The 54,416-nt window shown below is 36.0% G+C and overlaps 1 protein-coding gene and 1 non-coding gene across 2 annotated transcripts; both read right to left on the bottom strand.

Annotated features, from left to right (window-relative positions):
- Positions 1-32,188: 32,188 nt before the first annotated feature.
- Positions 32,189-32,352, bottom strand: LOC141417785 (U1 spliceosomal RNA). Its single transcript, XR_012442412.1, has one exon. It is a non-coding gene; the product is annotated as a U1 spliceosomal RNA (small nuclear RNA).
- Positions 32,353-43,780: 11,428 nt separating this feature from the next.
- Or13g1 (olfactory receptor family 13 subfamily G member 1) lies at positions 43,781-48,029 on the bottom strand. The gene is made up of 2 exons (XM_020179486.2): positions 48,010-48,029; positions 43,781-44,411 (listed from the first exon to the last, which is right to left on the bottom strand). The coding sequence occupies exons 1-2, from the start codon at positions 48,027-48,029 to the stop codon at positions 43,781-43,783; spliced, it is 651 nt and encodes a 216-aa protein (XP_020035075.2).
- Positions 48,030-54,416: the final 6,387 nt, after the last annotated feature.

Raw genomic sequence — 54,416 nt, 5'->3', positions numbered from 1 at the left:
GTAAATTGAAACTTTGTATTTATAAATATTTAGGGTATAACATGACGTTATGATTGACAAATAAAAATGTTATAATTAAATCAAATTAATTGACATATTCCTTTGTTCAAACATTATCTTTTTTGTGGTGGTAGTTCTGGAAGTTTCCTTGCTTTTCAAATTTGAAATGTAATATGTGGAACTTACTATATTCACCTTGCTGTGCAATGTTTTTCACATGAGAAAAATCTCACTTGCACTAATTAAGGATTTGTGCCCTTCAACCATCATTTCCTTGCTACTTCCTCCCATCCAGTCTTTGATAACAACATTCTACCCTTTTGTTTCTTTGAGTCAACACTTTCCAATTCTATACAGATGTTAAAACATGATCTTCACTTTTCTGTGCATGGCTTTTCTAACAGCATAATAGTCTACAACTTCAATACATTGTCACAAGTTATATTATTTCTTTTTTAAAAGCTGAATAGATTCCATTATATATTTGTGTCTGGTTATATCCACTCATCTGTAAAACACATAGTTTGATTTCATAGCTTGATTTTTATGAGTTATGGAGCCATGAATATGAGAGAGCAGATATTTCTGCATAAACCAATTTCAAATATGTCCAGTGAGTTCTTAGAAGTGGGACTACTTGGGCATGATAATTCTATTTTTAGATTTTGAAGAATCTCTAATTTTGAATAATGCGAATTCAAATTCCACCAAAAGTGCACAAATGTACTATTTTCTGCACATCCTTCACACAATTATTATCTTTCTTCTAAATTTATTTTAATTGACTCATAATCATGCAGGTAGATTCTTTGTTTCACAATTTCTGATCTTACAGGAATAAGTTGGTATCTCATTGTGGCCTTAATGAGCTCTTCCCTAATGATTAGACATGTTTAACTTTTGTCATGTTATCTTTGGTCATATTTATGTGTTCTTTTGAAAACAAATGTTTATTAAGGTCCCTTGCTCAAATTTTAACTGTATTGATTTTTTTCTATAGAATAGCTTGTTTTATGTACTTTGCACATTAGCTCTTTTTCATATGTATCTCTTGCAAATATTTTCTTTCAGTCTCTGCATTGTCTTTTCACTGTGTTGTTCCCTTGTTATGCAGAAACTTTTATTTTAATGCAATCCCATTGTTCACTTTCGCTTCTCTTGCCTCTGCTAGGGATTCAAACCTGAAAAACCATTGATCAGAGCAGATCTTTTAGTTTTTCTCCTCTGAATTCTTCCATTAGCTTTACATTTCCATGGGTTATATTGAAGTTGTTACTTATTCTTGAGTTGATGTTTGTAAATGGTGTGAAAGGAGTCCAATTTCAATCTTTTGTTCCTGGATACCCTGACTTCCCAGCACTATTCCATGCAAAGAGTGGCCATTTCCCACTACGTACATTTGTCATCTTTACCAAATAAAAATATATTTTGTTATAAATGAGTGAGTTCATTTCTGAACCCATTATTTTGTTTCATTGTTTGTTGAGTATATTTTTATGCCAGATCTGTGCTGTTTAAATTACTATCATTTTGTTTTATAGCTTGAAATATGATTGTATCACTTACAGCTTTGTTTTTCTTTTTATCATGATTGCTTAGATCAAAAGATTATTAGTTTTTATGATTCAATGTGAATTATGGGACTACACAAACGCCAAAGAAAAATTGGTGTGAATTGCTTTGAATCTGTAGATTGCCTTATGTATTATGGACATTTTAACAACATTAATTCTCTCAAACAATAACACAGAATACCTTTCATTTCATTTCTGCCTTTTTTCAGGTTTGTCCCTCAAATTTTTAGTGTTGTCTGTTTAGGTCATTAAATAAAAGTATTTGTAAATATTTTTGTAGTACATAAGATCATTGTTTTTTTTTCAGAATATTTATTGCTACTATACAGACATGGTGCCTATTTTAATGTGCTTTTTTTTAGTCTGCTGATGAAGTATATTTTTGTGGAGGAAAATCATATTAAGGGGGCGCATAGTGAGAACAAAGGTGCTAACACAAGCAAAAGGAGAAAGTGAGGGTCAGGCCACAATGCAAGGATGCTTATGCCCTTCTATAAGAATGCTTATACAAAATGCCTTAATAAAGCTGAGGTCACAGCTATAAGAATGCTTAAATTGCAAGATATTCTAAAAGCAAATAATCAGCAAAGCCAGTTAGACCAGGAAAACAAACAAACATAAAACTCCAAAACTCAGAATCAGACAGCCTTTTTTATTCAGATGCTCACCATTTCCCTGAACAGCATGCTAATAAACCTTCACTTTTTCTACTACTTATTCTTGGTAAATTCTTTACCAATGGGCAGTTCTCAAATCTATAACGTATTTGTTCATTCCAACAGTTTCTTGGTGGAATTTCTAGAGTTTTATATAAGGTCAAATCATCAGCAAATAGTGACAATTCACTTCCATGTATCCTACTTTTATGTCTTTTATTTCTCTTGCTTACATGTTCTGGACTTCCAATACTTTGTGTATAGATGACCAAGGAAGCCAGAAGGATGTAATAACTGCTAGCAGACAGGCAGAGAACAATCAATGACAAAGTGATAAAGTTATCTCTGCATCAAAATGGGCCCTACTTTCAGTGACTTTTCTGGATGTCTGCTAGAATACTAACATATCGATTCCAAGAACACTCTATTGCCCATACATTTCATAATCATGCACATTTTCTCCTGGTGCATGAAGTGAAGCCAGCCTGAGCAGTGTTCCTGTCACATCCCAGGGAATATCTATCCCTCCCTCAGTCCTATGGATGTGGACCAGGGACTTGCAGGGCAGGAGTTCCTGTTTTACTCCTTGTTATTACTATTGTGTGATGTTATACTACGAAAGATATGCAAACTAGTCACATAAGAGATGTCTGAATATTGCAGAAAGCCATGTGAGAGCATTAACATACTCTCCGTAGCTCCTGGCATTATGACAATGAATCTGCTGGGGGATGTCCACATGAGAGACCCATCTGAGCATTCATGGTATATGACAATGAGCTTACAGAGATATTTGTCAGTGGTTTATGGTTAGAAAACACAAAAACTTTTTACCCTATGAATAGGCATGGTGCAACTTCTTAGTAAATGCTATAGGTAGACTGTTCTTAACACTTGATCTATATTCACTATAACAAATATCTCGTCTCTTATGCTCAGTGTGCTGCCATCCTTCAGTAGACAATAAAGAATTGTCCTTTTACCATTCCATTTGTGTCCCAACAGCCTATCTCTAACCAACTCCCACTAAAACTCTGCCTGCAATCTTTCCCATTTTAGTTTATGGCAACTTCATGTTTAAAGTTGTATGGGTCAAATGATGGAATTATTTTGCTATTAACTGAATGTTCATGCATCCCTGAAATTCACTTGCTGGAGTCTAAACCCATACTGTGATGGCAATTGGATATAAGAGCTCTGATAAAAATAAAGTCATGTGGGCCAAACCCTCACAAATGGAATTAGTGCCCTTACAAGGGAATGGAGACCAAAGGTTGCCTTTTCTTCCATACAAAGTGCAATGAGAAGAGACCAATCCCTAAACCAGGATGTAGATCTCCACCAAGAACTTAATCATGACTGTTCTGGCACTTCAGATTTCCAGCTTTCTGAACTAAGAGAAACAAATGTTATTTATGCCACAGGCCATGTTATTCTGTTCTAACAACACAAAGAGATTAAGACATAGTCTTTCTTATCTTCATCATATAGCTCGCCATTCTAGACAAGCATTCTACCATTTAGCCACATCCCAGACCTGACACAGTCTTGACTTCTTTCACATTCCATGCATTTAATATAGGTTTGTTTTGTAGTTTTAGGGATTAACTAAGAGAATTAATCATGCTCTACCACTTGAGTCACAATCCAGTCCTTTTGATGTTTTTAGTTTATTTTCAGATAGGATCTCACACTCACTTTACCCAGTCTGGCCTCAGACCATGATCCTCTTACCTCTGCCTCCTGAGTAGCTGGGACCACAGGGTTTCACCTCCACAGTCCTCTTGTCCTACCTTTACAGTAGCTGGGATTACAATTACATGCCACCACTCCAGGCTCACATTCTTTAGCAAACCTAGTCAGATTCTTTCACATGATATATCCAGAAACTGAGCACTCTGGCCCCAGTTCGTTCACTTTTTCCTGCACTGTGGAGATAGCCTCCCAACATTCCCCACTCTCCTTGGTTTGCTTCTCAGTACAGCATCTATAGAGATCATAGCAAGTCACCAGAACTTTTAGTATCATTCAGTGTAGAGGCCAAAGTCTTTAACAACAGTAGCAAGGACTCCCACAATCTGAACTCTGAATTCTCTTTTATATGACACCCCCTTTAGCTACACCTCATCCACTCTGAATTGTCTCTGATCATCTTGCTATTTTCCAAACAGACTGGGAGAAATTCAGCCTGAACCTTGCACACTCAGTTGTCCTTTTGGCCTGAAATACTTTCCATCAGCCTCCTTGACTGGTTCCTTTCCTTTTTGCAAACCATTACTTAAACTCAGCCTCTTAATGGAAGGCTTCATCCTTGATATCTTAACCCCACACATATCATCATCCTTGTTTACTTTTCCTTTCTCTTTACCACTGTCTAATGTACTCTCTAATATACATTACTGTGGAGAGAAGATTGTGAGAAGCCTATGAGAACTAGACATAAGCACAGCTGTATTCAGTGTTCTGTAGGCTGAGTTTGGCACAGTCCCAACAATAGTATAAGGTAGAGTAAGATGCAAAGTGACTGCTTTTCCTAAGATGTTTATGTCAAATAATCTGTAGGCTGAAATTTGTCACAGCCCCAGCCACAGAAGAGAGCAAGAAGGAGAGAAGTAGCTCAGCTGCTTTTCCTAGGTTGTTGAATGCAGGTTCCTCCTCTTACAATATCATGTCCCTCCAATGGAACAGCTCCTCCACCTTGTTTACCATTGGGCATAAAAGATTTACTGAAGAAGAATGTGAGGCTTCTTGCTTTTGAATGAGGGGGAAGGCTTTTTGTATGTGGGGGGCTTTTGGAAGAGAAGATTTCTGGAAGGAGATTGCTAAAGGGGGAAAATAAATTGCTGAAGGGAGAATTGCTGAAGGGAGGATTGCTGAGGGGGAAAGAATTGGTGAAGAAGAATTGCTACAGGGGAATTGCTAGGAAATCTGAGGGCCGAAATTTTATGAAAGCTCAAGAGAACATGGTACAGTGCAAGTTTTCACCAAGAACTTTATACATAGGCTTTAGAAAAGCTAAGCTAAAGAAAAGCTAAAGAGAACATGGGACAGTGCAAGTCTGAGCTCTGAGTCTTTAAGAAAGCTAAAGAGAGAACAAGGGACAGTGTGAATCTAAGGAAAGAGACTTTAAAGAACAGAAAAGAAGACTTTAGAAGTGAGGTTTTTAAAAAATAGAAAGAAGAAAGACTTTAGAAACAAGGTTTTAAAGAATTGTAAAAGAGTAAGGCCTTATAGAATAAAGATAGAGAAAAGAAGCAGAGTAAATTAAGACAATAATAGAGAAAAGAAGCAGTGAGTCTGATGTACATCTGCATCTGAGTGCCTAGCAAACCCGGTCCCAACTTTCTGTCTGTCTCTCTATCCTGTGTCGTTTCTGCATCTCCCATCGCCACCCAGTTAGTCCCAGTTAGGTTCAGTAGTAACAAAGGAGAGAGAAAAAGCTCACTTCACATTACCTATTGTATTTATTTTTTATCTTCTCCCCTAGATCTGAACATCTAAGGAGCATGATTTTCCCCTTTGGTCACAGCCACATATGTAGGCATTGGTGCAGGTCTCACACAATCGTTCCCTCAATAAATATGTGTTGACTAAGTGAGGAAATGGATGAGATCAGTGTTGTTTGGGGAACACTTCCTTTTGTGCAGACTAACAAATATCTCCCACACCCACTTCTGCAGCAAGAAGCACAGAACAAACAGGGATGGGTGTGGCAGAAGCTACTACCAGTAGCAAATGTGCCAGCATCTAGAATGTAAAGATAAACCCATATTATTAGGACAGGTGAGAAAGTCTGAACAGAAGTGACAAGAGTGGTGTAGGAAGCAGCAAGATAAAGAACCAGTAACATGAGTTTGTTGAAGCAGTGTATAACCCTGCATTTTCCAGGAGTCAACAGTCACTGAAGTGTTTCAAGATGTGAAAGGTCAAGTCTGTATGTGGCAAAAGGAGGGAGGAAGTAGTTTCTGGGAGAGCTAGGCCCACATCACAAAGAGATGTCAGACTTTTTTTTATTTCATAAGGCTGGAATGAAAGGCTGGTTTTCTAAACAGCTGTAGAGGGGGAAAGGTAACATATCTTTAATCTAGTGACAAGTGCATCTGCATCCTTTGATCATTGAATTCAGGATTTGCATCTGCAATAGTATATACTTTGGTTTATTTTGTTGTTATTATTTCTCTTTTCCTCCCTAACCAATATCTTTGGAATCAGTTTTAGATTCCCTCAAGCACCTTGCATTTGGCAGCACTGCAATCTTGGCTTTTGAGGCTTGCTTTCTCAGTGACTGAATGTCCTATATTTACGCAAACTCCAGGGTGTATTGTTTCTAAGTGCAATTTGCTCAGGGCACTTTGCCAAGTTCTTTTTTTTCCTTCACATTGTGTAAAGAACACACTGTGCTCTTCTGAGAACTGTACTTTGAATTTTTCTGGGTGATAAACAATCTTTTTCAGCACTTGTATAGCAGGATCTCAAAAGGACATTAATCTACTGAGGAATTTCTGCTGTGGCCGTCTATCTTTTCCCTGGGGGGAGCAATTCTCAATAAAGCATTCCCAAAAGGAAAAAGGAAGTTTGTTTATCCAATACAGTACTTGTAAGCAAGCAGATAATTAATCAGATGAATAAGATTAGTAAGCTTATAAAATTTGTTGAAATAGTGTTATTGACATTGGAATACTTTCAGTAAGATATCACAGGTTAAGGATTATTTATGAGGTATGTCATTCAATTGTACATAAGGCATGAAAGAATGGGTAAAAAATAAATTTTTTAGATTTAAATTCACTTCTTTTGTGTGTATGTGCACAGGTCACTTAGCAAATTCATCTGTTATCCTGAATGAAACAGTGTAGGGCTTAAGAAAAAAGGGCTTAGGAAGCAGCCCTTGCTACACCTAATTTACACTGCTTGGCCTGTGTCCCCCATTGTCTGCACATTCACAAGTTGTTAGAAAGATTGACATTGTTTAAGACTTTTTATTTGGGAAGGCTTTATTTCAAAATCTGATTCTTTGTCTTAAATCCTTTGCCAAGTTTTGTCAATGAAAATTGAGTCTTACATTGTCCTCCTAAAATGAAGTGGTCAATTCAACAAATTCCTTTTGCTCAACAAATGAAGTATACCCTATGTGACTGGATTAGAGGTTGGCTGAACAAGACAACAGCACAGATGGTGCACTTCAGCCTGACCACACAAAGGACTGTGCGTATACACACATAAAAATGGTGAACTACAAAAATCAGTTTGGAGGATGTCATGTAAGCACTATGCCTTGATTTTGCTCTTCTTCATAAAAGAGACACTGAGTTTTGTGGCTAGGATAGTCTGCATTCCAACCAAGAGAGTCTGCTAGGTTTTGGGAAGTAGTATGCAAAGATTTACTAAAGTCCGGACTTCCCATGTGCAGCTGATACCAAATGTTCCAAAGCTGTAAGCAGCATACACATCACTTGATACCCTCTATGTATTCATAGCACCTGGGCCACCTTGATCTGCTGTCCACAGTGCTGCAACTGAACAGGTGAGAATTACTCAGCTTACACAATTACAGAACCAATTCCAAATATTTAGTAAAACCAGTAAGGAGCAATAGAAGTTTGAGGCTCTCGATTTAAATCTTAAAATATAAAGTTAAAAGAAAAACAACAGGAAAAAAGTACAGATTAATGGCAAATGAGACAGTAGTATTACCAATTGGCTGGCTGGGGGCCTTTTGTTGGTGGTGGGGTGAAGTCTGTAATCAGAAGACTTCCAAATGCTTTATGTCCCACAGGGAAGAATGCATAGCAAGACACATTGGTGTAAGTGGATTTTATTACAAGTTAGAGAAGGGAAATACAAAAGGGAGCATGTTGGGGCCCAGGTGGAATCCGGAGGCAGAGGGAGAACTTCTCTTCTCCAGATGCTTTTGAAAACTTATGCTAGGCTATGGGAAGGGAGTAATGCGGTGATTCCATCCAATAATCAATGAATGTGGAGAGGCATCGGTGGCTCCTGGGCCAGTGAGGACCATGAAATGCAACATTTTCCTATGAGTTACAAATTTTTCCTAATTTTAACCTGCCTCAAATTCTCCCTGAGAGGCAAGATTCTGAAAAAAATCTGTTCTAGTTTGATGAACGGCTGGAATTCTCTTTTTCTTCTGCATCTATTTTGAGCTGATAAGAGAAAGCAGACCCTATCTACAAGGGGAAATTGTTTATCCTATTTCCTTCCATTGGGGTTCATTTGGACACAAAGTGTCTGAATTATTGTCCAGCACAAAGTTTCTCATGCAGGTCTAAGTTATTCATGAAGACCTCGTTCACCTGTAGAGATCAATAGCCTCATTCCCTCATGATTTGCATCCTAAATGCTTTAATCATGAAAGAGATAAATCTAGTTTAGAAGGCATGACCAAACATGAGCAATGATTGGAGCATTAGAAGGGGCCATAACAAGTGTAGCAAGAAAGCTAAACAATCTAAAGTTTTATTTTGACAAATGACTGAGAGTTTATGTTTATTTTTATAGGTGTCTATACCTATATTTTTGACACATGGATGGCCCTCTATTTGGACAGCCAATGTAGTGGTCAGTTAAGGACTAATTATTTGGAGTAATATCCATACTGGGGGCCAGGTTCTCCTATATTGGATGCAGAGACCTTCTCTTCCTTAAAACTGTGCTAATCTATGGAAAAGTAAGAACCAGGTGATTTCCATCCAATAATCAATGTGTGGGGCATGTGTGGATGGTACCTGAGCCAGAGTATGGTCAATCTGAAATGCAATATTTTTCTATGAGTCACTTTCCCTACCTGCCCCAAATACATTAAGGACTCATAGTGTCCTTAAGCAGAAGTCAAATACCATTGAAAGTTATATTGCCTTTGCCTAAACAGAAGGCCTTGCAAAAGACATGACTTTTCTTTTTTTGCCAGAACCCTAGAAATTTTAAATATTAGAGCACATTTGTAAGAGTACCTTTTTAAAATATCTTGGCTTTGCTTACTTTTAGAAGTCATGTAAAATTGACTCTATCTAGATCTGGAGAAGTCCTCTCATTTGTTTTGTCCTTTTAAACTGTCTTGAGTGGCTGAATGTCACTTGTCCCTCTAAGAAGTTGAGGGATGCCAGCTGCTCAGGGATAGCATCCTGTTAAACTATGTCTTGGAACAGTCATCTCTGAAGATTCTGGAAATTTGGTAGTTTTGTCCACTGGAGCCTGGAGTAGCCTCTCCTGGAAAGCCATAGCATCTTTTAGAAGGTCCGACTGTGCCCCAGGAAGTAGGGGAAGTAACACATCAAACAGATCAGAAGTCAGCACTAATGTGACCTTTTCTGGCCAAATTAAGCAACAAAGAGATTTACTTTAAAAATAGCTCCTAGGACTAAGAAGCTGGGTAGTGGCAGTTCTTGTGGACCCAAGAGATTGAGCAAGATGGTGGATTGTTGATATCCCTAAACCCCAACAGTGACTAGCTATCTTGAAGAAGCAAGATTGGGGAACCCCAAAAGTCACCCATTGGGTCCCATAACCAGTGAGAAATAAAGCCCTCTCTGAATCCACAAATAGAGAAGCAACTAACCACAAGAAGAATGGGAAGAATTACTTGCAGCTCAACACTCCCAATCCCCTGTCCCTGCAGTCTCTAAGTGGCTCCACTCCTCTGTGCTCAGTGGTAAGTCCTGCTTCATGATACACATAGTAATTCTGTGTTCCACTCTCCCCCCACTACATAACCTGCTACCTCTTATCCTGAAGTGCTGGGAAACCTGTGCCGCTGCATAAGAAGCCCCCAGGGCTCCTGTTGATCCACTGGTAAAGAAGGATCAAGGAAGCAGGCTTTATTCTCCCAAGCCTATAGCACTACTCCTCTGGGCTCCTGGAGCAGGCACCAGAACTCTGACTACCCAGAGGTTTGGTTCTCCTATGCCAGCAGTGCAACTCTCCTGGGCTCCTGGAAGCCCACACTAAGCAAGCAGGCCCCAAAATTCCCACTGCCCACAGTCTTGTTTCTCCCATACCTTCAGCATCTGCTGTGGATCCTGGAATTCCATACCCCAACACAAGAAGACTCTAAATTTGTGGCCACTGAAAGATTCAATCTGCTGGCTTTACTGCCACACAGGCACCTGCAACTCATTACTCAGTGCCTGGATCCCACTGCCATAGGCACAAGTAAACCCCAAGCTCTAGACTTTGCTATTCTGCTGGCACCAGGAGGCTTCCCTCACCAGAAAGCATGCAAGCCCAGTACTTACCACAAGCCTTCCCATGAGAGAGCATCCATTACCCCATCAAAGAGTGGGAACCCAATACCTACTTGAAGTGTTATTCTACCACTCTGTGGGTGCCAGGATACCTGCTTCCCTAAGGCACAAAAAGGTTAAGCATGCCCCACTATGCACAGCCAGAAGAGAGCCCTGGTTCTACGTGAAAGAGTGAGAAAGAGAGATTCTGTACTGAGGGGAGGAAAGGTGCAACCTGCTGCTCAGTGGGAGGCAGCAGAAGGCCTACATTTCTGAAGAGCAGAGAGGCCCAGCCCTGACCACCATGCTTGCCTGCAGGAAATTCCAGTCTCCCATGTGTAAGAGGTGGAATCCCAGTACCTCCACTAAGTGGCAATCCCTTACTTTGCAGCTGGCAGGAAGCCTGCCTACCAAGGTGACAGAGGCCCAGTGCTCCCCACTGTGCCTGTCAGTGGAAGAGCCCTTGCTCCTCTGTCAAAGTTTGAGAGTGACAGATTCCCCACTGAGGGAGGAAGGCTATAACCTGTGTTAACAGAAGGCATAGATGCATATAACCAATCAAAATTGAACCAAAAAGATATTATACAACTAAATAGTCCAATTACATGCAATGAAATTGAAACAGTAATAAAGAGTTTCCCTACAGAAATGACCCCAGGACCTGAAAGATTCAAGGCAGAATTTTACCAAACCTTTAAAGAAGAACTTACACCAATGTTGCTGAAATTTTTCCAGGAAATAGAAAGGGAAGAAACACTACCAAGCTCATTCTATGAAGCCAGCATTATACTCATTCAGAAACCAAACAAGGAAGTAAACAGAAAAGGGAATTATAGAACAATATCTTCAATGAATATAGGTGCAAAGATTCTCAACAGAATTCTGGCAAACAGAATTTGAGAAAATATCAAAAGATCATACCCCATAATCAAGTTGGTTTCATTCCAAAGACACAAGGATGTTTCAATATATTTATATCCATAAATGTAACACATCATATAAACAGAAGCAAGGACAAAAAACACATGATCCTCTCAATAGACACAGAGAAAACCTTTGACAAAATCCAATGCCCTTTCATGATAGAAGCAATGAAGAAACTAGGAATAGAAGGAATGTTCCTTGATACAAAAAAGGCTATATATGACAAACCTAGAGCCAGGATCATACTAAATGGAGAACAACTGAAACCGTTCCCCTTAAAGTCAAGAATGAGACAGGGATATCTATATTCTCAACTCATACTAAATATAGTTTTGGAATTTCTAGCTAGAGTACTAAGACAAGAGCAAGAAATACAAGAGATTCCAATAGGGAAGGAAGAAGTCAAACTATACCTATTTGCACACAAGAGACCCAAAAAATTTATAAAAAATACTACTAGAAATCATAAACTCTTTTGGAAAAGATACAAGGATACAAACAGAAAATAGAAAAAACAATTGTGAAACCCATGAGGAAACACAAAAAAAGCCTCAGACAGAATTCTGAGCAAAAAGTTCAATGATGGAAGCATCACAATACCTAACTTCTAACTACACTACAGAGCCATAACAATAAAAACAGAATGGTATTGGCAAATTAAAAAAAAAAACATGAAGACCAATGCATCAGAAAGGAAGATACAGACATAAACCCATGCATCTATAGCCAAATGATCATCAACAAAGAAGCCCAAAACACAAAATGGATAAATGAGAGTCTCTTCAGGAAATGCTGCTTGAAAATTGGATATCCACATGTAGAAGACTGAAACTAGATCCCTGTCTTTCACTAGATTTGGACTAATACCCAAAATCTACAGGGAACTTAGCCCCCAAAGAATCAATATACCAATGATGAAATGGGCACATGGATTGAATTGAGAATTCTCAAAGTAAGAGGTACAAATGGCCAGTAAATACATGAAGACATGTTTAACTTCCCTGGTTATAAAAGAGAAGCAGAGCAAAACAATACTTAGACTCAATGTCACCACAGTTAGAATGGCCATAATCAAAGGTAATAACAACAAATGCTGCTGAGGATGTAGCAAAACAGAAACCTTTATACACTGCTAGTGGGAAATGCAAATTAATACAATCGCTATGGAAAGCAGTATGGAGATTCTTGAAAAAGCTAAATATAAAACAGACACATGGGTCAGTGATATCACTCCATCTACCCAAAGGAACATAAGACAGGATACAATAGAGACAATTGTACACCAAAGTTCATTGCACCACTATCCACAATGGCCAAGCTATGAAAACAAACCAGATGCCCTGCAACTGATGTACGGGTCAAGAAATTGTGGTATATATACGTATGGAGTTTTACTCATCCATAAAGAACAATGATGTGTTTTGAAGGTAAATGGATGTAATTGGAGGGCATTATGTTAGGTAAAGTAAGCCAGGCTCAGATACACAAAGGCAGCATGTTTTCCCTAATATGGGGAATATAGATCCAAAAGATAAACATATACACAAAAACAAGCATAATTCATATGTGGAACATATTTTTAACTACTCTATGGAACTCAGTGAAAGCAGGCAAAGAAAAGAGAATACTAGAATATCAGTAATATCACATACCATAAGATATGAAGTTACAGCATATAAGGATGTGCATGGAAAGCTGTTGAAAAAATGGGGGGTGGAATATAAAGGGGTAAGGAGAGTAATGGAACAGGTTGTCAAACCAAAGTAAAGTATACCCACAGTGGGCAAACACTGAGAAACCCCTTTGAACATCAACTTAATCAGGAATGTAAAAAAGATACCGTGGGGGTGGAGGTACTAGTGGGAGGGGGAATGTGAAGGAGGGAGATTAAGATGATAGTATGTTGCATATGTACTTCATATACCTATATGAAACAGAGCTAAGAAACCTCTTGCAATTGTTTTAAGTGGTGTGGGGAGTGGGGTTGAGAGGGAGAAACGATGGGAGAAAAGTAAAAATGTACATTATAAGTCTAATCGGAGTTGTCACTATGAATCATTGCTGTATAATGAATATATCTGAATAAAAATTTATTTAAAAAAATAAGAATCTCATCTAAATGAAATGTAAAACTAGGTACTTACTCGGTGAGCCACATGTTAAGTTCATGCAAATATATTAATAATTACAAGTTTTGTCTAAAAATTATAAATAGTAGCATTAATCTAATAGTAAATCCATGGGGAGCATAAAAGTCATTTTAGAGATGAAATGTTTGAATATACAACAAGAAAAATATCTGGGAAACACAGATAAAGACCTGACTCATTTAAAGCACTCTTAAAGTGTCTTAACATAATTATTTCAGTTGGCCACATAACACAGACAACCACAGTAGATATCGATAATTTCCCAGAAGCCTCCACAGGAAACACAAAGACCAGACAGATAACCCATAAGAGTGACTATTTTGAAGACTGAGGCATAAGAATGTGGGGCCAGATTTTTATATTAGATAAATTATCATTTAAATGGGAATCTTTATATATTTTCATAAAACATGTGATTCTTCTAAATGATGCTCAAAGTAATAATAATATATAAATGGAATGGAGGTTATTATTGTATCTGCCAAGGGACCAAAGATCTAAGCAACACCAGAGTAAATAATAAGGCTTATGTAAGCTGAATATATTATTTCTTTCAAGCACTTGGTTCAAGGATACTTAAATTGGACAGATAAGTGGGTTCTAAAATGTGTGTTACAAACACAGAATGGAGTACTATTCAGCCATAAAAGGAACAAAATTCTTCATTTACAACAAAAAGGATAAACCTAGAGGACCCTGTATTAAGGAAAACATGCTAGACACAAAATATATACATGTTCTTAGGCATCTGTGGAATCTAAAATTCAACCTCACAGAAATAGAGAGAACAGTGAACACTGAGATTAAAGGGTAGGCCAGAGGAGGATGGGGAGAGGTTGGTTAATGGGTACAAAGTGACAATAGGGTGATTAAGGTAAGAAACTAATATATTCTCTGTTTTAAGGTAGATAAAAGAGGGAATTTGAATACTCTTACCACAGGAATGCTAATGTGATGAGTATGCTAACTACCCTGATTTGATCATAACACAATGTGTACATTTATCAAAATGTCATCCTATACATCATAAATACATACAATTGATATGTGTCAATTAAAGATAAAATAAATAAAAAACCCATACAACTCAAATTCTAGGTCCAATATATTTATATTGGAAAGTCTGTCATGTTCTTTTCATAAGTCTGGCTAGTGTCTTATTTTAGGAAAGCATTTTAGAATAGCACACTTAATTTCTCATCATTTTAATACTTTTTTAATGTGCAGAGGAAGGATTTGGCTCTAGCAAATTATTTGAATGAAAACTTCCTCTAAATAGGCTTTTTTAGCTTAATTTTGAATTTTTGAGTGGATACCATATATGAGATTTTGATTTAAAGTTGTGTAAGTTAAACTGACAATGCAGCATATCCCTTGAAAGCAAAAACAGAAAAAAAAAGTACTCTATGATTTTAACAATTTGTAAATTATATAAGTGGCCTATTAATAAAATGTAAATTAATCCATAAGGAGACAAGAAAAGAGGGTAAGAGACAAACAAAGTAGCATATGTATGTAAACATAACAAAAGGGTGTGAGGAGCTCCATTTTGTATCTGTACTCAATTTTGTGTTGGTCCTGTTTAATCTCACTTATCTTTTTCAGATTAGATCCACCTAGTAACTTCTCTGTTCTAATCTGAGAAATTAAAGTACCCAGAAACTTTGGAAACACATCTCCAAGCCAAACTGCAGCCTGGTCAACATGCTGGTCTAATCAGGGTACCTACTACACAATCTGTCAAGTGACTGACAACTATCCATGCCACTCCCCCAACCACACTCCCACAACCCCTAAATCAAAAATGCCTGTAAAACCTCACACCAATATCTTCTATGGCCAATACCATCTATGGTATCTATTTTTAACTCTGTGAAATCTTTCATACTCCACATTCCAGCCACACATCTGGAGCCTAACAATACATTATGTGCATGACACATACACTCATAAATATATTAACAAAGACACCAATTTAATGTACATTCTATTAAATGTCTTACATTAGAGTAGATGAGCATATCAAATTCAAACATAAGCCTGTAAAAAGAGACTTTTCTTAAGTAAAAAGACAAAGGATGCTGATTTAACATGACAGAACTATATCACTTGGAAGTTTGAGAAGAAGGATTGTGAAATTGGGACCAGCCTGTGCTACACACCAAAACAACAGCAAAAAGGTACAGAAAAAACATGGAAACCTTATGAAAAAGATATTAGGTTATATTATCATATAAAAAGAAGATTTGAAGGCAAAATGAGCATGTCATAATAATTGATATCACAGTACAAAAATTGGATGAGCCTAATGTAGCACATAAATATATCAATAAAATATTGAAAGAAATATGTCTATAATCACAATGTAGGATTTTTTGTGGTGTTGGAGTTTGAACTCAGGACTTACACCTTAAGCCATTCCACCAGCCCTTTTTTGTGAAGGGTTTTATTGAAAAAGGGTCTCACAGAAATATTTGCCTGGGCTGGCTTCCAACCACAATTCTTTTGATCTCTGCTTCCCAAGTAGTTAGAACTACAGGCATGAGCCACTGGCAGCCAGCAGTCACAATGTATTGATATATGACATAATAATAAAATAACAAACATGAATATAATAAGTGTATTAAGTAATAAAATAGATTTAATTGACACTCATAATAGATTTTAACCAACAATTACAAACTTCACAGTCTTGAAATACAAATGCACAATTTATAGGAATATAAAACACATCTTAACGCATGTGAGAGGTAAACTATTTCTGAGAGATTTTCTGAATACAATACACTTTAAATAGAAATCAGAGAAAAATAATTTTTTAATTCTCAACTGCTTACAAATTAGAAAATATCAATAGTCACTGAATCAAAAATAGCAAATTAAAATTATTTGAATTGCAATAAGAATGTGAAACATATAATTTGAAATACTCATCAATTTCTAGAAATAACAGCAAGCCAATCTAAAGAATGCCAAAAAGTAGAAAAAGGAAAAGAAATATGAATGAGTAAAACCCAAACTTACAGTAAAGAATATCAAAAACACAATTAAACTTCTCTAAAATAGTATTAAAATTATAAAGATCAATGACTGATTTAAAAACAGAGAAAACTTCAAACACCAATAGGAAGATAACCCAAACACCAATAGAAAGATATGGGAAACCCTCAGGACCCCGAAAGCCTCTTGGAAAAAAGTAGAGTCACTGTAACTTTTGTACAACAGCCCTAAGAGAGATTGCAACAATCCAAGAGGACAGCAACATAACAGTCAATCCTAGTACAGAGGTCAAGGGAAACCTGGAGACTGCCATGTACTCCTTCTTACTTTTCTGTACAGCTTAAATACACTCTTCAGAATATAAACTACATCATTGCTACTTGGCACAACCCTGAGTTCTTGTCATTATTTGCTAATCAAGAACCCAAGACCAGACTTGGAGCCCCCATTGCAGCTGGACTGCAAGAAGTGGTACCATGACTCGGATCTCCTCTGAACGTCTTGGCAGTACAATTCAAGGAAGGAAAGGCTCACTTTGGAGCCCCAACCCATGGTGTCATGAACGATAAGTTGGGAAATGGAATGAGAAACTCACTGAGTTCAGAACATAGGCATTTCTTACAGCTACTGTGCTGTTTGCTAAAAAGTAATGGTATATCTTACACCCAGGGACAAACTGAAGATTTTATAGAGACAGTTATCTGATTTAATCCTCAGTTTCCTGAGCATGGAACTTTAGATCCTGATAGCTGGAAGCAGAAAGAAGAAAATGCAAAGAGAGCTCACCAGAGAGGGGAAAATATTCCTATTCATTTTTTTGTGTATGTCTTCCTCTATTCATTATTATTTGGGACCTCTAGCAGATTTTTCTAAAGAGGCTCATGAATCAAGTCTTCTGGAAGACAATAATGAAGATAATAAGAAGGACAATAAGGAGGAGGAAAAGCTTCTCACACAAAAACTTGTAAAATTTAAGTTTTCCTCTATGGAAGATTCTGCACCACCTTATGCTGGTCTTTACCCATCATTTGCCCCATTTCAGGTTCATCCTCAGACCAGTGCCATACCTAAGGCAAGAACAAAATGGAGAGAGGAAAATGAAGAAATTTCCATAGAAACAACTTTTAAGCAACTCTTATGTGAGGATGGTAATAATGACCCTTATACTCCACCTTTGGCTCTTTCTTCTTCAGAGAACACTCTAGCCCTTCCAGTCATCCTGGGGCCTCAGGGACAATGAAGGGATGAGCACATTTCTCTTGAGGTACCTAGAAGATTTAGAGATTCAGTCAGGGAAAATGGGGCTAATGGTCCCTACACTCTTACTCTATTGGAAAATCTGAGTTGAGAAATTTGTACACCATGGGACTACAAGTAGTTAGCACAAGTTTGTCTTAGCCCTGGGGATTTCCTAGTTTGGAAGGCAAGATATTATGATGAATGTGATGAACAGGCACAAAGAAACAGGGATGAAGGAATTCCTTTAACTGAGGACCAACTGCAGGGGTCTGGCCTATTTGCCGATGCCCTTCAACACATGCAAGGCATGCCTCAATATTTTGATCAGGTAAGACTTTGTTCCAAGAGAGCTTGGAACAAAGCTTTCCTGACTCTGGGAAAGAATCAACTGAAAGTTTCTTGCAAATAAAACAAAAGGCCAATGGCCATGAGCTGAATTCTTGGCCCGTGTAAAACATGCTATCAAGCTGCAAAATTCAATATGCAGGTGCACAAATGTGCTTGGTTCACCAAAAAATGTAAGCAAGCAATCAGACCGGTAAAGAATGGAGATCTTTCTACTTTGGATTTGTGCTACCCAGGATATTGGCACCCCAACCTGTATGGCCACTGCTCTTGCAGTCGCCCTAACAAAAGGGAGCCCTACTTTTTCCCACACTACATGCTTTGGATGTGGAAAAAAAGACCACAGGAAAAGGGACTGTTCTGAGGGCAAAGGTTACCGGGTCCAAAAGCATGTCCCACTGGAAGGAGAACCTTCTAAAATGTGTCCATGATACAATAAAGGCTATCATTGGGTCTAAAGACTGTAAATCAAAATATCATGCTGATGGGAAACCTTCAAATGGGACTGTAGGCAGCCTTCAGCCCCACCCCAAGAAGGAACAGTTTCCTGTATCCAGTGGGAAAACTCCCAGAGTGCAGGATTTAATCGCCTGGACTTAGAGACATTAACCATCTCTCCGGGTAATACACCAGTCCTGGTAACATGTCATTTCTATAACTCTGTAAAAAAATTAACAGGAATAATCAGGGGGAATAAAAAGTATCTTCTTCAAGGACTAACTGTGCATCCTTATTATACTATGTTGCAATCCAAGTCTCCAACAATAGTCTACATTTCTAGATCTAGGCAATGGTTAGGATTAGAGAAGGATGCCAAGATTGCAATATTTTTGCCTTTATCATCTTAAACCTCTCCTCAAATACATTGGACTCAACCCATTTTAGATCAAAGGCCCTTAGCTACTATCGCTATTAGAGGAATAAATTTTTGAGGTCTTCTAGACACAGGAGCAGATCAGAGTGTTATCCCTCAATCATTATGGCCTAAACATTGGGGAACAAAAAGAGGAACCACAGTACAAGGATTATGGGGACCACAATTAGCCAAAGTTAGTGCAGAGGTACTCCAATGGGAGGATGAAGAAGGCAATTCAGGGACTTTTCAACCTTTCATAATTACAAGTCTACAATTGTGCTTATTGGAGAGAGACATAATGCAAAAATTGCATATGATTCTTACCATGCACAAAGCTCAACCTTGGGAGTAGGCTCTTTCCCAGGCTCAACAAGATAAGACAGTCACAAGGCCTTGGGAAGAGGCCCTTTCCCAACATCTTTCCTGTGGCTATGGCCTTGGTTATTCTTATAACCAACTCCCTCCTAGGGGCCATTGATAAGAAGTCCTAGACCACAGATATACCACTTAAATGGTTAATCAATGAGCCTATATGGGTTGATCAGTAGCCACTTTTGGGACAAAAATTACAACAGGCTCATATTTTGGTACAACAAAAAGTAAAAGCTGGTCTTGTGGAGCCTTCCAATAGTCCACAGAATAGAGCTCTTTTTGTAATAGAAAAAAAGGCGAAAGAAAATATAGATTAATACATGACCTTTGAGCCATTAATAAAGCCATGCAAACCATGGGAGCTTTACAACCTGGCTTCCCTCCCTTGCCATGATTCCTGGAGGATTTGCAATTATAATTATAGATTTAAGAGATTGTTTTTTTTAATATTACATTACACAACAATGATAAGGAAAAAAAATGCCTTTACATTGCCATCCATTAATAATAAAAAACAAGCTCAATGATATCAATGGAAAGTATTACTCAAGGCATGAAAAATAGTCTCACCATATGTCAGGCCTATGTCCATGCTACTCTTATGCCCTTCTATCAAAATGGCCATAAATTAAATGTTTTCATTATATGGATGATCTTTCAATTGCTCATCCCTCATTTATACCATTACAATTGGCCCTCAGGGACTGAGAAAGATTCCTAGCCTAGGAAAGTTTAAGTATAGCTCCTGACAAAACACAGCTCTGTCCACCATACTAATATTTGGGACACACTATAGTTGATAGTATAGTCAAACCTCCTAAACTGAAATTAGACATAAAAGGGTTTATGACATTAAATGAATTACAGACACTATCAGGAAACATTAATCGGATTCAGCCTTTTCCCTTGGAATCTTTAAAACCTGTATTTGAACTATTAAAAGCAGACTCACAATTAAACTCATTAACAAAATTAACTCCAGAAGCACAACAGGCTATACAACTTGTTGAAACAACTCTTCAACATAGTTTCATTAACAAGATAGACCCCAGTCAGCCCTTCCAACTACTCATATGGGGTTCTCCAACTACTCCAACAGGGCTATTATACAATGGCCAAATAAAATGATACAGATGCTCTTTACCCATAACACACCCCCTAGGACTATTACTCCCTATATACAAGAGGTAATATATCTAATTATGAAGAGAAGGCAAAGATGCAAACAATTGCCTGGCAATGATCTGTCACTCATAGTTACTCCTTTCACCAATATTCAGATAGACTATCTTTATCAACAAAACTATTTATGGCAAATTGCAATTACTAATTACTCAGGACAATTTAACAACCACTATCCCAGAGACACTATCATAAAATTTTTAACTTCTCAGGCCTGGATTCTACCTCACATCACAGCCACAAAATCCATAGCCAATACAATCACAGTATATACTGATGACACCAGTAAAGGGAGAGCTGGTTATATCATTTACTCCCCCTTGGGGACATGTACAGAAGAAACAAACATTGCCACTCCAGGAGCCACTGCACAACATGCTGAAATCAGTGGTTCTTGCAGCCCTGTGAACTCTCCCTGATCTAGTCAATATAGTTTCATACTCCCAATATGTAGTTAACGCCATTAACTCTATTGAAACAGCTAGACTAAAAGGAGATCCTAATTCTACAATTTTTCAGTTATTCACATGGGCTCGAATGGTCTTTCAGGCTCATACTTCTCCATTTTTTATTACTCCTATCCATTCACATACAGGCCTGCCTGGCCCTATAACCAAGGGAAATCTAGCATTAGACCAGCTCATCTCCTTTACTGCTGTTGAGAACTCCAAATCCTTCTTCCATTTTTCAACAGGCCTTACAAAGTCACTCTTTACTACACCAGAATGCTAACATATCACACAAACAATTCCCAACCTTGACTGGAGACCAATGCAAACATATTATTAGGGCCTGTCCTACTTGCAGTAGTCTTCTACCTTTGGGCCTTAATACTGGCATCAACCCTCATGATCTGAAAGCAAACCATATCTGGCAAATGGATGTCAGTCATATTCCCCAGTTTGGCACCTTAAAATATGTTCATGTGACAGTGGACACATACACTGGTGTCCTCTTTGCCTCAGCCCACACAGGAGAAACTACCAAACATGCCCTTGGTCACCTTCTTGGTGCTTTTGCAACCGTTGGAATTCCAAAGTTCATAAAGACAGACATTAGTCCCACCTATACAAGTAAAAAATTTCAAGAATTCTGTACATTATGGGACATTACTCACAATACTGGGATACCTTACAATCATCAAGGCCAAGCCATTATAGAACAACATCAAAGGATCAAAAACCAACTTCTTAAAATAAAAAAGGGGGAGTTCACCCCCAAGTCTCCACATATCCAATTACATCACATCCAATTAACTTTAAATTTTTTCTCACTTGACAGTCAAGGCATTACACCTATAGAAAAGCACTTCCATGCATAGAACACGTGCCCACCTGTGTGTGTTCTTGGAAGAATTTAGAGACAAACACATAGCAGGGACCTGACCCTTTACTAACTATAGGTTGAGGGTATACTTGTGTCTTTCCAGAACATGAATGATGACCATTCATGTTCATCATGGCTGCCTCTCTGATGCATCAAACTAGTCACAGCCATTGACAGGACCCATGAAAAGACTTCAGCTAGACAAACTTAATCCTAGTCATTGATTTAATTTTGGACTTTTATTATTATACGGGTAAAAAGACTAATCATTTGAGAAACTAACTGCCACCAAAAAGAAAAATATCTGAACACTTTTTTCATAAAAAATAAAAAAGGGGGAGATGTGGGAAAACCTTAGGACCCCCAAAGCCTCTTGGAAATGAGCAGTCACTGTAGCTTTTGTGCAACAGCCCTAAGAGAGAATGCAACAGTCCAAAGGACAATTACTGAACTCCCCTGTTCTCTGTCTACTTGGGACCAGGAAGACCCAGTCCCGGTCTGCACTTGATGTTCTGAACTTGGGCTCGTAGCCATAGCAACGTGACAGCCAATCCTAGTACAGAGGTCAAGGGAAACCTGGGGACTGCCATGTACTCCTTCCTGCTTTTCTACACTGCTTAAATACACTCTTCAGAAAATGAACTATGTCATTGCTGCCTGGCACAACCCCAAGATTGTGTGGTTATTCACACAATCAACCAAGCAACCAAGACTAGAGTCAGAACCCCCACTACAGCTGGACTGTGGGAGAAAGATAATGAAAAGATACTGTTAAAACCCTCTGACAATAGTCTTTACAACTTAGTAGACATAGATCAGTTTTTCAAAAAGTACAGTAAAGCTGTTTTTCACCCTGTAACAAAATCAACTCAAGGTGTATCAAAGACTTTAATATAAGACCTGAAAGTTTAAACTACTCCACAAAGAAGTAGGAAATGGACTAGAACATATATGTATAGGGAGCAACTTCCTAAATAGAACACAAAAGGCTCACCATGTAAGAGAAACAATGAACAAATGGGACTGCATAAAACTAAGAGCTTCAGAGCAAAACAAACAGTCATCAGACTAAAGAGAAAATCCACAGAATGAGAGAAAAATTTTTGCTAGCTACTCATCTGATAAGGACCTAATATCCAGAATAGACAGGGAACTCAAAAAACTAAACTCTCAAAGAATCAACTTCCCAATGAAGAAATGGGCATATGAATTATACAGGGAATTCTCAAAGGAAGAGGTAGAAATGGCCAGTAAGTACATGAAGAAATGTTCAGCTTCCCTGGTTATAAAAAAGAGTCAAATCAAAACAGCACTTTATATTTCATCTCACCCCAGTTAAAATGACCATAATCAAGGTAATAATAAATGTTGATGAGCATGTGGCAAAACAGGAAATCTTATACAATGCTAATAGGAATGCAAGTTAGTACAACCACTAAGGAAAGCAGTATGGAGATTCTTCAAAAAACTGAATATAGATCTGCCATATGACCTACTTATACCACTGATGGACATCTACCCAAAGGAATGTAAGCCAGGCTACACCTGTACACTGATGCTCATTGCAGCACTGTTCGCAATAGCCAAGGTTTGGAAACATACGAGATGCCCTACAACTGATGCATGGACCATGAAATTGTTGTATATATACACAATGGAGTCTCACTCAGCCAAAAGAAGCAATGACCTGTGGTTTGAATGTAAGTGGATGCAAGTGGATATCATGGTAAGGAAAGTAAACCAGGCTCAGAAACACAAAGGTGGCACATTTTCCCTAATATGGGGAAGATAGATACAATAAATTAACAGATGCACAAAAACAAGCATGATCATATCACAATTCATATGTAGAACATGTTAGTAATGGTAAAACTACTCTATGGAACTTGGGGAAAGCAGGAAAGGAAAAGAGAATGACAGAGCATCAGTAATATCACACACCATAAGATGTGAAGGTAGAGGATATAAGGTTATGTATTGAAAAATAGGGGGTGAGAGGTAAAAGGGTGAGGGAGAGTAATGCAAGGGATTGAACAGACCAGTGTAAAGAATACCCACAATCGGGAATACATTGAAAAACCTCTTTGAACATCAACTTAAATATTACTAACGAAAGACAGGAGTATAAAATAGGTACAGAGTGAGTGTAGTGGTACTACTGGGAAGGGGCAAGATGGATAAAGGAGATTAAGGCGATGCTATATGGTTGATAGACTTCACATACCTATGTGAAATACAACAAAGAAACCAGTTGTAATTGCTTTAAGTATTGTAGGAGAGGTTGAGAGGAAGAGAGGATGGGTGAAATATAACTAATGTACAATATAAGCCTAAACAGAATTGTCACTATGAATCCTCTCATATAATAAACATATCCTAATAAAAAATTTATAGTAAAATAGAAAAATGAGGAAAAGAATTATCATTAGTCACATAAAACATGAATTTTAATGTAGAAATTCTAAACCAATCTACAAATAACTATGAGAATTAGCAAATTTTGAAATGTTGCTGCAAACAAAGTTAATAATCACGAACTGTGTGTCTGTATGTAGAAAATAAAATTTATTTAAAGGTATAATTTACAATTTACATTTGATGGTAATAAGCCAGGAGCTAGTGGCCCACACCTATAATTCTAGCTAGTCAGGAGGCAGAGGTCAAGAGGATCACAGTTTAAATTCAGACCAGAAAAATAGTTCGTGAGACCCTAGCACAAATAAACCATCCCAAAAAGGTCTGGTGGAAAAATTCAAGGTGAAGACCCTGAGTTCAAATCCTAGTATTGATAAAAAAAACTGTTGTTAATAATTATAACAAATTATATGTAAAACCTACATAATGGCAACAATAATATATAAGAGTGCCTATATGTCAGAATACTTCACATTTAAAGGTCTAAGGCCTCCATCCCAAAACTTTTAATAGAATCAGTGACATCCCCATGTTTTTTTAAAACATTGAGAAACATGAAGAAATAACCTGTATTATTTTAAGATTAATGGTATATTTTCCTCATCAGACACTATACAGAGAATGAAAGAGTAATCAGAACAGTATTTTATGATGTTTGGAATACTAGTGTCTGATGATAAATAAAGATGTGCAATATACAATAATTGCTACAAAACAATAATTACTAAAATGGCCATTATCCCTGGAGAAACATGGTTAAGATGTTTAATATTTATAGAAATACCCAAATAGCCATAATGAACAGGTACAATTGTATTAGGAATTATGAAGATGTAAATTAAATTTGTAAAAATATCATATTACCTCATATCAAACAGAATGGCTAAAATGGAAAAGATAGGTGATTTTTCAAGCAACTGGAATTCTCTTTATTGCTTATTGGAATTTAATTGTGTACAATTAATTTACAGAATGTGTATGTCTCAAAATTAACATAAAAGAAAATATTACTGAAATTATTTATTTTGAATTTTATTTATTTAATAAATATAAATATGTTTACTAGATACATATATTTATAATAATAAAATGTAAAATAATCTCCTTGGAAAAACATACCATATTGAAGGGAAATATTTTAATAATTGCTTTCAGTACTTTTACCACATTTTCCATATTGTATAGAAAATCTATTTGAAAATGAATTAATTAAGCAGATTTATTTTCTTCAATGTTTACACTGTAGACTACAGGAACAAGATTCAATCCTTCATGATGTCCTCTGCTAAGAAATTGTAGATATTCATTTTTCTCCATTAAAAAAAATCTAGGCCAGGAATGGTGGTTCATGCCTGTAATCCCAACACTGTGTAGGCTGAGGCAGAAAGATCACAAGTTCAAAGCCAGCATAGTCTGCATATTGAACCTCTTAAAAAATTACCTAAACAATGTCCTTGGCAATGATGCTGTGATTTTGGGTGATGGCATCCAAATTCCTCATCTCCTCTTGATTTGGGATCCCTCATGGGCAAATGTACTGAATCATCACTAATGATGCTCAAAAATACAGTTTTCATGTGATTAGCCTTTTCTGAAATCACAATCACATCGATCTGTCAACTCATGAGGAAACACAATGGCAACTCTGCTGAGACAATGGAATAGGATGGCTATGAGGCTACCCAGCACTGTGTAAGGCAGCAGATGATCTGCAGTCCTGCAATGTGCTTCCTCTGGTCATTTTTCAGAATTTTACCATTTTTAAATTGACAAATAAGAATTGTGTTTATGTCTCATGTTCATTTAACATATTGTCATGGAAGCGTCATGCATTGTAGAATGCAAAATTGAGTTAGTTTGCAGATGCATCACTTCATATTTTTGTGTGTAGTGAGAACACAATATCTGTGGTTAAGAATTTTCAAGAGTACACACATTGTTATTTATTATAGTTTCCATGTGGAACCTTCTTGCATTTTCCGCTGGCTCTCAGGCCTTCTCTGGCCTCACGTGACCTCAGGGGTCTGATGTGGGCAGTCAGATTTCACAGCGGGTATTTCCACTGTGAACGTCAGCCTGTAGCAAACACAGGGCTCTATTTAACTCTGCTGCATCTCATGACAGTAGCTCTTAACATCAATTATCAATATATAAATAATAAAAATACAACATATACAATATACAGTACATGGTTCTATTATGTACAAAGTTATATACAAATTTATTATATATAACATATAAATAGAAAAGCATAAAAATTAATATTACTGAACATTTTATACCCTATAATTTGAAATGGTATTAGATGATACAGGATTCTTTGACTTTTACATTTTTCTTACTAATGTTTGTTTTTATTTGTTTATTTATTTGTTTATTGAGTGTGCTAGGAATTGAACCCAGAGTCTCGCACATATAAGCATGTGCTTTATTCCCATACCAAACCTCAAGCCACTTAGTGGCTGGTTTTAATCTCTGTTGAAGTAAAAGATAGTTTATGGAATGTATTTTTCATCTGGAGATCAACAATCAGTTTGACTGAGGTGAAAACACCATGTTGTAACCAACACATGGCAGGAATGTATTATGGAAAGCAGGCATCAGAACCACATATGCTGATATACAGCTAAAAGAAACATGAAATGCAAGATACCAAATTTCCATTACAATGTTTAAATAGGGATGTAATGTAGCTCGTGGTAGATCGTGGGTTTTGCACTCATAAGAACCTGGGTTTGATACTGAGTACCCCTCCACACACACACACACACACACACACAAACACACATATACACACAAAGAGACAGAGAGAGAGAGAGAGAGAGAGAGATCACTAACAAAAGCTATCCAAATAAGGAATATTTTCACATCTGGTTATGTAATATGATATGTACAATCCTGGTCCTATAAAATAATGATAATATGGAATAATTTCACTTTTATGTTAAATATATGTGTGTATTAAAAGAGGTATTATTAAACTCATGTAACTTGTAAAAGCATGTAACAATTAGAATATGAAAAAAATGAAAAGTTAGAAACCCTTAAATGAAGCTATAATGTACACTGTGTTGTGATTGTAATACATATATAACTAATTTCTTCATGTGCTTTGATTGGCCAGTTGTCACATCACAGTTGTGTTCATGGTGTGACTAGTCAAAAGCCCAGTATAGAAGGAAGAGGAAAGAAGAATAGCAAGGTGTTAAGTCTTTGAATTACATTATGAAGTCAAAATTGTTTTTTTAAGATGGTTGTATTGATAATTGTTAGCAACTTTTCTCCCAAAGTTTAGTAATGGAGACTCTGGGATGTTCTGATCTGTTTCACAAAATTGAGATAAAGTATTATGAAAAACAGCCACAAAAAAAAACAACTTAAGGTGAGAGGAAGTGAAAGCATCATATGATTCAAGAATTTAGTATGAAGTGTGACTGTTTTTTTCTGATGGACTGGCTTGTTTGCAGAGACCTTCCCTTGAAGTAGTTTAGTATCTCTAATTTGATAATCACCTAGACTTCAGTGAGACATTTATTAAGATTGTGACATTCTAAGATTGAGATCTGCACAGAGATGTAAATTGTCTCTCTCAGAAAACAAAAGAAAGGGGAGACTTGACATAAGCTTTGCTTTCTTTACTTAGCAGCTCCCAGGAGATGGGATCCCTGCTGACTAAACCTCTGCTCTGGTCATGCCAGGGGACTTGTTAGTGTTACAATATAATAATTAAAAAGTTATAATTAAATAGAGAAAATTGCAAGCACTTTCATCTGCAGTTTGAATCTCAGCAGACACATCACATAAGAAAACACCCCCTGGATTTCTAACAGCTCTCCCTGGCATTCTGGACAGCAGTGAAATACTGAGTTAATTTAAAGGATATTTGGCAACAGTGAAATCAAAGAGAAACATGGACAAAATATTTTAGGTTTCTCTGGGATCAGATGCAATTCCTATATGCAATGCAGGAACCAGTCATTATTAAACATATCTTGTCAGTGTCTGGGGTATATTTGGGGTGGAGGACCAGTAAGGTAACTTATTAATTTGAAGTACAACAGTTCAATAAGCCCTCCTTTGTGGATTTTAGCTCATTCAACTCTTATGAGTATGTTCCATGAGGCAATTTTAAATGAGTAATGACTGTTTGAATAAACCTTGACCATTTCAAGGTTAAGCTTATTTCCTTTATATGATTTCAATGTCTGAAAGATATAACTGTAGATTCATAGCTTAATTTTTTTCAGTATTTTGACTATGTCACTATACTGGAAGTATAATTATTTTATTTTTTACTTCCGTGTGAAAGTACACTATTCAATGTCCTTCATTCATAAAATGCTCACCATCTCTAGCCATAAAGGAAATGTAAATTAAAACTACACTAAGATTCCATCTCACCTGTTAGAATAGCCATCATGAGAAAAACCACCAACAACAGGTGTTGGCGAGGATGTGGGTCAAAAGGAGCCCTTATACACTGCTGGTGGGAATGTAATCTAGAACAATCATTCTGGAAAAAAATTTGGAGGCTTCTTAAAAATCTAAACATAGACCTGCCATTTGATCCAGCATTTCCACTGTTGGGGATATACCCAAAGGAATGCAACACAGGTTACTCCAAAGGCACTTCTACAACCATGTTTATTGCAGCACTATTCACAATAGCCAAGATATGGAAACAGCCAAGATGCCCCACTACTGAGGAATGGATTAAGAAAGTATGGTATTTATACACAATGGAATTTTATGCAGCCACGAAGAACAATGGAATCTTATCATTGGAAAGCAAATGGATCCAACTGGAGAACATCATCCTGAGTGAGGTTAGCCAGGCTCAGAAAGCCAAAAATTATATGTACTCCCTCATATGAGGATTTTAGATCAAGGGCAAACACAACAAGAGGATAGGACTTTGATTATCTGATAAGGTGAGTGCACACAAGGGAGGAATGAGGATAGGTAGGTAACCCCCCAAAAAAGATAGCATTTGATGTCTTCAATGCAAAGGAAATAATGCAGAAACTAAAGCAACAGAGGCTAATAGGAGAAGGGGAGTAGGAACTAGAGAAAAGGTTAGTTCAAGAAGAGTCAATTTAGAAAGTAACACATATGTACGTGGAAGCAAAACTAGGAATCTCTCTATATAGCTGTACTTACCTCAACTAGCAAAAACCCCTGGTCCTCCTTATTAATGTTTATACTCTCTCTTCAACAAAATTAGAGATAAGGGCAAAACAGTATCTGTCTAGAAGCCAGGGGGTGGGAGCAAGAGGGAGGGGCTAGGGGAAAAGGGAAGGGAAGGGGGAGTAATGACTCAATCATTGTATGCACATTTGAATAAAGGAAATTAAAAAAAGAAGCTATTTAAAATTTTCACATTCTGAAAATGGGGCCAGAATCTCTCCTGTGCCAAAAAATTATCAATTTGTGCTTCATATTGAGCAGACTCAATATGAAGCACAAAACTGTAGGGTAGATTGAATTTATTGGAGCTATTTCAGTCATAGTATTTCTATTTCAGGTGTCAACTACTGGATATCCTCCAGAACTTCTGGGATAAGGAAAATCTCTTGCCTGATACCTCCGTGAATATTCCCCTGCCCAAATTAGTTTTGTCAGTTTCTACTTAGCATCCTACTTTTGCAACGCAAAAACATATAATTTAATTAATTATAATTAGTTAATTATAATTAATTATAATTTAATTATTTAATTAAATTATTTAATTTAATTTAATTAATTGAATAATTAATTAAGTTATAATTTAATTAATTGAATGATTAATTAAATTATAATTTAATTAACATAATTTAAAGTAATTTTTAAAAATTGACATATAAAATTATGGCAACCTAAATAACATAAAAGTAAAGATTCTTTAAAGAATAATTAAAACAATTTGGAAGTAGCATTACAATAGGAAAAAAAATATGCCACAATAAATTTTGTTTTCAAGGAGTTTTTGGCAAAGAGAATAGTTTTACTAGGTGAAAGGGCAGAATATTTTCACAAGTTGCTGGACGCAAAGTTGATGGGAGCTGGCATCAGCTTTCTGCTGAAGATGCCAATGCTGGGCAAGCATCTTCTCTGAACAGTTTCAGTCTTAAGGAATGCTAGAAAAAAATTTACAGAAATATGTGTGTGCATACGTGTGAGGCATATACAGCAAAGGTACGTGTAGAACCACCAGGGATTTCTTATGGGGCTTTAGAAAATCTTTAAGAAAGTATTTATTTCAAACAGGCAGGCACAAATTTTCCCCTTTATAAAATTTTGGTTATAGTTTGTCTGGGGCTGAGAAGAATGATTCCATAATTGTATGTATTTATTATGTATAGTATAATCTTTAACTATATCTGCATTTTAGAATGATTAAGTATAGATAACTAACAAACTCATTGTTTCACAATTACCACTTTTGTGGAAAGAACATAATACCCATTCTCAGGATTTTTCAAAGACATAGTATAGCAAGAACTATAGTCTTCATGCTCTATGATAAATCTTTTGAATTTCTTCCCCCTCACCTGATATTACCGGAACTCTCAGACAGGCAATAAAGCCTAGCGCTGGGTCCAAACACTCATCTCCATTAAGAGAAAATGACATTATATATGTCATATTTACATCTATATATATATGCATACATATATGCTTATATACATATATATGGAAAATGATTTTATTTTTAGTTTTGGTCAAAGATAAGAGATAAATTTGTAATCTGACTCCACCTTGCCTATAGAAGTCACAACCTTCAGAAAAGATGAAGCAAAAGTCTAGAAATATACTAGTGTAGATTTAGTTGTAATCCCAGGTACTAGAACTGGAAGATGGTCTTTCTATTGGGGGATGAGTGTTTCTCTTGGGTGGCCATTTGTACTCCAGGTTGGTATTTCCTGCAGGGGTCCTAATTCCTGAGGCCCTCCATTACAATTATAATTATGTGTCTTTGAACCAACCTCTCTCCAAATTCTTCCACCCCCAACTACCTTAACCCAAGTTTAACTATCATTCTACTCTTGTTTGAGATTAACCTTTACAGATTCCAACATATGAGTGAGGTCATGTGGTATTGAATTATACATAGTTTATTTTACTTAACCTAATGTCCTTCAGGTTTTTCCATGTTGTTGCAAATGTCCAGATTTTCTTCCTTTTTGTGGATTAATAGTATACCATACTTCTTTATCCATCTTTGCATAGGTAGACATTTAGTGTGATTTCATGTCTACTACTTGGGAGTGCACATGTCTCTTAGGTATATACTGATGTCATTTGCTCTGTCTAGGAAGTAGGACTGCTGATCATATGATAGTTTTATTTTAATTTTTCCAAGAACTGTCATCCATTTTGTCCCTCATAAATGATGTTGCAATATACATTACCACTGACAATATAGAAGGATTCTTTTCTTCTTATTATTTGAACTAACATTTCTATCTTTTTAAAAAATAATAATCATTGTAATAGAAGTCAAGTCATACTACATTTGGTTTTCATTTTAATTTCCCTAAAGATTAACTAAACATTAACAAGACACCTTTCAGTCATTTGTATGTATTCTTTTTGAAACTGTCTATTCAAGTCTTGTGTTAAATTTTTTTTTCAGACAGGGTCTCAATATGTATCCCTGGCTAGCCTCAAACTCATGATGCTCCTGACACAGTCTCCTGGGATAACAAGCATGTGCCATCAATACAGCTTCTTGCTCATTTTTTATAATGTTATTTAATTGTCATTCATTAGTTTCAGATTTTTAGGGTTTTTGTTTGGTTGCTTTTTTGATTGTTTCTTTTTTTGCAGTACTGGGGATGGAATGATTCAATTTAGTGTCTCACACTGGCTAGATAAGCACTCTACTGAGTCAAACCCCAGTATTTTATTTTATTTTATCTTTTTTTTTCTATGGGGGAAAGTGCGAACACAGTCCCCCACTACCACAAATTATGCAGTCGAGTTTCCCACATTTGGGGAAATCGCAGGGATCAGCACATCTGGAGTGCAATGGATAAACCTCGCCCTGGGAAAACCACCTTCGTGATCATGGTATGTCTCCTGCCAGGTAAGTATAAACCCCAGTATTTTATTGTTAACCATTTATCTGATAAATAGTATGAAATATTTCGTCCTTTCCTCTAGGTTACCTTTGTACATTGGTAGTTGTTTTCTTTGCTATGCATATGCTTCTTAGTTTGATGTAATTCTCTTTGCTACTTTTTTGATTTGTTACTTATGCCTTTGATGTCATAGAAAGGAATCATTGTCCATATCAATGACCTGGAGATTTTCTTCCACATTTTCTTCTAGCACTTTCATGTTTTGTGGTTTTATGTTTAAACCTTTATCATACATTTTATGTTGATTTTTGTATGTGATGATAGATAGGTGTGTATTTTATTTTATTTTATGTGTGTATCCAGTTTTCTTAACACCATTTACTGAAGACTGTTGTTTTTGTAATGTGTGTTCTTGGCACCTTGTGAGAAATTACTTGACTATAAATGTGTGGATTTATTTCTGGGTTCTTTATTCTGTTCCAATGGTCTGTATGCCTAATTTTATGCCATTGCAATGCTGCCTTGATTATCATATTTCTTATAGTACATTTTGAAATGAGGTAGTGCTATATTTTTAGGTTAATAATCACTAAGATTATTACTACTATATGGGGTCCTTTGATATACAAAAATTTTAGAAAAAACTTTTGGTTCTGTAAATGAGTCATTGATACTTTGATAACAATTACAGATGGTTTTGGTAATATTTTAATAATATTAATTTTTTGAACCATAAATATGATGTGCCTTTTCATACCTTTATGTTTTCATTAATTTATTTTATCAATAACATAATTTTCATTTGGCAGAGCCTCAAGTCTTTTTAATATATATTTCTAGGTAATACATGTTTGTAGTTATTTTAAATGAGGTGTTTTTCTAGAATTTTTCAGAAAACACTATCTTCATATAGAAAATTAATGATTGTTGTGCATTGAATTTGTACTCTACATATTTACTAAATTCTTTTCATAGTTTTGTTTTTTGTTGTAGTTTTCAGACTTTTCTATGTCTATAAAGTCATGGGATGTATAAGCAGGGACAATTAGAATTTTTCCTTTTCTTTAATGTATTAATTTACGTCTTGCTTACTGCTGTGACTAGGACATCCAAGAAATATGCTGAATAAAACTGGTAAAGTGGACATTTTGTCTTTTTACATATATTAGAGAAAAAGTTTCACATTTCTTTATTTTAGCATGATATAAATTATGGTTTTGTCATAGAGTGCCTTACTTGTAATGAGGTATACTTAATTTTTAAGATTTTTCATCAAGAAGTGAAATTGAGTTTTGTCAAGTACTTTTTCTGCAGCTATTGAAATGACTATGGGTTTTATTATTCATTAAGCCAATGTGTTGGATATGCTTATGTTGTACCATTCCTGTATCTCTTGAGTAAATTCTAATTCTCTGTATTGATTGATCTTTTTAATGTGTTGTTGAATTCAGATTTCTTATATTTTGCTGAGAACTTTTACATCTATGTCATCAAGGATATTGATCAAGTGTTTCTACATTTTTGTAGGTGTATTTATTTGTTTTAATTTTCCTTTCTAGTTTTGTTTCAGGGTAGAGCTTACCTACAATTTACTCAGGAGAATTCCTTCCTCTACATTTTCTGCATATTCTGAGAAGAATTATTGATAGTTCTTCCTTAAATACTTGGTAGAATTTAGAAGTGATGCCACCAGGTGTTTCACTTTTATTTGGTAGAAGAATTTGTTATTCATTGAGCCTCATTTGATTCATGATATTCTTCTATTCTCTATTTTAATAGGTTCTCTGAATCCAGGCATTTATCCATGTCTTTTGGGTTTTCCAATTTTTTGTGGTTCACAATTTTTCTTAATAGTCTTTTCTTCATAGTCATTGTGTGTTTATTGTATCACTTGTACTGTCTCCCTTTTAACCTTTGATCTTATTTGAATCTTCTTTCTGCTTTTCTTTATCTAGAAGCTGTTCACTTCAATCTCTTAAGAAATCTATTGTTTCATTGTTTTTCTATTGTCTATCTATTTTCTGTTTTATCTATGTCTTCCTTGATCCTCATTTCCTTATTATTTCTTTGAGATATTCTTATCTTAGGACATTTTTTAAATTAGCATATAATGTCTGCACAGAAGGATACATTCTAATATTTGCATATGTGCTTACAAATATATCTTAGTTTTACTCCTTCCATCATGTTCCCTCTCTCTTAATTTTGACATTTTTTGTTTTAAAATCTTCCCACAAAATGTTCATATTGGTTTTGACATTTTTTTCTGAAGAATTTTTAAAATTCTCTTTTAATTTTGCCCCATGACAATGGTTATCCAAGAGTTTGTTCCTTAATTTCGATAGATTAGTAAAGTTTGTGATATTTCTCTTAGCATTGGTTCCTAGTTTTACACCAAGTGGTAAGATGTTTTACATGATTTAAGTCCTCTTAAATTTAAGTCTTCTTGTTGTGGCTTTGCATGTGATCTATTTTAGTGAATATTTCATGTGCATTTGAGGAAAATGCGACATCTGCATATTTCGGTGAAGTGTTCTGTTCATGATTCTTAGATCGATTTGGTCTAGAAGGGAGTTTAAGTCTCCTCTTTCCTCATTTATTTTCTATTTTGATAGATCTGTGTAGATGAAGAAAGTAGGATGAATTCCCGTCATGTCTACCAGTATTTGTTTATGTTCAGTTATTAGGTAAATAGATGTTATGTCTTCTCGCTGAATTGGTAGTTTTATGTTTACTTTGTGCTTCTTTAGAAGTTGTTTTCAAAGTTTTTGACCTAAAGTATACTTTCTGTGATATTTGCATTCCTAATTTTCTATTCCTTTACTTTCAGTCTGTGGGTAAGAAGGGCTTTAAAAATACATGCAGCTATTCTACAAGGTTTTGTTGTAGTATTTAGTTTATTTACATTAAAGAAAATAAGTAACAATTTATCACTATTATTTTGTTTTCTAGTTGTTTTATGGAAAGTTACTTCCTTTCTTCCTCTCTTCTGAACTCATTTGTGATTGTTCCTTTTTTTAACAGTATGATTTGATTTCTTTTATTTTTTCTGCAATATATATTTTTGGTTCGTAGTTACCTTAAACCTACAAATATAATCTTATTTTTATACCAGGTTGTTTTAAGCTAGTAGCAACTTCATTATATCACAAAAAATGAAAAGAAAAATCATATATACTTTACTTATGACAAAGTTTGATATTATGTGAACCCTTTAGCATAAAGAAAACAATTTTGGGTGCCATTTTCTTTGGGGGAGGCATATTTTCACAAAATAGAAGATAGGGAAACACTCAGCACATCACACAATGATTTAAACACAACTGACAATAATGTGGGGCTGAGCAACAGCTTCTCAGCTGAACTGCATATGCAGTTAAATTTGTTAATATTTTGACAATGCATGGTGAAAACCACATGTAATAAATCTACAAGAAAGGCAGGCTAACAATATCTCATACCTTTCTTTTCCTGCTTTCATGATCCTGACTTTGTCTTTGATTTATGAAATCTTAATTATATTTTTTGTCAAAGTGCCATTGGATTGAGTTTGCTCAGAAACTTTTGACCTTCCTATCCCCATGTATTTACATCAGTCTCCAAGTTTTGAGAGCATTCTGCTATTATTTCATTAAATAAGCTTTCTAAGTTGGGCACCAGTGGCTCACACCTATATTTCTAGCTGCTTGGGAGGCTGAGATCTGTTGGATCACAGTTTGTGGCAGCTTGGAAAAACAGTTCGTGAGACTCCATCTCCAAAATAACTAGAGAAAAATGGATTGGAGGTGTGGCTCAAGAAGCATAGCACCTACTTTCTATGTGCAAAGCCCTAAGTTCAAACCCCAATCCCACCAAAAAATGCTTTTATCTTTCTCTTCTTGACTACCAATCACCAAAATTTGCTCTTGTGATGTTTTCATCTATATCCCATAAACTTTTAAAACATTTTCCTTTTTAAATTTTTTCCTATTTACTGTCATATAGCCTGTCTTTGAATCACAGATGCTTTCTTCTGCTTCATCAGTTCTTCTACCGATAACTTCTATTGCACTTTTTCATTTTGGTCATATTTTTTTTTCTCTCCAAGATCTCTATTGAATTTTTAAAACTATTTTAATCCTTCTGTTAAATTAGTTATTCCCTCTAGTCATACCCTGTTGCATTCCCTTGAATTATTTCTCTGTGATTTCTTAAGTACACTGATATTCTTTAAAACTTACTTTGCTTGTTTTGTCCAAGGACTTACACCTCTCGGTCTCTCTTGACTCATTTACTGGCATCTTGCATTGTCTATTTGGTGATATCATGTTTTTCCACTCATTATTGGTCCTTATTGATGTGGGTTAAAGTCTGCCCATTGTGGGGAGAAGGTAATTATTCCAATCTTTGTTGTCTGGTTTATCTGAGAATATCGTTGAACAGTAGACCTGTGCAGAGAGTCTGGGTGGAACATCTGATGTGCTCCCTAAACTAGTGACTGCAGCTGTTGTAGTGATAGTGGTTATCCTTCACCTTGGGAGCACTGTGGCCAGTGAAACTCAGAGCTGAATCCTTTGGTTTTTACATCTTTTGAAATGTTGGATTTACCCTAGTACACAGACACCAAGGCTATTGCAGCAACAAGGTATGCATGAAGTCTGTGGAAATGAACACCTGCCAGCCACTGAGGTGTGAGGCCCTAAATACAAACCAGTACTGCCAAAAACAAGATTGATTGGAATTTTAGTGCAAGTTTCATATGAGTTATTAAGGTGATCTGGTAATAGCAAGGTTATAATGATAAAAAACTGCTTATGAAGTATCAAACTGAGCTATTTAAAAAGGAAGATTTATATAAAAAACTTTTTTGTTAGCTTTTATGCTATAACAAAATATCTAAAATAATCAAATTAAAAAGATGAAAGTTTTGATGTTTTAAGACAATGGTTTCATCCTTGTTGCTCTGGGGCCTACGGTGAGACAGAATATGTTGGAGGTGCATGTCAAAGGTAGCTATTCTTTTCATATCAGCCATGAAACAAAGAGAAATGGGAAGCTGCTGTGCTCAAAATATCCCCATTTAAGGTCACACCCCTAAACTTCTTCCAAACAGCTCAACTGCCAAACAGTTCCAATACCCAACAATAGCACTATGAACTGAGGACTAAACCTTTAGCATATTGTCTTCAAGAGACATTCAGATTACTAAATTTGGCAGCATCTAAGTGACATCCAATATATGATGAGAGATCATAATCATTCACCAGATGTGAAGATAGTGAGGAATGTACATAAATTCAAAGTGAAAACAGTTTGAAGCTATATAATTTATCTCCTAAAGAAATGGGCAAAAAGTAGTTTTAAGATATTCATTAATTCAAAAAAGTCAGATGTGAAGCAAAGTAAACAGGATGGTCTAAGTATATGTTTCCACTTATATTGTAGCCTGATGCATTAAAGATTAAAATAAGTTATTAAATTACATCAGTCATAGTTAATCATATTTATAACATCTTTGAGAGATTATCATGAACTGGACACAGATGTAAATGTTTTGTATGAACATTGCCTTTTCTTCCAACAACACTGTCAGGGACACTTTAGTGCCACACTGCTCTGGCTGATGGCCAACTCTGGGATAGGAAATCAAGTCTCTTGCCTAAGACCATTACCTCTAAAAAGAAGAGGATTCTATGACTGGAATAAGGTCTCCAGAGTCCCAGATGTGCTATTTTTATCATTTGTTTTAATTATGGATATTTTGAAGCATATACAGAAAATGTAGAAGAATATTGTGGTCCTTTACGTAGCTATTACTTAACTTCAACAATTGTAACATAGTGGAAATCTACTCTATTAACAATTTTATAATATGCAATATGTTATCATTTTTTATAGTCACTATTCTGTGAAATATATTTCTAAAGCTTATTCCTCCTAACTGAAGTATTGTTTTGGTCAACATCTCCCTAGACTTTGAGGCCCAAATCTGCCCAATCTAGGGGCAAGAGAGGGACAGCATGGCATCAGATAAAACCCCTGTGGACTTTCTGCCTGGGTGCATAACTCTCAGACTTCCTGCTGTGCACCCTCCTGCAGAAGTAAATTTTGCCTTGCCTATTGACTTCTAAGTAGTGTCCTTTCCCTTATGACATAACAATGTCTTTAAGACATTTCTAACAACATGGGGGTTCATCCAGGATTTTCACATTGCCCAGGAAGCCATGGAGACCCTGTCCTCAGGTGAGATGTGTCCTGCCACCTTGTTGCCATGGCCTCAGTGCTGGGGGATTCACTATCTCTGTGACCCACAATGAACTCCAAATTGAAAGTCAGTTGGCAGCACAGGTAGAAGGGCAGTCCTAAGCAAGTACCATGGAGGACCAGGTTCACTCTGTGCATGGAAGAAGGTAAGAAAGCTGAGTACTACTTTGGTGGTCTAGACATCCTGGAGTCTGTGTGGGTGTGACTGGGACTTGTCTTGGACACCAAGCAAGTATTTACTCCTGAGGCAGAGGAAGCACATCGGGTAGAATATGAGAAAACTCCAATATAGTGGGGGTGGGGATGGGGTTTAATATTCTTCCAGAGATACAGGTAAAATGCAAGAAACTTCTAGTATTGTGGTTTGAGCCTTTTCCTGGGGAAACACGTATCCAAGAATAAGGGACGGATAACAAAGATTCAGTTCCAAAGAGGGGGACTCACAAGAGAATAGATGCATCATCCACCATTCCACTGAACAGCCCTCTGAACGTGATTTAAAAGGTTTTTCTGGAAGTGTACTCTATTTTTATGCATCATTTTGTGTATATCTCTAACAGAGCATTGGGCAAAATATAATTTGCTTCTGGAATTCCAGCTCATCTCATGCATGCTTAAATTGACATTTTTTGGCATGATTAATTTATAAAAAATTTATGTATATATTTGTATGTAAACATCTTCAAAATGGCTCTTAGAGTGCTGTTATAAGGTTAATGTGATATTAAAGGTAACAAACAAACAGCAACAACAAAAAAGCCCAGGATATTTGTGTTGGAGATTTCTGTTGTAGACTGCTTAAACTGTTTTTTTTGCATATAAATATGTAAACATCTTCAATATGGTCCTTATTACAGAGTTATATAAAAAATGTTTACTTTTGCTCTATTTTATTGCTATTTAAAGTAAACAGTTTTCATGCCTCTTTCAATCAGGTCTCACTAAAGTGCAGGCATTCAGGGGTTAACACTGAGGTTCAGACAACAAAAAAGCAAAGGGCCAGGCATCTGACTGCAACAAAAATCTTTAGATAGTTTTAAAAAAAAGACCTTGTCCTGTTCCATTCTGTGGTAAATAAAATATAGGATTTAATTCTCTCTTATAATACATGGGTCTATTAACAAATGGGCTTTCTGTAAATTGTTTTTATACAAAAATAATTTTAAGGTTGCTTCCTTTGTGGTGTTTTTCTTGCAAATATAAAGCTCTAAGTTAAAATGTTGTATGACTTACTTCCAATAAGTAATAAAAATATAAAAGTTACTAAGAATATGGTTTCAAAAGTAAAATGTAAAAGAAAAAATACTTTTAGATTTAAAAAAGATCATATTTTTAAAAGGCTTGTCCTCAAAAATTGTCTCAAAAAATGATAAAGACAAGCCACCAAGTGATTACAAAGTAAATTAACATAAAAATACAAAATAGATTTTCATAAAAGGAGTTTATAAATGCTTATGTAAATGATTAAATGGACTAAAATCCAAAAGTTATATTAAAGGCTTTGTAAGGTCAGAATTTAATGTATTGATATTAAACTAAAACCTAATTCTCTGAACTCCTAAGAACAAGGTTGTTTTAAAAATATGTTCTGTTCTTGTTAACATTTACAAAAAATCTGTCTAAAGGAAAGGCTTTTGTTAAGATAACTATTACAGTTTTTTTGTTCTAAAGGTTGATCCAAAAATTTATCAGGACAGCAAGAGTTTATTAAAACACAGAAAGGAAATAGGCAGCTAAGCACAGGGAGTGCTGCTGTGCCTATATGAGGATTGGGACAAATTTACTCATGTAAATTTGTAAAAACAAAGTCAAAGTTCATCCTGCAGGTAACATAAGGGGAAAACTCAAAAGGAAACTCTAAACTGGAGGTCTTGAGACTTCAATTTTTTTGTATTAAAGTCAACAGAGTGGAGATGTTAGTCCTTCTGCATCCAAATGTTGGACAGAGGGAATTTTTTGCCTGGGATGCCAAGATTGGGCCTGTTATTTTAAAGGGACTCCATTGACTACAGGTTGGTGGGACCATGCTATATATCATGAGCCTTCTGTTAATGCCAGCAATCTAGGATATGATCCCATATCAACATCTGAACTGTGATATTTGGCCATTAGGATTCCTAACTTGACACTTAGTCCCCAGGAATACCTATTTATTCTCTGTTGATTTTTGTCAGGGTTTGACTGCTGAGATAACTGAGTCAAAACTAAATGAAAGTTCATTTAAGAGTTAGTTTATGTAAAGTCTTCTAGATTACCTCATAATCATGGTTAAAAAACTATTGTCTTGGGTGATTATAATGAAGTCAGTATGTTATATGTTTCAGTGACTAGACTATTTAGGATCACTGACACTGCCCCCCCAACTGATGGAAAATCTAAATTTTACTCCAAGAATAACAACTAAATTAATATATGTATTATATTTTATTAATAATATATATTATGTTTTGATCATGTATATTATATTAATTATATATATATAAACTATCTAAAGATGTGGTGATACTGTTAGCACCTGCATATTGAATATATTTGTGTTTTTCAAGTATATTGAGCTTTCTAAAATACAAAATTTAGATAAGCTCTGTAACAAGACGTTAATGGTACTGATATACTGTCCTGTTAGCTGGTAAATTGTTCATCAGAATTTTAAACTTGGCTATTTTAAGTTTTTGTAATTACAGTTCTGATACTTTTGGGGCATTTACAGTTAAGTCCATGAAAAATGACTCCAACAAATTCTTACGTGTCAAGCAGGTTAGATTTTTGGATGTCTGCTTTTGTTGAATTTTGTTTTGTGTTGCCCTTGTCTAAAAGGCAACTGCCTAAAAGCCACTCCTTCTAAGCATCTTGTTACTTAAATTGGCCCAAAGGTCAAGTTGGCACTGACTCCTACATAATCTGCTTATTATCCCCCCCACACACAAAGGACCAAAAACAAAAAAATCTGAGAAAAAGAGAATCCTCATGACAAAGAATAAAAATGACCAATTGTGAAAGATCTTCAGTCTAGGGCATACTACCCTGAACACCCCAATCTCATCTGACCTTGGCAGCTAAGCAGGGTTGGCCTGGTTAGTACTTGGATGGGAGAAAGATTATCAGAGGAGACTGCTCAGACAAGCAGTTTGGAGAAAAGGGGGGAATGCTGTCAAAGTTCAAGTGGAGTCACTCCTGCCAGACTATTCAAAAATAACCAAAATCAAGAGGATTCTGGAAATTGTTCTTATGGGCATTCTACTTCAATAGAAACAAAGTGACTGTTTTTACTGGCACTAAACATGCCTTTGATACTTAAAGATTGTGCTTTTAGCTTCTTTTTAAACAATGGGTTTTTTAGACATAGGTACCGATAATGTATTGTTGCCATGGTAATTCTACCAACAGAAGAAAAAAACACAAGTTCAAACATATGAAAAATATACACTACAGCCAACACTTCCTGCTACAAGTATTAAAAAATATAATCTTGATTCTGGTCACTAACCTTGTTCCTCCCTCTACTTGGCCCATGGTCTTTTAATCTGCTTATCTCGTTTGTTTGTTCAAAGTTGGAGACCATCAAGCTCCAAATGTTGATGGAGACAAAGCCACACATGCCAGAGTTCTCCTCCTGGTACCATGAACCCCTTAACAGACCCCCTTTGACATCTTGGAAGAGATCCTGAATGGCTGTTCAGGGACCCCTTGAGACAATGCCCTTTCTCCTGACAGAAGTCAGGGTTATCTCTGGAGAAGGGGGTGGATATAAGGGAACAAATGTAAGAAACAATAAAATAACAAAAATTTCCTTAGGGATATAAAGGAAAAAGAACAAATAACAGAAGTAACTTTGTTTTAGATAAAGGAGACAAAAAACACAAAACCCCAGTTTTGCACAGAGGTGCTGAAGCACAACAGACTTTCCCAAAATAAACAAAAAGTTGTTGCACCAAAATAATGATCAATAATCATAAAATGTAGATGACAGACTCAAGGACAAAATAAACTTAATGAGGCCCTCTCAAAATGTCCCATCTCTTAAAGATGAAGGCAACTAGATGGCTGGGATTGATCAAATGTCAATACTAGCTAAATTTGAAGAAAAGAACTATAAGTAAAAGAAAATGGGGAATTATGAGAATCAACTTAGGTTGGGTTTTTTTCTGTTAAAGAATAAGAATTTAATCAGTAATAACTACCTTACTAACTTGCTTCCCATACACTTGCTTCCTGAGCTCAGCTTAATATGATGAACGTTTCTATTAAGAACAAAGTGTTGTTATCCTCATCTGGGCTCCTCCAAGAATTGTCCTTGATGCCCTGGTTCTGGACTGATAATCAAAAATAGTTATCGCTTCTCTAAACTTTTAAATTTCTTTGCTCCCAAAGTCCCTTTCTAGTTAGCCAACCATTTAGATTGTGAGCCCTAAATCTGCCCAATCCAGGGGCAGAAGAGGGACAGCATGGCATCAGATAAAACCCCGGTGGACTTTCCACCTGGGGTGCATACCTTTCAGACTTCTTGGTGTGAACCCTTTTGCAGAAGTAAATTTCGCCTTGCCTATTGACTTCTGAGTAGTATCTTCTCTCTCGTGACACCCCAATATCTTGAAGATATTTCTAACCATACTAAGGATTGAACCCAAGACCTCTGTGGTTGGTTTCAACATGTGAGCCAACTGCCAGTCCTTCTGTTTTTTTTTTTTTCTTTTCGTATTTGTTTGAGAGTCAGCATTTCTGTTCTATCTTTTCCCGGATTACAGATCTGTGCCACCACACTTGGCCCTATTTTTATTCTTGGAATTACATGGGGGGAGGGTTTGTTTGTTTAATTTTTCTCTTCAGACTATGTTTTATTTGCAATTATATTATTTCATGAAATTTTCTTAAAACAATGATATAAAATATATTTTCTTGTGTATAAGTAACATAGATAATCTTCATAAAGTAAATGCTCAAAGGTACTAGAATAGATTATCCACTGTCATGTTTTTTTATCCAACAGAGTTCAGGAACGATATATGAATAGTCAAGCCCAAAATCAAAAATCCAGGAACTTGACTAAATTTAATAAAATTAATAAAAATTCTTATATGATATATTTGTAAAGTGCATGTGTGCTTTTAAAGAAAAATTTCTCAGTAACTTTTTGGTAAACATAAGCTTGATGGTTTGGTGCATTGAATTTCACTACTATGAGTATGAATTTCTGACTTTTAACGTATAATAAGGTATATTATAACATACACCATCACCTCATTCACTCTCACAGGGCTGCAGGACAAAGCCAGCAGAGGAGGGATCTCACAGAAGAAGTGATCTATGGTATTTGGTCCACAGAAAGTCAACCTCAGGATGAGGCCTGTGTGCACCCAGGAATTGGTAACTGCAATAGCCATGACAATGCTGAGCAAGGCTGCACACATATGGTGGTTCATAATAGTACTGTAACGGAGAGGGAAACAGATGGCCATGTAGCGGTCATAAGCCATGGTGGTGAAAAGAACCATCTCAGCCCCAAGGGACCAGGTGAAAAAGAACAGCTGAGACATGCAGCCTCCATATGAAATGGTACTTTGTGGTATTAACATGGTTCCCAGCAGTTTCGGTATGATGCTTGTTGTGCAGATGATGTCCACAATGGCCAGTGCCAGAAGGAAAACATACATTGGGGTATGCAGAGTGGTATTATAGATTATTGCAATCACAATGAGCATATTACCCAGGAAAGCCACAAGGTAAATGAAAAGAAAGAAAAAGAAGAGAATTCCCTGGAGTTCAGGTTTTCTGGTGAGTCCTAGAATCAGGAACTCAGTAGCAACACTGTGATTCTTTCTGCGTGGGTGACTACATAGCAGACATTGCAAAGAGCAAGTAGCTGAGAACTAAAGGAATCTGAGAGTTGTCATCAGGAGACAATGAGTGGTGTGTGAGAGTGTGCCATTAGTGTTTGATTACTGATCTGATACAACTCTGCCGCCTGAATTCCTTTAGGGTGAGTTTGTCATTTCCAGGAAATATCCTCTATTCCCCAGACAGATTCCATTTTTTGATGCATATTCTTCCATGAGTAACTCAAATTAACTGAAGGTGATGGTTGGGAAAAAAATATAAGAAAAACAATTGTCTTCAAATATTTCAATAGTATAATTTTGACTTGACACTTGAGGCTTAGTCACATTTTATTTATATCAAATTGAAATATAATACAAATAACTATATATTTTAAATAACTTGGTAAATTGCATGAAATGTTTATGTATCTTTTTGTGTTAGTAGTAATATCTGGAAAAACCGAAGTTCACAAAGCTAATTGGAGTCGGAATATCTCAGGGGAAAATCCGAAATATTTTTGACTGAGGTTTGAAAGAGATTGGGTGTTTTATTATAAATGAGATATGGTTTGGTGCTGGGAAAATATAGTCAAGGTAGTTGATATGTGACATTTAATGCAAATATTTAAATGTTTTTCAAAGGAATGATATTGAAATGATATAAATCAGACTTTGAAGTAGTTACTGTTGAATATGTTTTCAAATTATAAGAAGTGCTCCTTGCCTGGACATTCCACTTTAATAAAAGATCTGATATCAAAGGTAGTTAGTAGGAATCTGTGAGATACCTAGGCCTCTTTCAACATGCAGTGTTACACACCAAAACAACCAAATATAAGGTGAATTCTCCTAGCCTAAGAGAAAAACTTCACTATTCCCTTGGAGAGTTATTATTTATTTAGGTAAATAATACTGTTTACCAATATTATTTGACCATGTAATTGTTACTTGTCAATTACCTTGGAAGCAGGTGTAGGGGAGAGATCCCAGTTTCAAGGTAAAACCCAAAATTTCAAGGCCGTGCATGTTTGTGGTTTGGCAGGAAAAAATATTGTTAAAATATCCATATTACCAAACTTCATATGCAAAGTCAATGCAAATCCTATCAAAATTCAAATGACATTTTTCAGAAATAGAAAATAATCCTGAAAATCATATGGAAACACAAAAGACACCAAATAGCCAAAGTAATCCAGAGCAAAAAGAGCAACACTAACTTCAAATTATACCACAGAGCCATAGTAACAAAAACCAGCACAGTACAGGCACAAAACAGACTTTTAGACCAAGAGAATTGAATAGAAGATCCAGAAAAGCCCAAGCAGCTTCAGCCAACTGATTCTTGACAAAGGAGTCAAAAACATACACTGGAAAAAAGACAGTCTGTGCTAAGAAAATTTGATATCCACATGTAGATGACTGAAACTTGATCCCTCACTGTCACCCTGTGCAAAGTAAAGTTAAAATGGGTCAAGTACATACAGGTAAGACCTGAAGCATTGAAGCCACATTAGGAAAACAGGGGAAACTCTTCAGAACATAGACATAGGTAATATATTCTGTAATAAGAATCCAAATGCTCAAGAAATAAGAACAAGAATTGATAAATGGGATTTTGTCAAGTTAAACACTTCTGTACAGCCAAAAAAGACAATCAACAAAGTGAAAAGCAAACCTATAGAATGAGAGAAATTCTTTGTGATGCACTCATATGATAGGGGATTAATATTTAGAATGTATAAAGAACTCAAAAAGTTAAACAAAAAAGCAAATAATCCAATCAGGAAATGGGCAATGGAACTGAACAGAGTCTTTTCAAAGAAATAAAAATGAGAACTAAACACCTGAAAAAATTTCCAAGATTTTCAGCCATCAGGGAAATGTAAATTAAAACAGCATTGAGATTCCATCTTATTCCAGCCCAGTCAGAATGGAATAAAACAAATAAGAAGAAACTCTATGTGGGAAAAAGGAAATCTTATCCACTGCTGGTGGGAATATAAAATAGTCCAGCTACTTTTGATATCAGTATCATAATACTTCAAAAAATTAAAAAACAGCTTCAGTCTGATCCAGCTATAGCACTTCTGGATAAATATACAAAAGAATCACTTACCATAGTTATATCTGTATACTCATATACACATTAGGAAAGTTGTGACACCAGGTTAGGTGACCACCAATAAGTGAATGGATAAAATATGCTATCTGTACATCATGGAGTTTTAATCATAAAGAAGAATGAAATTATTTCATTTGCTGGAAAATGGACAGTACTGAAGATCACCAAGTTAAGTGAAATAAGCCAGCCCCACAATGACAAGTATCACATGTTTTTCTCTCACCTGTGGAAACTAGAAACAAAACATTCAAAAACAAGCAAACCAAAACAGTAAAATGTCAAGTTGATAAAAGCTAAAGCGGGACTACTGGGAAAGTGGTAGAAAAAGAAAAAAGAAGAGTGAGACTGGGAATGAGAAAGAGTAGGTAGAGGGGGTGAACATGATCAAAATACATTATATACATGTACAGAAATGTCACAATGAGACTACTTTGTACTATTAATATATACTAATAAAAATTTCACAAAGTAGTAGAAGTTCACAAAGTGATGAGAAAGTACATCTCTGGCTTTCCATCTCTGAGTTAAGAGAAAAGGTGAAAGAACTTGCAGATTCTGTTTCTCATTTCTTCTCATAATGTCCCCAACCTCTTCATAGGAGCAGTGGCATCAGTTGAGCTGTGCTCATTGCTTGTCCATGAGTTGTTTATTTACTGTGTGCAAAGCATGATAAACCAACAAGGGTGCCATTACACAGTTCACTGAGAGCAGGGGACATCTATTAACAATAAGCCATCTATTAACCATCACCGATCTAAGGTGGAGATGCATATTGTTTTCTATCCATTGGTGTCTAAACTAGTGGTCAAGAGTCTCTCTTAGATGGTGCAAGTGAGATTAGTCTACCTCAGATGTTATGCTTCATCCTGAGAAGCCACAATATCTAGAAAAAGAGGGCTTGCCTACTCCACAGAGAAAGTCTATTTCCTCATGGCTTAGAAACCAAAGCCATTTACTCTTGACCATGTCTTTTTCTGGTCATTTTATCTAGAATTATCAATTTTTCTTTAGTATATTTTCTAATGATCAAAATTTGGAGCCAAGAAAAATAAAAAATGAAATTTAGTTAGTAAAATATCCTGTCTCTGCAACTTTCTCTCTATGAACTTTGCATTTTTAATTAGTATTTTTCTAGACAAACAAAAACACATACAGTTTTCTATGTATACACATTGGTATCAGTATTTTCACCTAAGTGAACTTTCTGCTAAACTCATATTGAGGTTTGTAACCAGGGCTACTGAGACATACCCCAGCCTTATTTGTGCATATTTTAAATGAAAGAAAAACTAAAAGGTCAGACAGGCAATATAAATATAGGTATCATTAAACAGTTCTTTCTTGTTTTGAATTGAATTATATTCTGTGGATACATTTTCTCTGGTGCTATTGTTAGAAGATAAACATTACTTGGTTTATAAATATCTCTATTCAGGCCACAATTTCATGGTGACCATAATAAGTAGGCAGCACATCCACAAATACTCACTTTAGCTCCTTGCAGGCCATTGTCATGTTTAAATGGTGACTTTATTAAATTATTGGGAAACATGGAAATTAACACAGTAGTCCCAGTCACTTTTCTGCCTAATTACTTTTCTCATGCTTGCTTAAGTATTGGTTCCTTTGTCTTCATGATCAATCAAGAGCATGGTTCCTGACTTGAATACGAGGGGCCCAGGAGAAAAGCATCTTGGACCAGTCTGCTACCAGTAACAATAAAACAGATCTCAGAAGAACAATTAAAATAGCCCTGTACAGGATACTAATTATGAAGTGGAATATCTTGGTCTTTGTGTGTCATCATTTCTCTTTGAAAACCAAAACGTATCCCAAGACAATATGATCATGGAGCATAAACTTGAATAATGAAAAACTCTGGAAATGTTGATGAGAGATTCAAGTAATGAATAGGTGGTCAGTGATATTAAAGCAATTACTTTTGCATAGGGTGAGAGGAATTGTGGTTGTAGTTCAGTGATGGAAAACTTGATTAGCATCTGCAAATCTTTGGGTTTAATTTAACAACTGGGGGAAAAAATTATGAAAGGAAAATGTGGCAGGAAATCAATTCCAAAATGAGAGTTCAAACACAGTTTGTAAACATCACCTAGCTCTCTAGCCTATTAAGGGGACAAAGTTACAATGAAGTATGTAATTCACAACTTTCAATTGAATGTCTTTATGTACTGAATGGTTGTTTGAAAATTTGCTCTGCTTGTCCCTTTGGTGATGTATATGTGTGCTCTACACAAATATACCCACAATAAAGTAATATTGTCTCTTGTCTCTCTTTATGTGTATACTCATAGTTTGAAATGTCCATTGGAATTCAACATACATTTCCACGTTTTCCACATAGATTTTAATCACTTATTTCTACAGAGAAGATGTGCATAGTGAATGTTAGATAATTTTCACAGATTTCTCAAGTGGCATGTGAAGGCACTAAATGCATATCAATTTATAATAAATATGTAAATTGCTTTGGATAATAAATATAGACACTTTTACAATATTTTCTATACCAAACCAAGGTATTTAAATTGATTTGTAATTCCTTCAATTTTGTTTAATGATATTTTATAGTTTCCAGTGTACCAATCTTTTACTTCCTGACTTAAATTTATTCTGAAATATTTTAATTTTAAACTTCCATAATTGGCACTGTTTTCATCATTTATTTTTCTAATAGGGAGTTGTGAGTGCTTAGAAACACTTCTGATTTAGTATATTGATTTTGAATCTTGTAAGGTTGCTGAATTGATTAGTTCTGACAGTTTTGGGTAAAGTATGGTCTCCTATTTTTAAAGAAACTTCTTTGCATAAAGTCATGTTGTCTGTAAATAAACAAGCCAGGCAGGCCGGAGAGGCTCTGGCGGGAGTGGGGCACACGCCCAGCAACCAGGAGTGGGGAAGCTTGGGAGAGGAGGGAAGACCCACTTCCCACGTGAACTGTAAACAAACATGACAGCCGGCAGGAGCAGCAGCACCGCCCAGTAAGCAGGAGCAGGAAAGCTTCTGAAAGTGGCAGTGGGAGGAAAACTTCAGAGGAGAGGGGGGAAGACCCACCTCCCACATGAACTGTAAATAAACATGCAGGCCTGACAACACAGGGGCAGTGTCACCTTTCCCAGTGCTTGGAAAGGGGAAAGCCTGTAGCAGAGGCTCCCGCACAGGAGAACTCTGAGCAAACAAAGCCTGTGGGACCAGGTGAGTGCTAGCTCACCCCAGAGATCTGCATAAATAACACTGCCAGCTACAGGCTGAGAGCAGCAGGCAGGCGAGCCACAGTTGCAGATACCACTCTCAGAACTGTCTCCAGACACTTTTTTTTTCTTTTTCTCCCTACCTTTGATGAGAGAACAACCGAATTACACCTGCAAGCCGAAAAACTTACTGAAACTGTATTGCATTTGAACTGGGGACACTTGGTGGGGCTTTTTTCTGTGTGTGTGTGTGTGTGTGTGTGTGTGTGTGTGTGTGTAGTTTTGTTCTACTTTATGCATCCCCTTTGATGAGACAACTATAGAACAACATCTGAGGCACCATCTCCAGGACTGGAGACTGAGACGGACACCCAAATTATTAAGACTGAAACTGCATTGTATATAAACTTGGAAGCTTTTGGGGTTTTTTTTTTTTAATTTTCTATTTTCCATTTTATTTTAATTCATTTTATATACGGAGATATTTCTTTCATTTACTTATTTTTTTATTTTTTTATCTTTGATTTTCAATCCTCTCTCTGTCTCTCTAATGTCTGTTCGGTTTACTGTCAATTAGTACACTAAGACTCCCTGTTTATACCTTTGAAACTTTCTTATCTGAAACCTTGTTCTGCTTTCTCCCTCTTGTCTGTATATTTGTTTTCCCCTTTTCTTTAACTTCTTGCTTTCCATCTCAGCTCACCCTTCCATTCTAAATATTACCATTGTTATTATTACAAGCTAGAAAATACTTAATTGCACACAGTACAGGGACAGTAACAACACCAAAGACAATGACAGGAAGACAGAAAAAAACAGGGAAACCAGTTTCCCCACAGTAAAAATTAGTACAGGAACCAGGGGGGAGTGAAGAGAACAGAAACTCAGATCCAGACTCCAACAAAATGAAGATAAACTATGCCAAAGGACCCAATGAAGCCCACAAGAATAATTTAAAAGAAGACATACTACAAGTACTCAATGAGAATTTTATAGAGGTGATACTGGATAGGGTCAACCAAAATGTACAGGAGACACTCAAGAAATTCCAAGACAATAAAAATAGAGAATTTGAAAAAGCAAAAGAAGAAATAAAGGAAACCATAGAAGCACTGTATAAACACCAAAGTGAAAGAGAGAACACAATGAATAAATGGATAAATGAACTCAGAACAAAAATAGAAAACAATAAAGAAGAAAACTGCCAGGATATGGAAAACCTCAGAAAAAAGAATGAAACAGAACTGCAAAACAAAACGGAAGGCCAATCCAGCAGAATAGAACAAACAGAAGACAGAATCTCAGAACTTGAAGATGAAATGGTAATTAAAGGAAAAACTGAAGAACTATTAATTAAACAAATCAAGACCTGTGAAAAGAAAATGCAAGGACTCACCAACTCCATCAAAAGACCAAACTTGAGAATCATGGGCATCGAAGAAGGAGAAGAGGTGCAAGTGAAGGGAATGCATAATATATTTAACAAAATAATAATGGAAAATTTCCCAAATCTAGAGAAAGATATTCCCATACAAATGCAAGAGGCTTCCAGGACACCAAACAGACCAGATCAAAATAGAACTACTCCACGACATATCATCATTAAAACAACAAGTTCAGAAACTAAGGAAAGAATATTGAAGGCTGTAAGAGAGAAAAAACAAGTAACATACAAAGGTAAACCCATCAAAATCACAGCAGACTTCTCAACAGAAACATTAAAAGCAAGAAGAGTGTGGGGTGAGATCTTCTGGGCACTGAATGAAAATAACTTCAACCCCAAGATACTCTACCCAGCAAAGCTATCATTCAAAAAAATGGAGCAATAAAAGTCTTCCATGATAAGCAGAAACTAAAACAATATGAGACCACAAAGCCACCATTACAAAAGATTCTGCAAGGGATCCTGCACACAGAAAGTGACACCCAACTTAACCATGAAAAGGCAGGCAGCACCAAACCACAGGAAAAGAAATAGCAAGACAGTAGAGAGTAACATCAAGTTAGGTACACATAATCAAACCTTCAAACAACTAAGACAACTAAATGGCAGGAATCACCACATACCTATCAGTACTAACGCTTAATGTTAATGGACTTAATTCACCCATCAAAAGACACCGTTTGACAAAATGGATTAAAAAAGAAGAACGCAACAATTTGTTGCGTACAGGAGACTCATCTCACCGACAGAAATAAGCATATGCTTAGGATGAAAGGCTGGAAGAAGATTTACCAAGCCAATGGCCCCCGAAAACAAGCAGGAGTAGCAATACTTATCTCTGACAAAGTAGACTTCAAACCTACATTGATCAAATGAGATAAAGAACGACATTCCGTACTAATAAAAGGGGAAATAGACCAAAAGGAAATAATAGTCATCAATCTGTACACACCCAATGTCAATGCACCCAATTTCATCAAACATACCCTGAAAGACCTAAAAGCATATATTAACTCCAACACAGTGGTTGTGGGAGACTTTAACACCCCATTATCATCAATAGATAGGTCATCCAAACAAAAAATCAATAAAGAAATCCAAGATCTAAAATATGCAATAGATCAAATGGACCTAGTAGATGTCTACAGAACATTTCATCCAACCTCTACACAATATACATTCTTCTCAGCAGCCCATGGATCCTTTTCCAAAATAGATCATATCCTAGGGCACAAAGCAAGCCTCAGCAAATATAAGAAAAGAGAAATAATACTGTGCATACTATCTGACCACAATGCAGTAAAAGTAGAACTCAACAACAAAAGTAAAGACAAAAAACATGCAAACAGCTGGAAACTAAATAACTCATTACTTAATGAAGAATGGATCATTGATGCAATAAAAGAGGAAATTAAAAAGTTCCTGGAAGTCAATGAAAATGAAAACACAACCTACCGGAACCTATGGGACACAGTTAAGGCAGTCTTGAGAGGAAAGTTCATAGCCATGAGTGCATATATTAAAAAGATTGAAAGATCCCAAATCAATGACCTAATGATACATCTCAAACTCCTAGAAAAACAAGAACAAGCAAATCCCAAAACAAATAGAAGGAGAGAAATAATAAAAATAAGAGCTGAAATCAACGAAATAGAAACCAAAAAAACCATACAAAGAATTAATGAAACAAAAAGTTGGTTCTTTGAAAAAATAAACAAGATCGATAGACCCCTGGCAAACCTGACTAAAATGAGGAGAGAAAAAACCCAAATTAGTAGAATTAGGAATGCAAAAGGGGAGATAACAACAAACACCATGGAAGTCCAGGAAATCATCAGAGACTACTTTGAGAACCTATATTCAAATAAATTTGAAAATCTAAAAGAAATGGACAGATTTCTAGATACATATGATCATCCAAAACTGAACCAAGAGGAAATTAATCACCTGAATAGACCTATAACACAAAATGAAATTGAAGCAGCAATCAAGAGTCTCCCCAAAAAGAAAAGTCCAGGACCTGATGGATTCTCTGCTGAGTTCTATCAGACCTTTAAATAAGAACTGATACCAACCCTCCTTAAACTGTTCCATGAAATAGAAAGGGAAGGAAAACTGCCAAACACATTTTATGAAGCCAGTATTACACTTATCCCAAAACCAGGCAAAGACACCTCCAAAAAGGAGAACTATAGGCCAATCTCCTTAATGAACATTGATGCAAAAATCCTCAACAAAATAATGGCAAACTGAATTCAGCAACACATCAAAAAGATTATTCACCACGACCAAGTAGGCTTCATCCCAGGGATGCAGGGGTGGTTCAACATACGAAAATCAATAAACGTAATAAACCACATTAACAGAAGCAAAGACAAAAACCACTTGATCATCTCAATAGATGCAGAAAAAGCCTTTGATAAGATCCAACATCATTTCATGATAAAAGCTCTAAGAAAACTAGGAATAGAAGGAAAGTTCCTCAACATTATAAAAGCTATATATGACAAACCTACAGCCAGCATTATACTTAATGGAGAAAATTAAAACCATTCCCTCTAAAATCAGGAACCAGACAAGGATGCCCACTATCTCCACTCCTATTCAACATAGTACTGGAATTCCTAGCCAGAGCAATTAGGTAAGAAGAAGGAATAAAAGGAATACAAATAGGTAAAGAAACTGTCAAAATATCCCTATTTGCAGACGACATGATCCTATACTTTAAAGACCCAAAAAACTCTACTCAGAAGCTTCTAGACATCATCAGTAGCTATAGCAAGGTAGCAGGATATAAAATCAACATAGAAAATTCATTAGCATTTCTATACACTAACAATGAGCAAACGGAAAAAGAATGTATGAAAACAATTCCATTTACAATAGCCTCAAAAAAATCAAATACCTAGGTGTAAACCTAATAAAAGATGTGAAAGACCTCTACAAGGAAAACTATACACTTCTGAAGAAAGAGATTGAGGAAGACTATAGAAAGTGGAGAGATCTCCCATGCTCATGGATTGGTAGAATCAACATAGTAAAAATGTCGATACTCCCCAAAATAATCTACATGTTTAATGCAATTCCCATCAAAATTCCAATGACATTCATTAAAGAGATTGAAAAATCTACTGTTAAATTTATATGGAAACACAAGAGGCCACGAATAGCCAAGGCAATACTCAGTCAAAAGAACAATGCAGGAGGTATCACAATACCTGACTTCAAACTATATTACAAAGC

This window comes from Castor canadensis, chromosome 15, assembly GCF_047511655.1.
Source record: "Castor canadensis chromosome 15, mCasCan1.hap1v2, whole genome shotgun sequence".
NCBI classification, from domain to species: Eukaryota; Metazoa; Chordata; class Mammalia; order Rodentia; family Castoridae; genus Castor; species Castor canadensis.
Note: the sequence above shows the minus strand (reverse complement) of the source record. Positions and strands in the feature narration are given on the sequence as shown.

What these genes read in the sequence shown, in the direction of transcription:
- Or13g1 (XM_020179486.2), bottom strand. Translation starts at nt 48,029, where the DNA reads ATGGCCTGCAAGGAGCTAAA. An exon ending in ATGGCCTGCAAGGAGCTAAA is followed by an intron (nt 44,412 to 48,009) that starts GTGAGTATTTGT and finishes TCTGCTATGTAG; the next exon opens with TCACCCACGCAGAAAGAATC.